At 54.9% G+C, this 68670-nt stretch overlaps 4 protein-coding genes and 1 long non-coding RNA gene across 9 annotated transcripts in view; 3 read left to right on the top strand and 2 right to left on the bottom strand.

The window, feature by feature from the left end:
• The window catches only part of WDR93 (WD repeat domain 93), a 48178-nt gene extending 39061 nt beyond the window's left edge, over window positions 1-9117 (top strand). For 3 of the 5 annotated variants that reach the window (XM_019831878.2, XM_045058794.1, XM_045058795.1), the window contains one exon: window positions 982-2011. In XM_019831878.2, coding sequence (XP_019687437.1) covers window positions 982-1831 — 850 coding nt within the window. In that variant the 3' untranslated portion in view covers window positions 1832-2011. Of the gene's footprint in view, window positions 1-981; window positions 2025-2346; window positions 2546-2719; window positions 3236-8797 lie in introns of those variants that run through there. The other 2 variants (XM_003986836.5, XM_006932258.4) reach the window with 2 other exon arrangements.
• Window positions 9118-17939: 8822 nt separating this feature from the next.
• On the bottom strand, window positions 17940-19602 carry MESP1 (mesoderm posterior bHLH transcription factor 1). Its single transcript, XM_019831877.3, has 2 exons — window positions 18583-19602; window positions 17940-18292 (listed from the first exon to the last, which is right to left on the bottom strand). The coding sequence occupies exons 1-2, from the start codon at window positions 19291-19293 to the stop codon at window positions 18218-18220; spliced, it is 786 nt and encodes a 261-aa protein (XP_019687436.1). The 5' UTR covers window positions 19294-19602; the 3' UTR covers window positions 17940-18217.
• On the top strand, window positions 18797-21224 carry LOC109500492. The gene is made up of 2 exons (XR_002158058.2): window positions 18797-18931; window positions 20295-21224. It is a non-coding gene; the product is annotated as an uncharacterized LOC109500492 (long non-coding RNA).
• A 16171-nt stretch (window positions 21225-37395) lies between these two features.
• Window positions 37396-39996, top strand: MESP2 (mesoderm posterior bHLH transcription factor 2). The gene is made up of 2 exons (XM_019833746.3): window positions 37396-38604; window positions 39422-39996. The coding sequence occupies exons 1-2, from the start codon at window positions 37753-37755 to the stop codon at window positions 39689-39691; spliced, it is 1122 nt and encodes a 373-aa protein (XP_019689305.2). The 5' UTR covers window positions 37396-37752; the 3' UTR covers window positions 39692-39996.
• A 5202-nt stretch (window positions 39997-45198) lies between these two features.
• On the bottom strand, window positions 45199-63870 carry ANPEP (alanyl aminopeptidase, membrane). The gene is given in 20 exon segments (NM_001009252.2): window positions 45199-45578; window positions 49318-49399; window positions 49860-50000; window positions 50768-50935; window positions 51053-51163; window positions 51643-51734; window positions 55965-56112; window positions 57022-57077; window positions 57194-57327; window positions 58584-58663; window positions 58932-59107; window positions 60506-60571; window positions 60713-60778; window positions 60936-61079; window positions 61191-61304; window positions 61521-61675; window positions 61767-61893; window positions 62301-62440; window positions 62556-62698; window positions 63259-63870. Coding segments are annotated over 20 exon segments (2904 nt in total). The 5' UTR covers window position 63870; the 3' UTR covers window positions 45199-45428.
• Between the last annotated feature and the right edge of the window lie 4800 nt (window positions 63871-68670).

Below are 68670 nucleotides of genomic sequence, written 5' to 3'. Positions count from 1 at the left end.
TAGATCATCTCCAATTCAGTTAAGGCTGTGTGCTTGTCCCTGGTCACACCCTTCTCTCCTCTCCAGAGGTGACCCCCTTAGCAATCGTCACCGTATATAACAAACCATTCCACAGCTTAATGGCTTCAGAAAACAAGTCGATGTGTAGCCCCTGATCTCGCAGACCAGCAATTTGGGCCAGTTCTTCCACTGGCCTTGCTCAGGCTCGGGCAGCTGGGCTGGGGGCCGGATGGTCTGGCACAGCCTCACTTGCATAGGTGGCAGTTGGGTGGCCGTTGGCCAGGACACTTGGTTCTCTTCCCTGTGGTGGCTCCTGCGGGCCGTCTCAGCCTCCATCACCCCACAGCCTAAGGGGTCCCCTCAGCAAGCGAGGGCAACCGCGACGTACACTCTCCAAGCTTCTGCTCACGTCACGGTGGACGAAGCATGTCACGTGGCCACACCCGCAGTCAGGCAGTGGAGAAACTGACTCCACCGTTTGATGGGAGTCGCTGCCAAATATCACGGCCCATTTCTTTTTCAATCGACTGTGTCATTTTCCAAAATTCATCATCCATTCCTTCGCTTTCCCGTAAGAACCGGCCACACGCATCTCCAAGTAACGCATTGTTTAACTGTGCCTATTTGGGAAATTCGTAAAGGGACTCCCATGCTGTGTATCCTCCAGCTTGTTTCTCGGGGCTGTTTATTCCGTAACTTGCTCTGCAGCCTTGTTCAGGAGAGTTGCACATGTCAGTGAATGCAGCGCCGGGTCTGTATCTTCCTGGCTCTACTGCATCCCATCGTATAATAAATATATCACAACAAGGCATTCTCCTACCAGTGGGTAACGCGACTGTTCCCCGCGTCTGCTACTATGAACCATCTCTGACATGTCTCCCGATGCTTATTTACAAGAGTGTCTCCTAGATGCGTGCCAGGAGAGGTAGCACAGCCTTAACTCCTTCCAGGACGAATGTGTATGTGTCTGGCTCCCCACAGGCCGGTAAAGTACCTGGACGAAGCCATCTGTGCAGTGGCCCCAGTCCCAGCCTTACCTGGCATGGTAGGTTCCTCACGCCCCTCACTCCTCTTCAGCAAGCGTGTTTGTTTTCCCTTCAAAGACTGTTTGTTGGAGGCCTGTCAAGTGCGAGGCACTAGACTAGCTTTGGGGCGCACAGGGACGAAAGAGCAAGCCGCCGCCCTCGCAGATCGCACGGCTCAGCTGGGAAGGCAGACGAATCACCGCGCAGCTGCCCTGGGAGACGAGAGAGGCTGTGATGCGCTGGGCCCTGGATGCCACAGAACAGAGACAGGGCTCACCACCTCAGCCTGCAGAAGTCAGTGGGGGCGGGGGGCTGCTTTCGGGAGGAAGCGACAGGACGGGGCAGAGAAGGTGAGGATGCACTCTCAGGTGTTGGAGTGTGAGGGGCGGGGAGGTGGCGTGGCAGCTGGAGGACCATTCGATCAGGCGCATCTAGCAGGTTCACCTACAGGGAGGAAGGAGCCAGGCAGGAGAGAGGCCGGTCTCCGAACCCGGGCCAGGAAGGGCCATGGGATGGAGCGGGGTCTCCGAGGATGGGGAGGAAAGCATACGTGTGCTGAGGGCGGCACTGCGTCCGGCCACGTGGAGGGCCAGCTCCTGGACAGGGATGCTGGTGAGCCAGAAGAGAAGCCGGGGCAGGAGTGGGGAGCGCCACCCAGCATCAGACACGGCACCTGGAAAAGGGCCTGTTGCTGCTGGGGACACCGGAGAAGTAAACACACACATTTCTCTGCTCCCCGAGCAAATCCGTCCTCTCTGTTGCTGGCCTGGATGTCCAGCTGCCTCTCTTATTCCAAACGGGGGTGACAGAGAAGTCCCCGTTGCCATCCCTTTGCTTCCCAGGTGCTGACCTTTTCCAGGAATGGCTCTGTGCAGCTCATGGACGTGGCCAAGCCCCAGATCATCTGTGCCTTTGCTCCACCCAGAACCTACCATCTGGCAGTGCCCTGGACGCCTATGTTTGTCGTGTCTTTGCACCGCCCGTGTTTCCTGCTCCGAGGTATGGGAGGGGGGCTCTGGGGGCTGCTATTTGCCTGACCTTCTCCCTCCCTTCCCAAAGCACGGGGTGATGCCCCCAATCTCTTCCCTGCTCTTCAACCCTGCGCCACAGGCCAAAAGGACACTGCTGCTTAGCCCCTCACGAGGCACTTAGCTAAAACACAGGATTCCAGAGAGACTCCTGCGGCCCCCCTTCAAGGGAGCCCCTCACAGCTCAGCCCCGACGGCCCAGCCTTTACCAGCAGAGAGCTGCCCCCAGCTGCCCACCCAGCCCACAGAGAAGGTCATCCCTCTACAGAACGCTGTGTTTTGTTTCATCTCAGGAGACCATCCTGACGAAATTGAATCCGACGACGCCAAGGACATCCAGAATTCCATTTTCTGTTTTAATCTCGAGGCCTACCCGCTCCTGGAAAACATCTGCAACCTTTGCACCGTTCCTCAACCGGACATGACCGATAGCACGGCCTTCGCCCAGGTGTTGCCCTTGGAGAAAAGATGCGAGAATTTCCTCCAGGAGAGGTAGAGTCCCGGGTCTGCTTCCCATCCCTGCTCCTGGGGTTGTCTCTGGGTTGAGGACTAGCGGAGTGTGTTCGATGGTCAGATCCGTCCGGCATTTCGACTGCCCCTTCCGTGGGGGACCCCGCCATATCGTAGCCCGTGAGCCACACTCCAATTTCCCGTTTGGGTTGGCAGGAAAGGGAGCCCCGGATTCAGGCTGGTAAAGAAGAAGGACTGCCTGCCAGTCGCTATTTTCTCCTCGTCAAGACTGTCTTGTCCTCCTGCTTTCTGGATTCTTCGGTTTTGCAAAACTGTATTTGGATGATCAGACACCAGTCATGGGAGACAGGGGCTTAAGTCATGGGCCAGGTTCGACCCATTTGCTATGTCTCATCGTGGCTGCTTGTGTGCTACAACAGCAGACTTGAACAGTGGTGACAGAGACCACACGACCCATAAAGCCCGCCTCATTTACTATCTGGCCCTTTATACAAACTGGTCGCCAGCCCCTGGTCCAAGCCCCCTTGGCTTTAACCGTCGTCTGGACAAATGGTTCGGCCACGCGTCTCTCCCCCTTCTGTGACCCCCACGGGTGGTGACTCTGCCTGTGGCCCTTTCTGCTGTAAAAGCATAAGGAGCTGTGCTCTGTCTGCTCTGGAGAAGCAGGTGTCTCTTCTCATCCATCCGCCACTCGTCTCGGCGGTTTGCAAATTCTTGCTGCTGATTTCTGGCATGATTGCACTTTTGGCAGGAGGAGGTTACCAGCGGAGCCCTGGATTCTCCTGGGGTTGTGGGGGGGACTTCGGTGGCCCCTTACTTCCAGGGTCTTCAGAGACTCTGTGATCTCTCCAGTCCCCACGATATCCCTTTACGACCATTTCCCCCTTTTCTATTTACTCTTGCCTCAAGAGGAAGGAAGTGGAATGGCCAGGATACTCAGGTGTGAAATCCAGTGCCACCCCTTCCTAACTGAGAGACCTCGGGTGAGTGCCTTCACCTCTGAGAGCCTCAGTTTCCTCCTTTGTTCAAAATCGGTGTGTTGAACACCTGCAGTGTGCCAGGCTGGACACTTTGATGGTGCCCAGCCCTCAGGTTTTGTGGGTATTCCAGAGATAATACACATCTAGTGCTGGGCATTGGGTGGTCGCTCAGTAAATGGTAGGTTCCAGAAGGATGCTGGGTTACTTCCAGTTCGTGCCTGGGGAAATTCTAAACACGACCGCAAGGTGGCGCCGTGAATCCCCAAGGCTGCATTTCCCTGCTGCTTGTGGTTCTCCGGTTGTGGGGGTGCCTGGGGGGCTTTCAGTATCTCCTGGAAGGAGGCAGCCCATTCATCCGGAGAGGCAGATGGTCTGTGGGTCTCGGGGGGAGGACGGTGAAGGAGGGGTCATTGGGCATTTCCCCACTCCCCTGTGGCCGGGCCTGCTCTGTAAAGATGGTCCTTTCCACCCTGCCCCCTCCAGTATGTGTTCCTGTAGGAATGGGACTCACTCTACTACTTTCCCAAAGTCTTTCCTCCCCGTCGGCAGAGCTTAGCTCTCAGGTGTCATGCCTGAGCAACCCCCCCTGGGGTGGCCCCCATAGCCAGGAGGGTGTGGAGAGGACTGCCCTCCCAGGGAAGCTTGTCAGGGAAGAGTGCTGGAGTCCTTGGGGCTGACCAGGTGGGGCAGGGGGGCTGGCAGCGGGGGTGACCAGGGGCAGGGCTTGGGGCTGACCCAAACCATGGGAGCTTGGGAACAGAAAAGCTCAGGGAAGTTGTCACTGGGTTCTGGGACCCAGCAGGAGCTAGGAAGGGTCGCAATGTATGGTTGGGGCCAGCCTAGCTTGAAGGAACTTTTACTTCGGCCTGATCACAGTGTTTGAATTATATCCCTTGGGGCAACCCATTTTCCAGATTGGGTCCCAGCAATAATTTGGGAAAAACTGTTTTAAAGAAGGCTTTTCCTGTTCTACTTGCCCTGAGGTCTCCTATCTGGGACTTTCCCAAAAAGTAGCCCTCCACCACACCCCCCACTCCTGCTCCAACATTTTATTTTGAAAATTTTCAAACATACAGCAGTTTTGAAAAAAAAAAAAAAAAGTCACCGAACATCCATATACCCACAACCTAGATTCTGCCATTAACATTTTCCTATTGTTGTTTATCCCACATATCCATACATGTCCCAAAGGTTTTAATCTCATCTTGTTTTTCCCTATTTACTCCTCGTGTCTGAAACCGTGTCCACTGGCCCTAAAACTAGGTGAAACTTCAAGGCAGTGGGTTATGTGGCAATCGATTCAGAGTTTCAGGCCTGCAATCATCTGTCCAAAATATTTTTGCAAAACCTGCCCCTGGGACTTTTATAAATAGCCAGTGTGAAAGGGAACCTGCCTTTGGGGCTTTAAAAGGAGGCCAGCTAGCCGCAAATATGCATCCCCACCCCCCACCCCAAGGCCTGGCTTCTGCTCCCGTGCAACTTGGGGCTCCAGGCACCGTTTCCACTTTCGAGTTCTGCCATCCCTGGCTAGGTCAAACTTGATCACAAGACAGAAATTTCTGGACACCAGGAAGCAGACAGAGTGCCCCTTCCTCTCTCTGTCTCTCTCTCCCTTTATTCCTTATGGAATACAAAGCCAAGCAAGATTCGGGTTCAACCACCCACATGTCTGCCAGAAGGCGGGCTTCTGGGTCCACAGGGCACCTGGCCCTCTGGGCCAGGGGCTGGGCAGGCAGGAACTGACAGCTCATGGCTATTTTAATTAGGGAACGAAGGACACTGAGCATCTTTCTGTTATATATACTGTACATTTCCCTCACTCCTTCCCTGGCCTGCCCTGGATCTGTTTCTTATGCGTGAGTTCGTTTTCTTTTAAGAGTTGTCAATGTGCTGTGAATAATTTTTCCCGGTTTGTCTTTGGAGAGGAGTATTTGGAGTTGCTCACCCAGCCAGACAGAAGTTTCAAGTGTCCAGTAGCTGGACTTTTCCGCCTTCTCCCTTAGGTTTCGCTGAGGGGCAGGTGCAAAGGGCCTCAAATTCGGGGTGCAAGCTCTACAGTATGACTAGGGCACAGACGGGGGGCTCTAGCTGTGCGACAGGGCGGTCCTCAGCGTCTCTGTGTGTAAAATGAGTGACAGCTGCATCTCCGCATAGGACGTGGCCTGGCACACGCTGGAAGTGTTAACCAGGCTAACCATCTTTACCACGAGATCATCGAGAAAGGCCTTTTCCCCGCCAGCATTATATTTTGAACGTCATCCATGTTGTCTTGAACACACGAATGATTTTATTTTCAGGCTTCCTTTTAAAACTTGCCCTAGTTCCATCTATCCAGCTGCCTCTTGGACGGTTTTTTTTTTTTTTTTTAAAGCAATCTCTATACCCAACGTGGGGCTCAAACTCACAAACCCTAGATGGAGAAGTTACAGTCTCCAGGGCACCTGGGTGGCTCAGTCGGTTGAGCATCCAACTCTTGGTTTCCGGCTCGGATCATGATCTCACAGTTCATGGGTTTGAGCCCCGTGTTGAGGTCCAACCTGACAGTGCAGGGCCTGCTTGGGATTCTCTATCCCTCTCTCTCTTGCCTCTCATTTGCTTGTGGTCTCCCTCTCTCTCTCTCTCAAAACAAATAAATAAACTTAAAAAAAGAGTCACACGTTCCACCGACTGAGCCAGCCAGGTGCCTTCCTAAAGATTTTAAGTAAGCTTACACTTAATATGGGGCTTGAACTCACAACCCTGAGAGATCAAGAGTCGCACGCTCCACCACCTGAGCCAGCTAAGCGCTCCTGGACGGTCCCTTATTGAATCCATGTTGTTTTGACCTCCTGACCCAAAAATTTCACACCCACTTATTTATCGGCAGCAGAAGTATTATTATAATTAACTTTACTGAGCACCTACTGTGTGCCAGGGCTATGCTAAGTGCTTTGCAGGCATCATCTTATTTTTTACTATTATTTCCCCACTGCACAGCGAGAAAGCTGAGGCTGATGAGGTCGTGCCACCCGCCCCGGGTCACCAACTTGTAAGCAAAGGAGCTGGGTTTGAGCACAAGCAGTGTGGGTTCAAAGCCCGAGTTTGTAACATGCACATGCTTTTCCTCCTCCCTGCCCATCGCTCTCACACGCAGGCAAAGACTTCATTGCAGCCTGGACAGCATTAGCACAAGAGTGGAAACCCCAAGTGTCACCAATAGGGGCAAAAGACTGTGGCAGATCTGGGAGTGCCTCCTGGAAGCAATTTCTGGGATACGGTTTCAGTGCAAACAGCAGGGTGCACGATAGTGCATGGTACACTTCCGTTAAAAAAAAAAAAGATTATACACATGTCTACGCTTGTATGTGTATACGCAATTTCCAAGGATTTACAAGGAGCCGTTAATTACCGTTGCTTTGGGAACAGAAAATAAGGATCTGAGGAGAGAAGGAAATTGCTTCTAATTGTATACCCACTTGTATTCTTCCTTTTTTTTTTTAAAGCAAAGTATAGAGTACTTTTTCAAGTTAAATATTTTAGGGGCGTCTGGTGGCTCAGTGAGTTGAGCGTCCAACTTCAGCTCAGGTCACAACCTCACAGCCCATGGGTTTGAGCCCCACGTTGGGCTCTGTGCTGACAGCTCGGAGCCTGGAGCCTGCTTCGCATTCTGTGTCTCCCTCTCTCTCTGCCCCTTCCCCACCTATGCTGTCTCTCTCTCTCTCTCAAAAATAAACATTAAGAAAATTTTTTTAATAAAATAAAATACAAATGTTTTCGTGCATCGAGTATCAGATACATCTCCACGTGGATGTTCCTTGGCAGGTAGAGCCTCAAAAATCCAAAGCTGCAACCATGGTCTTTCTCCCCGGAAGTAGCCCTCCTCCTGCTTGCCCTAAGCCGTTTAACATCCTCTGTGCCCTCAGACACCCAAGGCAGAAACCCAGACAGCAGGGGCACCTCTTCCCCAGAAGGAAGGCTTCCTTCCCCCCCCCCCCCCCCCCCCCCCCCCCCCCCCCGCTCACAGCGGCCATCTCTGCACAGGCAGAATGAGGGGCGAATCCTGGGCTGCCCTGCTTTTCCTGTACTGAATGTGCATTTATTTGTTACTTAAAAAAAAAAAAAATTAACATCTTGTAAAAGACCCAACTCGAGGGTCTTCTCTTCCAGGAGCTCCCCAGGCAAGGTGGATGGATCCCTCCCGCCTCCCTCCATTCGACCTCTGTGGCACTTAAAACGCCTCAAATTACAAATGTCCTTCCCCCCCTGTCACCCTGATGGAGCTGGGGTGGGGGGAAGCAGGGCTGTTTCAGCCACATGGATCTTTCCCGCACTTGCACCCTTGCCTGTCACCAGCGTAACCAAACCAGTGGGAGTTCACCCCGTGGTGAGTCACACAGACAAACTACAGCAGGTGAATTGTGGCACGAGGGAAACTTTATTCGCAGTGGATAAGGACATCACCGGGAAGAACTTTCAAAAGCCGTGACTCTCAGAGCAGGGGTGGGTGGGTTCCTGAAACTGAGGGTTAGGGAAGCCTTGTCACTGGACGCAGAGGTGGGCATGAGGTCCTGCACGCGCCCTAAGGAAACACGTCTACACATATGCTTTGTATGTCACGTAAATGAGACGAGCCCCCCACTTGGTGCAGATTTTAGTATTATGATGAAGTAAAGGTAACCGCTGGTCCCTCCCTGGGTCACTGCACGGTCCCATGTGCGCAGGCGTGAGCGGGGGGTTAAGTTCAGACTGGTCTGGTTGGCCGGGCCTCCAGAACTCGGTCTGGGCTGTCAGTCGTTATAGCCGGCGGGGCGGTTCTGGATTCCTTCTCGGGATGTTATGCCCTTCGGGCCTTTTGCCTGAGTTAAGAGAGAAGCTGGAAAGAAGAATTTAAGGAAGAATGTGGGACAAAGGTCGGTAAGCTTGAGCAGGTGGGCAGTCAAGGTCGGGTCTTGGGAGTCCAGCCAGTGACACTCGATGCTCTAGCGGGGTCTGCTCCCTGGAGGTGTGGGCATCCTGACGTGGCTCACGGTGGTCCACGCGCACAGACCGTGAGTCCCCCGTGGTACCGCGCCTTCCGTGGGGCGCCTCCTGCAGCACACAGGCCCCGTCGTCACGCAGTAAAGGTGTTTCGAGTACCGGCCGTACACTAGGTGGAGCCCCGAGGACACAGTCGTGCCGCAGACGAGCCACTCGGAGAGGCTCTTAGATTAGCACAGGGCGGTCAAGGTCTGCCCCGGGGACCTTGAAGCCGGGCGGCAGGGGGGTGACGAGGCACAAAGCGGCTTCCTCTCATCTCCACCTGTGTGGCCCACAGGTTCCAGAAGCTGGAGAAGAAGGTGCAAGAGCAGGAGCACTGGACCCGGCTTCGCAGGTACTCCCTGCTTCTCCAGAGAGAGACCTCCAGGAAGTGACTGGGCTCTCTGCAAGGTTGGCGGCAGGCAGGCTTCGCCCCAGGATGCTCCGAGGCCGAGAGATGAGGTGACAGAGGCCCCCAGGGGCCTAGACGGGCAGTCTGGGACCTCAGCAAGGGGAGAGGGATGATCTGGGGAGCCTCCAACCCTAAGCCGCTTGTCAGAGCCCTCGGGTGGGCAGATGTCACCCCAATAAACAGTGCTATTGTTTCCAGACTCCAAAGTCACTGTGGTGTGTGTCCTTTTGTTCCCACCCAGTCCAGACCCCAGCAAGGCCCAGTCCTAGGCCGTGTGAGGAACACTCACCTTCTAAGCCCAGGAGAGCCACTTTGCTCAAATGACCGAGACCCCAGGCCACCCCAGCTGCTATGTGGCCCTCCTTCTCCCCACCCACTTCCTCTCCCTCTCTGAGCTGGCTCATACACAACCTTCCTAGAATTGCTTCAGAGAGGCTGTGGAGGATCAGAGGTTGGGTGACCGCCTGAGGTCACACGGGTCTGAGAGGCGAGGTGGCAGGCAGGAACTGTGGCCTGGGACCCTGGGTGGGTGGAGTGGCTGGGGGACAGGATGGGGGCAGAGAGGTGCCTCTCTTTTCTGGAAACTGCCCTTCCCAGGAAAACCGGCTGGAGGGGTCCCCGCAGCTCAAGGCCTATGCCTGCCTCTCCGAGGACACTGTGTGGTGTCTCTGAGAACTGCAGGTGGTTGACACGTCCCAGCCTCCCCGTGGTCAACTGCACGCGGGGTTGGTGACAGGCATCTCCTTTTGTGTCCCCATCCATCTCCTCCCTTGGGACACACATGCTCCTCACTGTCCTGATCCCTCCTTCACGGCGCTGGTGCTGACCGGCAGCACGTCCCTGGATGAAGAGGTTCCCACCTGAGGCGCTCCGCCCCTCATTCTCCCGCCCATGGAAACAAAAAACAGCAGCAAAAATAACCTTTACACCAACGGGTCCTGTTCCTCTAAACAGCAGGTACTAACTCCCTTTTGAGATGAGGGAGGAAAACTCAGGATGATGGCCTTGGCCTCGCACACCCCCTAAATGTAACAGAGGACTAACACCGATGGGGCACCTGCTGTGATGTGTCTGCTTTACAAGTACACCTTGTGAGATGTACAGATGATCATTATCCCCATTGTACAGAAGGAAAATGGAGGCTCAGGTCACTGCTCGGAACAGCCCGTATCAAGTCCTAATGGGCTTTTCCAACATCAAGTGTCAGAGACCCAGCTCTCAAACGAACTTTAGGGTTGGCTCGCGTAATGTAGGACGTAATGCTTTCTGGGGAGCCGGGTCCAGGTGCTGAGTAACAACAGGAATCTCTCTCCATCTCTGTTTTGATGCCCTTTGCTTGGGTGGCAACATGACTGCCGACAGCACCCACAGTGAGTGTCCCTTTCTTTTATTTATTTTTTACTTTTTTAAAGTTTATTTTAATTTTTAAAAATGTTTTATTGTATTTATTTTTAAAATTTCCATCCAAGTTAGTTAGCATCTAGTGCAACAATAATTTCAGGAATAGATTCCTTTACCCATTTAGCCCATCCCCCCTCCCACACCCCCTCCAGTAACCCTCTGTTTGTTCTCCATATTTAAGTCTCTTATGTGTTGTCCCCCTCCCTGTTTTTATATTATTTTTGCTCCCCTTACGTTCATCTGTTCTGTGTCTTAAAGTCCTCATATGAGTGAAGTCCTATGATATTTGTCCTTCTCTAATTTCGCTTACCATGATACCCTCTAGTTCCATCCATGTAGTTGCAAATGGCAAGATTTCATTCTTTTTGATTGCTGAGTAATACTCCATTACATACATACATACATATATATATTATATGTATATAATACCAAAATCTTCTTTATCCATTCATCCATCGATGGACATTTGGGCTCTTTCCATACTTTGGCTATTGTCGATAGTGCTGCTATAAACATTGGGTACATGTGCCCCTTCAAAACAGCACACCTGTATACCTTGGATAAATGCCTAGTAGTGCAATTGCCAGGTCGTAGGGTAGTTCTATTTTTAATTTTTTGCGGAACCTCCATACTGTTTTCCAGAGTGGCTGCACCAACTTGCATTCCCACCAACAATGCAAAAGAGATCCTCTTTCTCCGCATCCTCGCCAACATCTGTTGGTGCCTGAGTTGTTCATGTTAGCCATTCTGACAGGTGTCAGGTGGTATCTCATTGTGGTTTTGATTTCTATTTCCCTGATGATGAGTGATGTTGAGCATTTTTTCATGTGTCGGTTGACCATCTGGATGTCTTCTTTGGAGAAGTGTCTATTCATGTCTTTTGCCCATTTCTTCCCTGGATTACTTGTTTTTTGGGTGTGGAGTTTGATAGGTTCTTTATACATTTTGGATACTAACCCTTTATCTGATATGTCATTTGCAAATATCTTCTCCCATTCCGTCGGTTGCCTTTTAGTTTTGCTGATTGTTTCTTTCACTGTGCAGAACTTTTTATCTTGATAAAAAGTTCCAATAGTTCATTTTTGCTTTTGTTTCCCTTGCCTCCAGATAGGTGTTGAGTAAGAAGTTGCTGCGGCTGAGGTCAAAGAGGTTTTTGCCTGCTTTCTCCTCGAGGATTTTGATGGCTTCCTGTCTTACATTGAGGTCTTTCATCTATTTTGAGTTTATTTTTGTGTCTGGTATAAGAAAGTGGTCCAGGTTCATTCTTCTGCATGTCACTGCCCAGTTTTCCCAGCACCACTTGCTGAAGAGACTGTCTTTACTCCATTGGATATTCTTTCCTGCTTTGTCAAAGATTAGTTGGCAATACGTTTGCAGGTCCATTTCTGTGTTCTCTATTCTGTTCCATTGATCTGAGTTTCTGTTTTTGTGCCGGTACCATACTGTCTTGATGATTACAGCTTTGTAATACAGTTTGAGGGGCGCCTGGGTGGCTCAGTCGGTTAAGCGTCTACTTTGGCTCAGGTCATTATCTCCCAGTTCATGAGTTCCAGCCCCACATCAGGCTCTGTGCTGACAGCTCAGAGCCTGGAGCCTGATTCAGATTCTCTCCCTCTCTCTGCCTCTACCCTGCTCACACTCTGTCAAAAATAAATAAACAATTTTAAAAAAAGTGTCATACAGCTTGAAGTCTGGGATTGTGATGCCTCCTTTTTTCGTTTTCTTTTTCCAGATTGCTTTGGCTCTTCAGGGTCTTTTCTGGTTCCACACAAATTTCAGGATTGTTCTAGCTCTGTGAAGAATGCTGGTATTATTTTGATAGGGATTGCATTGAATATGTAGATTGCTTTGGGTAGTATTGACATTTTAACAATATTTGTTCTTCCTATCCAGGAGCATGGAATATTTTTTTCCTTTGTGTGTGTGTGTGTGTGTGTGTGTGTGTGTGTGTGTGTGTTCTTCAATTGCTTTCATAAGCTTTCTATAGTTTTCAGTGTATAGATTTTTCACCTGTTTGGTTAGATTTATTCTTAGGTATTTTACAGGTGTTGGTGCAATTATAAATGGGATTGATTCCTTGATTTCTCTTTCAGTTGCTTCATTGTTGGTGTATAGGAATGCAACTGATTTCTGTGCATTGGTTTTATATCCTGCAACTTTGCTGAATTCATGGATCAGTTCTAGCAGTTTTTTGGTGGAATCTTTAGGGTTTTCCATATAGAGTATCATGTCATCTGCCAAGAGTGAAAGTTTGACTTCCTCCTGACTGATTTGGATGCCTTTTATTCCTTTGTGTTGTCTGATTGTTGAGGCTAAGACTTCCAATACTACGTAGAATAACAGTGGTGAGAGTGGACATCCCTGTGTTGTTCCTGACCTTAGGGAGAAAGCTCTCAGTTTTTCCCCATTGAGGATGATATTAGTGTTGGGTCTTTCACATATGGCTTTTATGATCTTGGGGTATGATCCTTCTCTCCCTACTTTCTTGAGGGTTTTTATCAAGAAAGGATGCTGTATTTTGTCAAATGCTTTCTCTGCATCTATTGAGAGGATCATGTGGTTCTTGTCCTTTCTTTTATTGATGTGATGAATCATGTTAATTGTTTTGCAGATATTGAACCAGCCCTGCATCCCAGGTATAAGTCCCACCTGGTCATGGTAATTTTTTTAATGTATTGTTTGATCTGGTTGGCTAATACCTTGTTGAAGATTTTTGCATCCATGTTCATCAGGGAAATTGGTCTATAGTTCTCCTTTTTCATGGGGTCTTTGTCTGGTTTTGGAATCAAGATAATGCTGATTTTATAGAAAGAGTTTGGAAGTTTTTCCTCCATTTCTATTTTTTGGAACAGCTTCAAGAGAATAGGCGTTAACTCTTTCTTAAATGCTTGGTAGAATTCCCTTGGAAAGCCATCTGGTCCTGGACTCTTGTTTTTTGGGAAATTTTTGATTACTAATTCAATTTCTTTACTGGTTATGGGTCTGTCCAAATTTTCTATCCCTGTTTCAGTTTTGGTAGTGTATATGTTTCTAGGAATTTGTCCATTTCTTCCAGATTGCCCATTTTATTGGCATACAATTGCTCACCATATTCTCTTATTATTGTTTGTATTTCTGCAGCGTTGGTTGTGATCTCTCCTCTTTCATTCTTCATTTATTTGGGTCCCTTCCTTTTTCTTTTTGATCAATCTGGCTAGGGGGTGATTTTTTGTTAATTCTTTCAAAGAACCAGCTTCTGGTTTCATTGATCTGTTCTACTGGGTTTTTTGGTTTCAATAGCATTGATTTCTGCTCTAATCTTTATTATTTACTGTCTTCTGCTGGTTTGGGATTTATTTGCTGTTCTTTTTCCAGCTCTTTAAGGTGTAAGGTTAGGCTGTATATCTGAGACCTTTCTTCCTTCTTTAGGAAGGCCTGGATTGCTATATAGTTCCCTCTTATGACTGCCTTTGCTGTGTCCCAGAGGTTTTGGGCCGTGGTGTTGTCATTCTCATTGGTTTCCATGTACTTTTTAATTTCCTCTTTAACTTCTGGATTAGCCCATTTGTTCTTTAGTAGGATGTTCTTTAGTCTCCAAGTATTTGTTATCTTTCCAAATTTTTTCTTGTGGTTGATTTCGAGTTTCACAGCATTGTGGTCTGAAAATATGCATGGTATGATCTCGATCTTTTTGTACTTGTTGAGGGCTGATTTGTGTCCCAGTATGTGATCTATTCTGGAAAACGTTCCATATGAACTAGAGAAGAATGTATATTTGCAAATGTCCCTTTCTTGATGGTTCCAGCAAAGTCCGGAGCCTGCTTCTCACTGGCCCGAATGTGGTCTCATGCCTGAACCACTCGGTGCTGACCGTGCGGGCCTGTGTCACGTGCCCATCCCTGGAGCAATGCAGAGGGGGTGCCCACTGAAGCTAAGGAGGGGAGAGCACTGTCTGAAGAAAGAAAAATGCCAGACCTCAGGGGAAGAAGGCAGGGGGGGTGCTAAGCTTGGCCAAGACCTCAGAGGTGGCCCTGTCCACTCTCCAAAGTCACGTGTTGCCAACACCAGGCCACCTCCCCATCTCCTAGTGTGTGTGGGGAGGGCAGGAAGGGGAGAGGGGAGCTGGGGCATTCGAAAGAAGCCTCACAGGCCAGGTCCAAGGGAGGGAGGAGGGGGAAGAGAGGAGGGTGGAGGGCAGAGGGCCTGGCAAGGCTCCGGGGAATGGGTGGAAGGGGCCTGAGCCGCGTTGAGCTGGGGACCCACGGCTCTAGCCCCACTCGGGGCTGGTGCGCCAGCGGTCCCCAAAGAGGAGCTTGCCCACTGGGCAAAAGGACCCCTCAGAAGCACCAAGAACCCTGGGTCTCCTCAGGGGAGGCTGGAACCAGTGTGAGTGGAAGGAGCACCCAAGGCGCAACATTTGGGAGGTAGGGCCCTTAGGGTTGTGCAAATGCAGGGATGACATGTGGGGGGTCAGGGTGGGCTCCTGGCCTCACTCTGGGGTAAGTGGGGCTTAGCGGTTAAGGCTAGCTTCCCTCCCCAGCCTGGTCTCCAGATCCAGGCCCTGGCAAAATCCTGGCGCATCCACATGCCCTTTGGACAGACCTGCTTATTTGGTACCGCGTGGCCAGAGGGACACGGGGCTGGCCCTCCTCCAGACGCACCAGCCACCCACCCAAGGCAGGGGACCCCCCCCCCCAGTCCTACGCCTAGAACCTTAGGACGGGCCCATGCAGACAACTCATGACCACCTCCCCCATCCCCGCGTGGGGGGGGGGGTTCCACACTGTGACCCCTGCAGCCTGTACTTGAATCAATGTCTTGAATACAGAGCCGTCAGCTTAGCTGCCCCGCCTTAGAACCTGGCCCAACCAGCACCTACACAGTACAGTTTCCCCAGCGGGAGCAACATGTAGGCTCAGTGGGCAGAATGTTCGCTGCCGGCAATGACACTGGTGGCCACGGTGCAGTGGGGCCTTATTTTACACCCCCAGCCTCCCCCCCCCCCCCGCCCCCCACCACACACGCTTGCCCGCCAGGACTGGTCAACTTGCCAACACCTGACTGGTCAACTGCCGCCCACCGTTGTCCCCGTCCCAACGGCCAGGTACTAGCTTTGTGAAAAATGCCCTGTTTTCTGTGCTTCAGTGTCCCGATCTGTTAAATAGGTACAAGCGCACACACCTGCCCGCCTCACCTGCGGCGACTTGAGGTTAGACGGTGAATTCAAAGCCTTTAACACAGAGCCCGGCTCGGGTAACCAACCGCTCTGCCCATCCGACCCGGCCGGCCGGGACAGCAGCTCTTCCGAAGGACGCAGCGCCGCGGGCCAGCGGCCCCGTGGGGCACCCGGTGCCCACGCCACGCTCCGGCTCCCGCCTTCCAGCAGGCACGCGCCCCCGCCGCGCCAGGCCAGGGCACCCTGGCAGGGCCCCGGGTGACGTCCCACCACCTAGCCTCCGTCCCAGAGACAGGCCGGCGTTCAGCTGTCGCCTAAACCGTGCGCCCCGGGGGAGGCACACTGCGCCGCACTCACATCCGGGTCCCCAGCCAAAGCGGCCACCCACCCTCCGCTCCGGCGCGTCGGCTAGCCTCTTCCTTCCTTAACTCTCCCACCAACTGGCCACTTGTCACAGGTGCTGAGAACCGAGCGAGCGCACGCTGTCACCTACCTGGACGGTGCTCACTGACGTAGGCCTTGGGACGCGTACGCAGGGTCTCCTCCCCGGGGCGGGCGGCGCCGGCCCAGCGAGGGGGCGCGGGCGCAGGCGCAGGAGAGGTGGGAGGAGCCCCCTTCCCATCCGCCGTCCTCCGTCTTATTAGCAGAGACGTGTTAATGAAAATTCACACCGAGGTGCTGATAAACAGTGGGCCTCGCCGGCTCCGAGAGGGAGGAGAATGCTCTCCGCAGGGGAGGGCGCTGGCCGATGAGCCCCACTTATCTGTGAAAAGACTTGCTAATAACTTTAATTCCCCATCCGAAACCGCAGGGCCTTTGCCATGCAAACAGATTTTCTAACTTGGGTAGGGCCCCTGGAAAAGACTTCTCGCTCTGCTCCAGTTAGGGTCCTGGGAGGGGAGAGCAAGATGAGGGGCGAGGTGTGGGAAAGGGGGTGATCAGCGGAGGTGTGAGGTCAGCCCCCCTGCAGGGCCTCTGCTTTTGGATCCCGCTCTGTGCGGCCAAATGCCGGCCAGGGTGCGTGCGCCTGGACGCCTGAACGTCACAGCGGTGCCCCCGGCCACGCCGAATTCCTGCCCCTCCCGGCCTGGGCCTGAGCACTGGAACTGATCTCTGAGGTGGTTTCAGAACAAACCTATCCGTACCGACGGATAAACAGATAAACCGTGGTATATCCGTGCAATGGAGTTATCACTGGGCAATAAAAAGAAATGAAATACTGATGCACCTAGGCCACACGGATAAACCCGGAAAACGTTAAATGAAAGAAGCAGGACACAAAAGGCCTCTATTGTGTGATTCCAGTTACACAAAATGTCCGGAACCGGCCAATCTATGGAGACAGAAGGTAGATGCCTGGGCTGGAGGGGGAGGGGGGGGGGAGGGCGTGGGTCATGGGGAGCACCTGCTAATGGGCACAGGGTTTCTTTCCCCTGTGATGAAAATGTTCTCGATTTAGACAGTGGTAATGGTTGCATTACTACGAATATACTAAAGTCACTGAATTATAAGGTTGAATTTCATGGTATGTAAACTATATCTCAATAAAGCTACTATAAAAAACAAATGCTAAAGCCTGTGTTTCAAAGTTGCTTGGCAGGGAGGGGAGAACTTGGTATCCATAGAGGGCTGGGGGACCCTTGGGCAGAGGCTACATCCCCTAGCCTCACCTCAACTCCCCCACAAGGCTTGACTGCTTACCAGACCCCTTGAGCCAAGCCAGGCCCTTTCTGGGTCAAGGCTTCCTTCTTCCCCATACACTGCATCCCTGATCTGAACCCAGCAATGCAGACACGAGTGTGGTTCCAGGTCAGCTATGTGGATTTGGAGGCAACCCCAAGAGCCTCTCCACTCTAGCTAGGCCTCTGGGAGGTCACAGTTAACTCGGGACTGACTCATAAAATGTTAACGTCCCTAGCCCACCTGGAAGAGAAAGCAGAGTGAAGGGAGATAAGAAAATCCCAAGGTCCAGGCCACAAAGCTCCCGTACAGGGGAATAAGGACTTGGGATGCATGGAACGAGTCTTTGGAGCTGGTGTCCTCTCAGACCCCAGAGCTGGCAAAACCTGACCAGGGAGAACTTGGGATTCTGAATTCATACCGACCCTGAGTGCTGACCCTCAGTAAAATCGTTATTTGGGTATAAATTGTGTACAGGACCTGATGATGCACAGTAAGTACTAAGAAAACATATTTTCTACACAGATACTTTGCTTTTAATGCACCTCCCACCGGGTTCAAGGAAAAGGGGGACAGGCTCCACTGCTACCACTTTCTCACATACAGCATCTTCCTGCTCCAGGCTGGCCTTCCTGGAATAGGACAGGCTAAGCCAGGGCAAAGGGGAAAGGGTCTGGGCCTTTGTGCTTTGAGGGCTGAAGACTGCCAGAAACTCTCTTAATTCTCCTAGGTTCTTCTTTGGAGAAGGGGAGGGAGCTTTGTGTCCATGCGAAGGAAGAAGAAACGGTCAACTGACACCAGCACAGTTTATTCACAAATAAATAAATACATAGTAGGCAGGCGCCCCCTGCCTGCCTCCAAGGGTCAACCTATGGGTCCCTCCATTGCCGGAGGGGCTGGGGAGAGTTGTCTTGGGTGGGGACGGGCTCTCGCTCTCAGGAATGCCCATGCCAGTATCGCAGGTGCCCTCTCCTAGGAAAGGGAGTCTGGAGAGGGACCGTTTTGAAGGTGCTGAAAGCCAAAAGGGCCTCGATGCTCACAGGGCGCCAATTGTACGTCGTCACTTCGACTCAGGCCGGCGGCCACTCCAGGGGCGAGAGGGGCATCCAGGTCTCCAGCAGGGACAGCACGTCGCCGGGAAAGAGCTGGGGGGAGAGGGTATGGAGTTACCTTCAGCGCTGGCCGCCACGCGTGGGTGTCCGCGCTCGTAGGTTCTACTCGGGCACAAGAGCCTGTCCCCTGCGTGTCCTCTCCCTCCCCTCGCCGCTTGAGCGCCCCAGGCACACTAGCTACGCTGCTCGAGACAGCAAGCAGACAAGGCCAGGCTGCCGGCGGGGATGCCGCAGGAGGCCTGTGAGCGGCGGACGCGGACGACAGGTAGCAGCACCCACGTGGGTGGGGGGAGAGAGTCCCGCGCGGGGAAGGAAGTACTAACCGGGGACGAGGGGCTCGGCTCCATTGCCTGCGATTCCGAACACGCCGCCTCGTCATAAAGCACTGGCGGGTCGCGCGGCTGCGGCGCCGCTAGTTCTCCGAGACAGGCCGGCGGGGACCCCCAGGACGCGGAGGGGCTGGCGGCTGAGCCCAGTAGCTGGGCGCGCGCCTCCACCTGCACCTGCGTCTGCGTCTGCGCGGGGCCGCCGTCGGGACAGAGCGGGCAGCCCCGAGGCACCGCCGCGTCGCTGCGCCGCCGGCGCCGGCGCTGCAGGCTCTCCTCGCTGAGGCCCAGCACCGCCGACAGGTGGCCGATGTAGCGGATGGCCAGGCGCAGCGTCTCGATCTTGGTGAGGCTCTGGCCGGCGGGCGCCACGGAAGGCGGCAGAAAGCGGCGCAGCTCGTGCAGGGCGCGGGCGAGCGTGCGCATGCGCAGCTTCTCGCGCTCGCTGGCGCTCTGCCGCTGCCCGGAGCCCAGGCGGCTGCCGCGCGCGCCTCGCCTCCCTGCGCCCCGGGCTCCGGCGGCCGCGTGGGTGCCGGGCCGTCCGGGGCTCAGCTCGGGGCTGCCGGCCGGGACGCTGCCCCAGGAGTCCGGGGACGAGGCGGGGGAGCAGCCGCAGTCCCTGTCGGAGGGCGGCAGAGGCCGAGGCGGGCCCCAACCCGGGAAGAGGGGCCAGGACTCGGAGAGCGGCGGGCACAGGGACTGGGCCATGGCGGCGGCGGCGCATCTGCGGGCCGGCGCCCGGCGCCCGCTTTATCCCGAGCCCGAGGTGTGAAGTGGCCCCTTCCAGGCCGCATCAGCACTTCAAAGCGGGCTCGGGGCCTGGAGGGGGCGGGGCCATACCCTTTGAACCAACGAGGGGGGGGGTGCTGAAGGTGCGGGCTCCTTGGCCGCCCCAGGTCGGCCCCACCTGGGCCCTCGCATGGGCACCGGAGCCAGCCACTGGGGCCTCTTGCCCGCGCTGCCTGGCGTGTTGGGACAGCCCAGCAGGTCAGAGGAAGCGCGGTCCGGGGAACTGAAAGTACAGTACCTGGGCTTGGGGCTGCCTTCACCTGTTGGGACCTTATGCAGATTCTGACGCTTTCTTGCAAATTCGTTCCCAGTTTGTATAACGCGAGCCTTGAGGCAGACTGCAGCCAGGTCTGCAGAATGAATAGGATGGGGACCCGGAGTGGGGCCCTGATCCCTGCGAGAGGTGAAAGGAGCAGTAATCCATTTCTCCTCGGAGGCAGACCGGTCCTGGACGTGGCCTTACCTGGTGGTGGTGATCGGGGGTGGGGGGACGGAGGGAGCACTATGAGGAAACTATCCCAGGCAAATCCAACAAGCTGGCCAAGTATGGCCACGTTGCTGGACCATGTGAGCTGAGGGAGGGGAAGCCTCAGGCCCTCTAGGGCACCTTCTCCCTGGCAGGATCAAGGGCTTGGCAAGCTGCCACCACTGGCCACCAGTTGGCGTCCTACCATTTGGGGGCAGGTATATCAGGTTTTGCCATCGAAATGTGAGTGGACACGACATGGAAAAATGCACATAACAAAATTCATACCCCTCCGTAATAAAACTTCTCAGCCAACTAGCAATAGTGGGGAACCGTCTCAACCTGATAAAAGGCATCCACAAAGAGCCCACAGCTAATATTATAGTAAATAGTGGAAGAGTGAATGCTTTTCCATAATGTTGAGAACCAGAAGGGGATGTCTGCTCCTCCCCAGGCAGTGCGCCGGAGGGCCTGGCTTGTGCAAAAAAAGAAAAGCATACAGATTGCAAAGGAAGAGACTGAACCGTCTCCACTTGCAACAAGACTGTCTACGTAGGAAATCTCAAGGAACCGATACTGCCTGCCTGATCGCTCAGGAGTTTGAGTTTATACACCTTGTCATGATAGCTACTTCATGCACAGATGTCTGTTGTCCACCTAGACTGTGAAGTACCTGGTGTGTAGCATGTCTTCAAGAGAAGCGGTATGTAGGGTCTCTTCCAGTGTGAGGGGTCTAACATTTTGCATCCCCAATGCCTTCTAGCCCTGTGACTGCCGGGTGAGCTGGTCTGTAGCAAAGAAGGCCAAGTGGTTTAGCAGCTTCTCCCTGGGCATCTCTGCCCCCCACCGTCCCCCGCCCTCACCTCTTTTATCTTCTCCTGCCCTCGGCTTCTTCCAGCACCTTCTACACCCCCTTCCTCTGCAATCTGTCCCAGCGGCCCCAGAATGCTTACGCCCATGGTCACATCCAGGAGAGGCAGTCCCAACCCCCCCCCCCCTGGGGAGAAGGGGAGCTGCCGTAGGACCCATTCCCAAGGAGAGTCTGGTCCAGGAGAGCCCTCCCAGCTTGAAGCTGTCAGTAGGGTCTCCTTTTGGACCCTGCTCGATGGATGCCCTCCTGGGGCTCCAGATCCAAGCTAAGAAGCTGGTATTGCAGCCCAGTGGCTGGGCTCTTTTGATCCCACCGGACCCAAGGGGACAAACAGTTGGGACTTGGTAGAGTATGTTGTGCACTCAGGCGAGGGGCGGGGGTGAGGGGGTGGCGTGCAGAATAAAGACCCGTCAAGCAGGAGGGATGGGATCTGAGAGGGCTCAGAGCCTCTGCTGCCAACCTTCTGAATGTCAAAAAAAAAAAAAAAAAAAAAAAAAAAATCCCTCCAATCCCCACAGAATTCTGATTTCCACTTTGTAGCTAATTGAGGAAACTCAGCACAACCCAAAACTCCTAGGCAATCAGCCACCCTTTTGCTTTACTCTCATCTCTGAAAATACAGTATGTGCGTGTGACCGGAAAGTCAAAAGCTCAACAGGTAATGAAGGGTGTAACAAAGTTCATTACTATCCCCGCCTCTGAGGCCTGCCATTCTGTGTCCAGAGGAAACCACCGGTGCCGGTTTGTTATTGTAAAAGCACAAAATCAACCAGACATGTTTTGGACAACAGGCCGTATGTGTGGGAGGCAGACCGTTTATCCTGAAAAAACGCAGCTCTGTCTCCTGAGGATTCTCACATCTGGGACCTGAGGTTTGACATCCCTCGGGCACCTGCCCGGGAACCACCAAGAGGTCTGGAGCAGGGGAGGACACCGTGAGCGGTGCATGGCAGGCTGAAGGAGGGCTAAAAAGGTCCCGGGGCCAGTGTGGAGTCAAAGAGCCCACAAAAAGGGCATGAGAGAGGTGGGGCAGATGGCAGGGTTCTACCCCCGACCCCAACCTTGGCGTCTTCAGCCCTAAAGGCTGCCGCCTGGGAGTCCCTCCCTCTCCTGCTGCCCTTGGGGTGTCCAGGCTCAGTTTGTACAAGGGCCATGGCCAGTGGGCCCGATGGAGCTAAGCTGGGGAAGAGGAGGGACCCCCCCCCCCAACCTGGGGCCTGGGCTCCACCACCTCCTGTCAGTCGCCTCCCTTTTTCCTCTCCCCCCATCACCTTTGATCTCCTTATCGCCAGCCTCTCCTGTGGGTTCATTTGGGAGCTGCCCCCGTTAATGAGTTCTCCGGGCTGCAGGGCCCACACGCCCTCCCGCTGGGGTGAGGACTTCACACCTCTGGGGCCTGTGTTTTGACAAGTGCCGGTGCCAGTGGCTCCCGCTCCCCTGGCCCGAGCCTGCCTTCGCCTGCCAACGTGTAAGGCTGGGAAATGAGGCCTCGGGGCAGCCCCACTGAGCAGAGGTGAGAGTTCAGTTGCGGTCCTTGGCCGGGGTGGGGGCGGGCAGAGCAGGGCGGCATCCTCCCGGGCGGGGGGCCGGGGTCTCTCAGCCTTCCCGCTAGGAACCAGCCCGCTCCTCAGGCCCAGCCTGGTCCTGGACACCGCCCCCCCCCCCCCCCCAGCCTCAATGCCCTCATTTCCCGGCCAGCCCTTCTGACACAGGAGTGCTAATCAAAGGTGCTATGTCAATAGCCCCTTGGAGCCCCTAATCCCTGGCCCGCCGGAGCCAGAGGCCCCAGGAGAAGGAAGCAGCCCCCTGTACCGCCAGCCTGCTTAGCATCAGCAGGCGCATCTCCTGGGAAGCTCCTAATTCAGGTGCCCCTGCTTGCTGAGATCTTCCCACCACACCCCAGCACCCGCCCGAGGCAGCCCCTTCATTGTTGTTTAAGGAGCTGCCACCTCCAGGCAGCCTAGAACACCCCTCTGGAGTGTGGCCAGCGTGGGTCAGAAGAGAGTCCCCGTCCTGCCATGTAGCACCTGTGTCATGTGGGTAACTCACTCTCCATCTCGGGGCCCACACAGCTTCTGCCTCTGGGCCAGGGGGTAATGTCTGCTGTGCTGACATATTGTAAGGATCGGATCAGAGTATACGGACGGGGCTTTGGGCAACACCCAGGGGCACGCTTGCTGCCGTCGCTGGGGCCTGGCGCTGTGCTGGGGCCTGGCTGGGTCACAGCTGACAACCACGTGGCGATGTGGGCGTCTCTGCCTCCCTTTGTATGTGAGGGAATGGGGCGTAGGGAGGTTGTTCTAGGTCACGTGGCTAGCAGGGGCAGAGCTGGGGCCCGTTTGCCTGTGTGTGGGGCCAAAGCCCGGGTTCTCTCCTCTCCACCACCTCTCCTGTCTCTTCTGGAAGACGTGGGGGCCCCCTACCTCCCAGAGGCAGCCCCAAGAGTGAGGGTGCTGGCGTGGGAGATTTCCCCAGAGACCTCAAGTGCCCACAACATCTTGTCACAAGTCACAGGGACCATGGGAGACGTAAGAATAAAAAGGTTTCCACACCCACCCTGGACCTGCTGCACCAGAGCTGGAGAATCTCGGTATGAAAAGTACCATGTCCGGGTGCCTGGGGGGCTCCATCGGTTAAGCGTCCGACGGGCTCAGGTCATGATCTCACAGTTCGTGAGTTCTAGCCCCGTGTCAGGCTCTGTGCTGACCGCTCAGAGCCTGGAGCCTGCTTCGGATTCTGTGTCTCCCTCTCTCTCTGGCCCTCTCCTGCTCATGCTCTATCTCCCTGTGTCAAAAATAAACATTAAAAAGGAAAGAAAGAAAAGTACCGCCTCCCCCAGAATTATGAAGCTCGGCCACTTTTGAGAAGCAGTGCCCTATAGTGGCGTGGCCACCCCCACCTCAATCCAGAGAGTGGAGAAAGCACTGGGAGTGTCCAGCCCCCCATCATGGTTCCTAAACCCCCGTGGGTCATGGGTGGATGTGGCTGCAGCCACCTGGAGCCCCAAAGCAGTCAGGGGGCTCAGCAGGAAGGCCCCCGACTTCTCTGCCACCTCCCTTCTTCCCCAGCAGCCTCCCAGCTGAGGCCCCAAGGCTCCCAGGGAGACCCTTCCAACTAAGATCACCCCCTGTCCTCACACCTTTAGCTCCCGGAGCCTCTGAGTTGGCAAGCCATATGGAATAGATTATTCCGGACCTGAGATAATCTGATTATCTTGGTCATGGATCAGCTGGATGCTCAGCCAGTGGAAGTCACAGGAGGCAGAGGGGTGATGAGGAGGGAGGGGGTGGCAAGAAAGGAGAGAGATTTGGCGGATTCCAGGAGAGACTCAAGGGGAAGTGGCAGAATCTGCAGTTCTGGGAGCGGGGCTGAGGGCGCAGGGGGAGCAGACAGTGCCTCTCTCGTAGGGGAGTCACATTTATGCTTCTTTGCTTCCTCTGGGTAAGCGGAGGAAGATGGCAGCTTTCTAGGGTAACGTGGGGAAACCAAGGCAGAAAGGGGTTAAGGAGGGGAACCGGCCCAAAGCAGAGATGCGGACATGTGGGTGTGGGGAAGCCTGTCACGTGGCACCTTGGTTTCCCCAACTATAAAATGGAGCCAGGACTCTCCACTGCCTGCCCTGGTTGGAAGGTTCCCTTCCCAGGCCAGAGAGTTGACGTCTGGGTGGACAGTTGTGGACCGGTGTCCTCAAATTCCCAGCCACCGCCAGCAGAGGGCACTGCCCAGCCGCCGGGGATTTGGGGATCTGAGCAGGGCGGACCTGCCTGTAACAAGCCTTTGTTCTAGGGCCAGGGTCAGGCACCAGGAACCAGAGATGCAGGGGCTGACTTAAGAAGTGGGTGAAGCCAGCTCAATGCCAGTGTGATGGGCTGTGGGACTCCCAGATATGCCACTTGCCCTCTCTGGAGCCCTGCCTGCTCATCTGTTCACTGGGAAAAACATACAAGTGTGCAGAGAAGCAGAGGGACAGAGCCCAGAGGAGTGAGGAGAAGGGGGACGGGCCAGGAGGGAAGAGCCCAAGCAGGGCTTGGGGGCTTGGGTCCCCCGACCTTCCCTATATGCTCCTTGGAGCAAAGGCTGAAAAAAGACCACAAGCTGCTGGAAACTCTACGCAGCGGATGCCTTGGGCTCAGTGCCCTTGCCGAGTCCCCGCTAAGGATTTGCAGGTCTAGCTCAGCTGCTGACCGAGGCCATGTCCAACACCAGCCCCTCCAGGAAGCACAAGATAGACCTCCCTCCAGTCAGGATGGACAGTTCTGGGGTTCCTTGTAACCCCACCCCTACCCTTGCTGACCACTCACAACAGTGCGGTGAGGTGTCAGGACTGCGATGAGCCCCCCACCAGGTCACCGGGCGGCTCGGGCCCTCAGCCAACTCAGCAGGAGAAGGAGGGTACCCCCCCCCCCGAGGCATCTGACATCAGGCCCAATAAAAAGCAAAGGGATGGGGGGTGCTTGGGCTGTTCAGCCAGCTAAGCCTCTGGCTCTTGATTCTGGCTCAGGTCACGATCTCATGGTTTGTGAGTTGGAGCCCCATGTCGGGCTCTGCGCGGACGTTGAGGAACCTGCTTGGGATTCTCTCTCCCGCTTTTTCTGCCCCTCCCCATTGCAGGCACGTTCCCTCTTGCTCTCAAAATAAACTTAAAAAAAAAAAAAAAAGCAGAGTGGGGGCTCCTAGGACTGAACTGAACACCTGGCCAGCACCTGGGGGAGTGAGCCGACTCCGGGCAGAGGATTCTTTGCCAGAGGCGGGGGGGACAGGGACGTCCCTGGACAGAACGGAGAACATCTAGGGGGAGGGGACAGAGCTTAAAGCGACCAGATAACTAAATCACACAGAAGGGTCTTACCTGGTCAGTACAGATGACGTGCTAAAGACTAAGGGAAAGGATGAACTCAGTCCTCTGTTCTCGAGGCTCCCTCAGCAAGAGAAATCCAAGATCAGCCCCTGGCCTGAGCCAAGGGAACCTCCTTCCCCCTTGGAGAAGGTGCCCCAGCCCGAGAATGCACTCTCAATGCCCGGCACGGCATGGCACAGGTGGCCGGGCTAGCTGGGGCCCCCAGCCGGGCTGGCTGCCCAAAACCAAGTTAGCCTCGACAGCCCACTTCCGGGGCTTCTCCGAGGCCAGCCTACAACTTCAGAACAGCCTCAGCACGCCCTCTGCCCGGCGGTTTCCCTGGCGGGAATTCATTCTGGTTAGAAAAGACTGAAAGGCGCCCATGAAGACACGCCGCTGGGTGGCAGAACCAAGTTCTAGAAAAATCCATCCAGTAGGACGCCACCACCGATCCACGCAAAAGCAAGAGAGAACACAGATCTAAAAAACAACCCCCGCACAGAAAGTCATCGAACGATACCGTGCGTGTTCGAAGGGTCTACTGTGTGCACGTGTGTACGAGCACAGACAAGTCTCACACAGTAGGAGTCTCAGCCAATCTGTGGGTGACTACGGGACTTACTCGGTGGGTGGGCGGGGACAGGTCTGGGTTCTGGGAGGTGGTCAAGGGAGGCTTTCATCTCATCTGGAATGCTTAATTTTTTCACAAGGAGTTTGCATTCGTTTATTACACGTGCAACTTATCTTTTTAAAAAAAAATTTTTAAATGTTTTTATTTTTGAGAGAGGGCCAGAGTGCAAGTAGGGGAGGGGCAGAGAGAGAGGGAGACACAGAATCCAAAGCAGGCTCCAGGCTCTGAGCCATCAGCACGGAGCCCGCCACGGGGCTCAAAGCCACGAACCGCGAGATCATGACCCGAGCCGAAGGTGGACACTTAACTGACAGAGCCGCCCAGGCGCCCCTTACACATGCAACCTAAAAATAATTTTTAAAATCTAGGTATCAGGATGTCCCTGTGTGGAAAACTGTAAGGCATCTCAGTGTGCACCAGGGAACTTCTCGGCTAACCTGCTACCGATCATCATGGGAGCACCAGGCGTGCCCTAAACATCTCATCGCAGAAATACATCTACTGACGATACGGAGAATGTGGATACGTTAGTGAGAAGAGTCGGTCACAAAACCACAGGCTCTCTTCACACCCAAAGAACTTGGAAGCAGGCACTAGAACAGGGATTTGGACACCAACTTTTGTAGGAGCATTAAGGCACAGGAGCCAAAAGGGGGAAACGACCCAAATGTCCAGCAATGGATGAATGGAGAAACAGAATGTGGTCTGTATGTGCAATGGAGGATTTTTCAACCACGAACAGGAATGAAGTTCAGGCACACGCTAACCTATGGACAGACCCTGAAGGCATGAAAGGAAGCCATGTGCGGGGCACCTGGGTGGCTCAGTAGGCTAAGTGTCCAATTCTTGGTTTCGGCTTAGGTCATGATCTCGCGGTTCGTGAGTTCGAGCCCCGTGTCGGGCTCCTCGCTGACAGTGTGGAACCTGCTTGGGATTCTCTCTCTCTCTCAAAATAAATTAACTTTTAGAAAGTAAAGTAAGTCAGACACAAAGAAAAAGTACTGTATGATTCCACTTCTGCGAGGCACCTAGAACAGACAGATTCATAGGGACAGGAAGTGGTTGAGAGGTTACCAGGGACTGGGGGTAAAGAGAGTTCTTCCTTGATGGGTCCAGAGCTTCTACGTGAGGTGATGGAAACTTGTGGAAAGTGACGGCTGCCTGACACTATGTCTATAATGAATGGCACTGAATTGCACACTTAAAAATGATTAAGATGGCAAATTTTACGGTAAATATATTTTACCCCAATTAAAACCATTTTAAGTACTGTACACACAGAACTGTTGAATTATACACTTTACACAGGTCAACGTATGATGTGGGAATCAAATCCCAGTAAAGCTGGTATGAAAAATAAAACATATACCAGAAGCTTCAGAACATGGAAAAACGAAAACAGAAAAGCCCGGCACGCTTTCTCTTGATGCGTCTAGCTCTATGTTCACGTACTTGCAGGGGAGCCTGGAAAAGGACAGGATGCAGGGGCAGCGTCCGTGCTAACCCGGGGCCAACCTAGTGTTGACCTGGTTCTCTCTGGCAGGATGCAGCCAGGGGCCTTTTGAAATTCCCTTCTTTTTGGGGTGCCTCGGTGGCTCAGCCGGTGAGGCGACCCGTGAGGCTTGATTTCAGCTCAGGCCACGACCTCACAGTCCACGAGTTCAAGCCCCAAGTCGGGCTCTGCACTGACAGCACGGAGCCTGCCTGGGATTCTCTCTCGCCTTCTCTCTTTGCCCTCTCCTGGTCTCTCTTTGTCTCTCAAAATAAATAAATAAACCTGAAAATAGAATAAAATTCCCTTCTTTTTGATTGTCTGCATTTTCTCACTTTCCTGAAATGAGAATGCATTGCTTTGATAATTAAATGAAAGAAAAGGAAGGAAGGAAGGAAGGAAGGAAGGAAAGAAGGAAGGAAGGAAGGAAGGAAGGAAGGAAGGAAGGAAGGAAGGAAGGAAAGAAGGAATGGAGGAAGGAAGGAAGGAAGGAAGGAGGGAGGGAGGGAGGGAGGGAGGGAGGGAAGGAAGGAAGGAAGGAAGGAGGGAGGGAGGGAGGGAGGGAGGGAGGGAAGGAAGGAAGGAAGGAAAGAAGGAATGGAGGAAGGAAGGAAGGAAGGAGGGAGGGAGGGAGGGAGGGAGGGAAGGAAGGAAGGAAGGAAGGAAGGAAGGAAGGAAGGAAGGAAGGAGGGAGGGAGGGAGGGAGGGAGGGAGGGAAGGAAGGAAGGAAGGAAGGAAGGAAGGAAGGAAGGAAAGAAGGAATGGAGGAAGGAAGGAAGGAAGGAAGGAGGGAGGGAGGGAGGGAGGGAGGGAGGGAAGGAAGGAAGGAAGGAAGGAAGGAAGGAAGGAAGGAAGGAAGGAGGGAGGGAGGGAGGGAGGGAGGGAAGGAAGGAAGGAAGGAAGGAAGGAAAGAAGGAATGGAGGAAGGAAGGAAGGAAGGAAGGAGGGAGGGAGGGAGGGAGGGAGGGAGGGAAGGAAGGAAGGAAGGAAGGAAGGAAGGAAGGAAGGAAAGAAGGAATGGAGGAAGGAAGGAAAGAAGGAGAGAGGGAAGGAAGGAGGGAAGGAAGGAAGGAAAGAAGGAAGGAAGGAAGGAAGGAAGGAAGGAAGGAAGCAAGCAGAGGGAGGAAGGAAGGAAGGGAGAGAGGAAGGGAGGGAAGGAGGGAGGGATGGAGGGATGGAGGCAGGGAGGAAGGCAAGGAGGGAGGGAGTAGAGGGAGGGAGGAAAAGACTTTGCAGAACCACCCAAACCTGTTTGCATTCCAGCAGGTGGGTCTGAGCCCCCTTATGGCTTTGGGGCCAGGAGGCTGGGTCTTCCCTTCCAGGGCCCGGGCGGCAGGAGTGTGCACCACTCACTCTCCCACACTGTCCTTCCCCAGAGCTGCGGGACCCCAGGTGACCGCTTCCCCCCAGCAGGGCAGGCAGGCGAGACTTCTCCAGTCCCACATGCTGAGTGCATGTCCCAGCAAGGACACCCATTTCACAGATGAGGAGACTGAGGCTCAGGTGGGGACTGGAGCCCAGGCACGGCGGGAACCTAGGCCTGAGCCGCCTCCGGGACCGAACCAGGCAGTTCTGGGGCTGCCGCAGGCCCTTCCACACCAGCCTCCATGGCCTGGCCTTCTTGTTGGAGGAAGAGTGGCAGGCCCACCCCTGTGCCCCTGGCCCGCTGGGCAGCCCTCCAGCCCTCCCGTGCTTCCCCTAGCCAACGGGGCCGCGTCCTCCCCGCCAACCTCCACATTCTCTGCCCCTGGCTCCTGGGCCCAAAGGCCGCGGCTCCAGTCAGCCCTCACCCCGCCTGACTGCTGTCGCCCGACTGGCTTCCCGCCTCCGCCTCTTCACCCTCCCCCTCCTCAGGACTTCTGTCCAAACTCCCCGCTCGGGAGGCCTTTCCAACCCCGGCCAGCTCCTCCCACCGCTCCCCTCGGGGCTCCAGCCCACTTTCACGGTCCACACCAGTGCTGCCTTTCCCCTCCCAGGCCTGGGCTCACACCTGGTCCCTCGGTTAGGAACCCGGCACCTCCACCTGGAGAAAACCCACGACTTCAGGTCCCTCCCTTCCTCCTGGGACCTGCCCTGATCACCTGGCCACATAGTGCCTCTCTGTGGCCCTGGGGTACCCGCACCCAGGCCACCACAGACTCGGAATTTGCCTTTCGCCTCCTCCAACCTCTGAATCCCGGAGGGCACGTCCCTCCCTGGAGCCTCGCTGATGGCACGGTGTGTGCCCTCTGCTGGTCCAAATCCTGACTCTGGGGACTGAGGCAAAGGAACTGATCTCTCTGGCCTGGCCCATCTAAGCAAGGGGAGAACAGCAGGCCGACAAAATTATGGGGTTTAAGCCCTGAATGGGTCCCCCGCTGCGGGCACAGTGTTGGGCACTGGACAGTGTGGTGCTCAGAAGACCAGGCGGTTCTAAGGTCCAGTCAGGGTGCCCTTGCCCTGGTGGCTTCAGTCTTGGGCCTCCTGGTGACACCGATGGCACTCTGCCTGGCAGGCCGTGTCAGGCACCAGCCCCTGGAGCCAGGGGAGAGGACTATCTGGGCAGGTGGACTCAGGGCTCATGTCCTCCCCCCTCCCTCTCTCCCCCTCTCAGGGACCTAGGCCCCGCCTTTCCCTGGGCCTCCCAGGGTGGGGACCTGCAGCCCCCGCCCCCAGCCCACAAGGGGTTTCAGGGTTGCTGAGAGGACCGCTGCCGGGCTGTTTTGGAGGCCCCTGAACACCCTCGTTCCCAAGTCGACACCTTCTGCCCTGGGGGAGGCGGCCTTGTGTCAACAGGCAGAGAGGAGGTGTGAAGGCAGCCACAGTGGCCGAGGGAGAGGCCGGGCTGGTAATGAGAATACCACACTGTGGCTACAGGCCCCACGAGCCCTGCCTGCATCCTTCCCTCCCACGTTCCCACAGCCTGGACACCCCCAGGGCCCAGAAAGGACTCAAGGGGGAGGAAGGGAAAGGAGACCCATAGAGGCCAGGCCTTCCCCGGGCTCCACTCTGGGTCCCTGGGTCTGCTCCTGGGGGCCCTGCACTGCCTGTCCGGGGAGAAAGAGCAGGTGCAGAGCTTCCAGGAGCAGGGCCGGGGTGAACAAACGGTGAGGCCCGTGCGAGGCCACCAAGAGCAGGCTGGACCACAGTCACTGCCCCCGCCTCAAGGCCGTGAGCAGGGCCAGAGCTGAGTGAGCACGTTTGGTCGGTCCTGGGCCTCGGCCCTCCTCATCTGACTGGTGGCCTGGGGCAAAGCCCCGGGAAGTCCACGGGGGAGGATGGGACGGAGGCCTCAGTTTCCTCACCTGCGTAATAAGATCATTGACACGGACACCGCCTGCCTCAGAGCGTCAACCTGGCTGGGGCCATGCTGGCCTTGTGGTGCCAGCCGAAGACGGGGCCCGGCTGAGCCAAGGCTTCAGGCACAGAGAACAGGGGTGAGAGCATCTGGACTACCGAGGCACCTGGGAGGCCTCGTTCCGTGCCTGAAGGGGCCCCAGGCTGCCCTCACACAGCCCAGAGTCCTGAGGCAGCGGCCCCGTCTCCTCCCTGATTCCTGGCCCCAGCTCCTAAAGTACCTCAGGGATTATCCCATCGAACCCCGTTTAGTGGGGCTTGTCAGTGTCGGCAGAGGCAAGAACAGCCATCCACTCCAGCTCCTGCTTGAGCCCAGCACGTACTTGGCTGGCTTCTCCTTGATCACCTCCACCAACCGGCCGCTCACTCCCTCATAAGACAGCAGCTCTGATCTTAGAAAGTTCTTCAGTCTCCCTGGAGTATTCCCCCTGCAGGCACCTGGGGACAAGCATCACATCCCTGAGTGGTTTTTTTTTTTCTTTTTGGACAAAACATCGCTGAGTCCTTCAACCCCCCCCCCCCCCCCCCCCCCCGCCCGCCTTTAATCCCCTCACGAATCTTGGCCCAATTACTCTGGCTAGGGCCCATCCTGCACAGAAAATAGGAGGCCGTCACCTCCTTGGCTGAAGACCTCTGTTTCTTGCAAATGCAAATGGGATCACATTTGCTTCTGGTGCCCTTGATGCCTGGAAGGCACTGACTACGATGCCCTTTCCACGTGTGCCGCTGGTTACACGATGCCGCCTGGCCCTGAACGGGGACGGAGGACACGTGGAGCCCTGTGGAGCCCTCCTTATTAGACCCAGCCTGTCAGCGTCTCTTCATTACCCAGTTCACTTGCCGCACTTGCCCCAAATGAGATCAGTTCATATCTTCATTCAAGATCATAGCGCTGCCCTTGACGAGGCTGGGAACAGAGTCGGTGGCACGTCGCTGGAGACCTTCCTCCAGGTGGTCACCCATCCTTCATCGGTGGGAACACTGAATCTGTTGTGAATTCGCTTCACTCTCATCCAGCTCACAAGGCCCCATTTGTTGTTGACGAGGATATCCTAGGCACTTCTCTCATGTGCACAGGAATTATGTGTGGCTGTTCTTACACAGCCAAATGTGAACAGCTCAAGACAGGCTGGTGATGTGTTTTCTCTCACCGTAAAGAAAGTTAGGGATAGACAGTTCCGGGCCAGTACAGTGTTTCTGTGTTATCATCAATGCCTCAGGCTTCTTTCTGCCCCATCATCCTTACTGTATGACTTCTGTCCCTGGGATTGCTTCAGTGTCACGAAATGGTTGCTGAACCTCCAGTCATCACATTTTCCAGGAAGAAAACATAAGCGGGTAGAAATGTAGGAGTGTACCTCTCTACTTTAAAGAGCTTTCCTAGAAGCCCCATTTAATATTTCTACTAACATCTCATTGGCCGTTCCATGAATACGGGCATATTGCCACCCCCAACAATACACAGTCCTCTTATTAAAAATATATATAAGGATGCACCTGGGGGGCTCAGTTGGCTAAGCATCCGACTCTTGCTTTCAGCTCAGGTCGTGATCTTACGGTTCATGAGATCAAGCCCCACATTGGGTTCTGTGCTGACAGCGCGGAGCCTACTTCAGATTCTCTCTCTCCCTCTCTCTCTGCCCCTCCCCCACTCTCTCTTCTAAGTAAATAAACATTTTTATCTTTTTTTTAAATTAAAAAAAATTTTTTTTTAATGTTTATTTATTTTTGAGACAGAGCATGAATGGGGGAGGGTCAGAGAGAGGGAGACACAGAATCTGAAACAGGCTCCAGGCTCTGAGCCATCAGCCCAGAGCCTGACGCGGGGCTCGAACTCAACAACCGCGAGATCGTGACCTGAGCCGAAGTCGGCCGCTTAACCGACTGCGCCACCCAGGCGCGCCAAACATTTTTAAAAAGATATAAGAATAGAGGCTGTAACAAACATTGTGTGTACAACTAGAAGTGTCTGCAATACTAGGGAACACTACTGACCATGTTTCCCTGATCTAGCCGCCACCTCCTCCTATCAGGAGGGGCTGAACCCGGGGCCAGTAGCCCACTGAGGCCCAGAAGGTAATCGCCTTATCTAAGAGCGTACAGCTTTAGACGTCCCTCCTTTTAACATGAGAGTCAGATGAGGAAGACAGAAACAGAGCTGGCTCAATTGGAGGACGCCCTGGGGCACGGCCCGGACCCAGCTTGTTCGCCAAGCACCTGGGGCAGGTTCCTGCACAGAGCGGGGATGCTCCAGGGTCCCAGAGGCAAGCTGGACAGGCACCTGGGCCAGGACCCAGCCACCAAGAGGAACAGGTTCAGATGCTCCGTTCCTAGCTTTAGCGGGGCTGGTTGGCTCCAGCTCCAGGCATCTGAGCTCTCCCGTTCCCTCTGTACTGCAGCTGTGGTGACCCCTGCCACAGGCCAGGAGCTGGAGTGCCCTGCTGAGGAGGACCCCCACACTAGGTCCACGGAGAAGGGCTGGAGGGGGAGGAGGGGGACGGGGTGGGGTGCACTGGGCCTGGTGCAGGAGAGAGTCTCAGGAATGGAAGGAATCACCTTCTTCTAGGGCTAAGACTAAAAGATATCCTTACCCACACCCCGACCTAGTCCTTTGCCTACTTCCTTCTGTTGCCCCTGAACTTGTTATAAGCAAGATTTATAAACGTAGGCTCTGTGATAAGCTCTATGACACGCATTATGTTTATTTATCTCGACAATCGCTCTGGAGATCAGAATCCCCACTTCACAGATGAGAAAACTGAGGCTGAGTAAATCACCCAAGTTCTCCCGGCTTATAAGGGGTGAAGCTGGGACTCTAAGCCAGGTCAGTCTGATTCCACAGCCTGGCATCCTAACTATTAGGCTACATTGCCTCCCTGTGCTTAGGTGGAGAACCAGTGCAGGGGGTGGTGGGGATCCACTTTGGCTTCCCCCCCTGGGAGTGGGGCTGGCACACAGTGTGTCCCTGTGCTTCCAGAGCCTGGCTGAAGGGCCTGGTGAAGAGCCAGGGCCCCGTCTTCTAGAACTTACGCTCTGACATCCCAGTCAGTCTGAAGCCTGGGCTCTGGGGCTAGCTCAAACCAAGACAGGAGGCCAGGCTATCCTACAAAGGAAAGGATAGTAAGCAGGGCTCTGCGCTGGTAGTGGAATCTCATTATTCACCAAATCCTTTCATAGGAAATGCCTCCGGGCTGGCTCTAAGGGGGTGGGGGGAGGAGGACTCTGGATATCCAGAACCTTCCAGGAGCTCACAAGGCTAATCCACCTCTCCACATCTACCTGCCTGAGCAAAAGGGCAGTGGTGTTTGGCAAAAACTAAAAACACTTAACTAAAGGGGCACCTGGGTGGCTCAGTCGGTTAAGCATCAGACTCTTGATTTCAGCTCAGGTTATGATTTTCAGTTTGTGAGTTTAAGCCCGCACAGGCCTCTACGCTGATGGTGTGGAGCCTGCTAGGGATTCTCTCTCTCTCTCTCTCTCTCTCTCTCTCTCTCTCTCTGCCTGGTCTCTCAAAGTAAATAAATAAATAAATATAAAAATAAAAATAAATAAAAACACACTAAAGATGCATCAATAAGGGTCTGGCTGGTGCACACATGCCATGGAATATTATAGAAATGTTAAAAGGAGTGAGTCAGAAAGCTCAGTATCAACAGCACATTAACCTGAAAAACTTCAGAGTCTGGATCAAGAAACATACATGAAACCATATGAATTTTGTTTACAACCGTCAACCACATGCATATCAATTCCTTGACAGTACACTATGACAAGCCTTTTTTAGTACCGTGCAGGCTTGGATGAACAACGACTTATTCTAAATGATTTGCCATTATTTCGACCTAGAAAGTGTAGAACTGGCTGCTTTCTAAGTCCCCGCTGCCCTTAGGAAAAAGTATTATCATTTTTTTTTTTACTTGGTTTAAATCCTCTTGAGTCATGAAATATTGCATAACTGCCTGCTTCTTTCCAAAGAGAGCCCGTGTGGATTCAAAGCCACTGTTTAGTGATTCAGCTTCTTCCTGTGCTATGGATGAATCACAGCAGCTAGAATAAACAAGAGTTGCCTTGACCAACGTTATTCAATGTCAATTACTATTTCATCATCATGTTGCACAGAGTGGTAATTTCGGCCTATTTTCCCTAATATTTAATGTTTATTTTTGAGAGAGAGAGAGAACGTGAGAACTATGAAGGGCAGGGGCAGAGAGACAGGGAGACACAGAATCCAAAGCAGGCTCCAAGCTCTGAGCTGTCAGCACAGAGCCCGAGGTAGGGCTCGAACCCATGAACCATGAGATCATGACCTGAGCCAAAGCTGGATGCTTAACTGACTGAGCCTCCCAGGCGCCCCAGTTTTCTCTCATATTAAAAAAACAGTAAGTTCTGAGCAGAAAGTAATGAAATGTCATCATTGAAGGTTTGTCTGCACCTCCTGCCATTTTACATTTTTCCCCAGTTAAAATTATCCACTCTAATGTTCATATGACATTTAAAAAATTTTTTTAACATTTATTCATTTTTGAGAGACAGAGAGAGACAGAGCACGAGCGGGGGAGGAGCAGAGAGAGAGGGAGACACAGAATCCGAACCAGGCTCCAGGCTCTGAGCTGTCAAAACAGAGCCTGACGTGGGGCTCGAACTCACCGACCAGACCGCGAGATCACGACCTGAGCCAAAGTGGGACATCCAGGCACCCCTGTAGGATGTTTAAATATTCACCCATTTAAATCAAGCTATGACAGTCTATGCATCAGCTACAATATCCTGACAGGCATTGCTCTAAGACACGCTGTTGAATGATAGAAAGCAAGTTACAGAAAACCTGCTCCAACGATACCTTGTTTATATATGTCAGTGTGAATGCCTGGGCCGGGACTGGAAAGGCACCAGACGACTTAACAGCCGCTGCCTCTAGTGAGGGGTAATAGGGACTCCAGCTTTATCTGCAAAGTCCCGTTGCTCACAAAGAGAATGTATTAGTTATATAATTTGTGTAACTAAATATTTACTTTTAGGAACAGCCACAAATAGTACAAGGCCGTTTACCACTTCCAGCTGGTCCAGGCCAATCTATTCCAGAAACTTCATCATGCTGACCTTTAGTTATCGATTACCGAATTTTTTTTCATGTCATACTTCTGCTACGAAGTCCATTTGGCTCCCCAATTTCTTAGCCCAGCCCCAGCCACGGTGTGCTCGAGCTCTCCACACCAGCCTGCCTGCACACTGCTCCAGAATTTTCCAGAAGCACCTTGGCAAGTCCCACTGCCAGGTTTTGCTTATGCAGTTCCCACGGCCAGAATGCCCCCTACCTGCCTCTCTCCTTACCCAAGTCCTACTCATGGTTCAGGGCCCAGCTGTGACCTCTCCAGCTCTGTGGCCAGAGCCCTACCGTCCCTGCCCCTCATGTGGCCCTTAGCCTCTGAGTTCAGCCCTTTCTCCGCAGATCACAAAGGACACTGATGCCTCCTTTAAACTGTAATCACTGCTGAGGAGTGAGAGCTTTACTCTTGGAGTGTCGGCGTTTATCCTCAGAGACTACAACAGTCCTCTGAGTAGATACTCTAACGACATTATCCCTGTTTAATGGAGCAGACGCTGAAGCTCAAGTTAAGAGCCCTGCCCAAGGGCACACAGCTAGTTAATGGTGGACCTACTCAATGTATAATGGCCTGTTCACCTGTCTCTCCCACAAGGCTGAAATGTCACGAGAGCAGAGACTCAACTAGCCTGTTCACCCTGGGGTGCCTGACATTTACCAGTGGCTAACAAAAATATGAATTAAATGAGCAACGCCTCCAGCATCTTGAAATGGAAGTACCTTGCCTATAAAATGACAGCAGCAAACATTCAGCCCACTTTCCAGGCCTATACTAAGTGGTTCCACAGACGGTTCCACTAAGTACCAGCAGCCATCCTAGGCGGTGGGTATATGGGATTATTACTGCTAGGAGACTGAGGAAGCTTGAGCCTCCCAGGAGTTCAGGGACTTGGCCCAGGTCACACAGCAAATAGCCTCAGGCCTGCCTGGGGGCCCACCTCCCTCCATGTTCCTCACCCACTGCACCCGATTCCTCGTCTCATCTCAGGCTGCTCTGTTTGATTTTTCAGGGACAGAAACTACCTGTGGATAGTGAGATGACTTTCTTCATATCATTCGGCAAACCGGCAAGTGCAGGTTCCGGGGGTGGGGGTGGGGCAACCCAGGAAGGATCCACCTGTATGACCCCCTATTTGCACCCCACCCCACATACCATGGGCAAATCCCTCTGGGCTAGTGGGGAGTTACTGGGCTAAGGCCCCCCGCCCTGCCACGGGGCTGGTGATGAGACAGGCGCCCGGGTCCGCTCTTCTTCACACGAGGGGCAGGCAGCCCGGCCGCCCCCAGACGATGGCACTGCCCACCACTGTCGGGCCCCTGGGCACTCACCGCGCCACGAGCCCGGGTGGGTGGGAACTCCGTAAGAAGCTTAGCAGCTCCATCCAGATGCGAATTGTCCCTCCCACACTTCCCGGGCTGCAGGGGCCTCCATTAGAGCCCCCGAGGAGTCAGAATCCACACCTCCGCAAATGGGCCCGCTTTCCCAAGGCCCCCCCCGCCCAGGCCTTCCCTGGGCTCTGTGGGTTTTGACACCTCTCTGCAACCTGGCAGGGGGGCACCTCTCACCTTTGGTCCGGATAAAAGCTCAGGCCTGGAGGTGGCCGGCCCAGCCTCCCAGAGCCCGCAGCAGCAGCCGCGGCCATGGCCCAGTCCCCTCCTCTGCACAGCCTCCTGGGCCAAGACCACTGGATCTTCCCCCAGGGTTGGGGCTGGGCCGGCCACCCGGACTCCACGTCCCCTGCCTCCTCCTCGGACTCGTCGGGCTCCTGCCCCTGCGACGGCTCCCGCGGCCCCTCGCAGCCCGCGCCCCAGGCCCGCAGCGCCCGCGCCGCAGAGGCCGCCCCGACGGCGCCCGGACGAGCCCGCAGCGGAGCCGCCGCCGGGCAGCGGCAGAGCGCCAGCGAGCGCGAGAAGCTGCGCATGCGCACGCTCGCCCGCGCCCTGCACGAGCTGCGCCGCTTTCTGCCGCCTTCCGTGGCGCCCGCCGGCCAGAGCCTCACCAAGATCGAGACGCTGCGCCTGGCCATCCGCTACATCGGCCACCTGTCGGCGGTGCTGGGCCTCAGCGAGGAGAGCCTGCAGCGCCGGCGCCGGCGGCGCAGCGACGCGGCGGTGCCTCGGGGCTGCCCGCTCTGCCCCGACGGCGGCCCCGCGCAGACGCAGACGCAGACGCAGGTGCAGGCGCGCGCCCCGGCGCTGGGCTCAGCCGCCAGCCCCTCCGCGTCCTGGGGGTCCCCGCCGGCGTGTCCCGAAGCACTAGCGGCCCCCGAGCGCCTGGGGAGCAGGATACCTGACATGGGTCCCTGGGTTACACCCCCTTACCACCCTGGGATGCAGTCGCCCCCGCAAGTGTCCCGAGGGAGAGGCCCCGACGCGGCCCTTTGGACACCGCCCCAGGGCTGTTCAGGAACGCAGACGTCCCCAGAGTCCAGGAATCAGGCTACACCCTGGACGCCTTCCCCCGCGGCCCCTGAGCTGGCTGTAATATACCAGGTACGCACCCAGGCCCCGCTGCTTCCCCTGGGGATGGTCCCCAGGTTCGTTTGGGGGTGGAGACGGTGAGTTGGCTCTCATCTGCAGAGAATTTCATACTTTTCAGATCCCCGTTTATCTAATCCAACCCAGGCGGGGGTAGAGAGAAGCCGAAGGGAGTATGGAGAGGACCCTAACCTCCTTGGGGAAAGAGGTAGGGCCCCGGGTCATTAAGGCCACCACCACCACAGCCACGTGGAAGAGGGGGAATCTTCGGACTTGCAGAGATGGAAGGTAGCAAGGGCCGCTGGCAAGAAAGTCGCTCCAGGTGCTCCAGTGGTTGGCCCCGGGGGTAGGGACTTCCGGAGTCGAGGGGCTTGGAGCTGGTGACCTTCCCGTTTTCTTCAAGCTTCATTTGTTCTTGAGGCCCACAAATGAATGAATCATGGTCCACGAAAGAGCATGTTAATAAGCGAAAATGATTGCTTGCTCACTGCCCGACACCATTCTTGGCACTGTACGTGCACATGTACCTACTCAGTCAGCCCTCCAGCAGCTCCATGGAGTAAGTAACTGTTACCATCATCCCCATTTCACAGATGAGAAAACAGAATGAAAGAGGTCGAGTTCTTATAGCTAGTTAGTAGCAGAGGTGGGATTCGAACCCCGGGCAGTGTATCTCCAGAGCCAGTGCTGTTCACCACTTGGCTTCACTGCATCCGTGGCACCAGGGCTGTCCAGAAGCTGCCGGCCACACTCCAGGGAGCATCCAGGTTCAAGGTCTCAAGCTATCTCAGCGCAGTGGCCCACTAACCAGCTGCTTTTGTCTCTCTTGCAGGGTATCTCTGTGTCTCCAGAGTCCTGTCTGTTGCCAGAAACGCCACCCCTCCTGTCCCGCCCAGCATGCCAGAGACTCCAGCCTCAGACCGAGTGGGGTTGCTGGAGCCACAGCGCAGAGATGCTCCCCGGTTCAGAAGACCAGGGACCAGGCCCTGCCTTCCAACTCGGTGATGAGAGCCCTTCCCAGAGCTCGGGCGTGCAGCTCAGTGGCTGCCCTGAACTTTGGCAAGAAGATTTAGAGGGGGCCCACCTGGGCATCTTCTACTAAAGGCCTTGCGCTGTCCCCTTGTCGGCCAGGAGTCAGGCCTCCAGGGTGGGCTGCCTTCCATCTGCTGCCTCTGAGGTCTTCAAGGTTTTTTTGTTTTTGCTTTTTTTAAAACCAAGCACCTCTTTTCCAAGGGATGTCTTTTATGGAAGCAGTGTTTGAAACAGGTCGTGGGTGGCTTCCCTGGCTGGAGTCAGGGCTGGAGCAGGGCCCTCCATTCCTAGAACCCACCCCCCCCCGCCCCAGAATGCCCAGTGCTCTACAGAGCACCGCCTGACCTACAGGAAGGCGGTGGCTGCTTGAGCACCGACTCGGCCGGCTGGGACTGGTGGGGGAGTGGGTTGTGGCTGGGGGTGGGGTGGGGGTGGGTGGGAGAAGCCTGTATGCTTAGATTTTGTGCTTCTTAAAAAAACAACACAAATTTTGGTGTGGTCTCTTTTTCTTCTGTCAACCTGGGTTCTTATTGCCTTATTGGGAAAAGGAAGAATGTTCCATCCTGCGGGGAGCAGTCATTCTGTTCCTCCCCTCCCCGGGTCTAGGCCTCCTGAGGTTGGTGTGTGCCCTCACTTGCCACTTGGACAGTCTTTACTGTGCAAGGGCTCCACCCGGCCTGCTGTGCAAGGTGCCACGGGCCGGGTTAACGCTTGGGCCCGTTCACCTGCCTCAGCCCCGCCGCTGTCACCTTTGCCATTCTCCTGGGTGCCCTCCTGCTGACCCAGAGGGCTCCTTCACAGTTATATGAAAGTGTTTGTAAAGGATGCACGGTGGGGCGCCTGGGTGGCTCAGTTGGTTAAGTGTCCAACCTCGGCTCAGGTCATGAGCTCACGGCTCGTGAGTTCCAGCCCCGCGTCGGGCTCTGCTGACAGCTCGGAGCCCGGAGCCTGCTTCCGATTCTGTGTCTCCCTCTCTCTCTGTCTCTCCCCTGCTCGCGCTCTCTCTCTCTGTCAAAAATAAATAAACATTAAAAAAAAAATTAAAGGCTGCGTGATGGCTAGCTCCCACCAGCGAGGCCCAGTGTATCTGGGGCTGTCATAAGAAAAGATCACCAATCAGGTGGCTTAAACAACAGTATCTTTTCTCACAGTTCGGGAGGCTAGAAGTCCAAGGTCAGTGTCAGCAGGTTTGGTTTCCTCTGCGGCCCCTCTCCTTGGCTTGCAGATGGCCACCTTCTCACTGTGTCCTCACATAATTACCCTGCGGCCTATGTGTCTGTCGGTCTCTTCCTGTAAGGACACCAGTCATACAGGGTTAGGGCCCACCTATATGACCTTATTTTATCTTAATTACCTCTTTATAGGCGCTCTCTCTGAATGCATTCCTGTTCTGAGGTCCTGGGGGTTAGAACTCAGTTCAGCCCATAATAGCCAATGTTAGATGCCGGGGAGAAAACATTCCTCAACTAACAAGGCGAATTACAGGCAAGTAAGCGGTCAAAGGCCAGGTCAAGGATGGGAGTTGATATAATGAGGAGCTTAGGGACCAGAGGGGATGTGACAGCCTGGTGGGAGATGGGGCTGACGACAGTTTCTTTCTTGAGTTACCCGATTGGTTAATGCCGCTGCGTTGATTTATGCTGCCCGGAGTAAAGAATCTCGAGGAAAGAATGCCACCTGTGATCCATTAGCCAAAGCCGCCATGGGCTGGGGAGCCAGCAGCTGTGGTGACGTCATTCTGTATCTGCTGACCCGGGTGGAGGAGAATTGCAGGATGTTGGGGAGGGGGGGTGGGTTTTGAAGGATGTGCAGGAGTTCGCCAAGAGGAGTGCGTGGAGAGCGACCTAGGCGGAAGAAACTGAGTCCAGAGCTGACAGAGAAAGGTGAAGATGAGAGTCGGAAAAGGGGCTCAGAGACCAGGTTGTGGGGACCCCTCCCCCATATGGCCTCTTTCCTGGCTAATGGGGAGGCATTGAAGGTAGGGAAAGGGAGATGAGTCTGTCACAGGCACATCTGGTCCCTTTGGGTGCTCGGCAGAAATGGAGCCGGGCAGGGAGGCCGCTGTTAACAGTGCAGGACAAGAGCAGGGGAGGGTGGAAGACCAGAGCACAAACTGCTCAAGCTCCCAGCCACACGCAGGGCCACCCATCTCACCCTGCACGGTGACCCATGACCTGCCCATGTGCCTGATGACGTCAGACAAGTCACTCCCTCTCTGTGCCTCAGTTTCCCCATCTCCTAAAAGGGGAATGGGTTTAGGCGACCACTGAGGTGGCTCCTTCCCCTAACCTTCTAGGGTTCTGGTTCTTACCCTGGGGTCTTGTGTCCTTAGGGGGCTGCCAGCCACACCCGGAAGGATGAGAAAACCTCTCACGAGGTCATGAACAGCTAGGAGACGGATACAGGGTGCTGCTGACCCGGGTGCACATTCCTTTCAGCTCTTACCCACTGTATGGCTGTGGGCAAACTAAGAAACCTCCCTGAGCCTCAATTTTCTCAGCTGTGAAAAGGAGACCATGATAGACCCTATCTATTCCTTAGGGTCCTTAGGCTTGGCACGTAGTAATTGCTGAATGGCCTGAGAGACGACGCAGTCCAGCGGTTCCCTAACCTGACTGCGTGTTGAGGCATCTGGTCCTAGGGTCCCACCCTGAGGGCATGATCCAGTGCCTTGAGCTGGGGCTTAGGAACCCAGGGCTTTAAGAATGTCCTTCCCAGGGATTCTGGGGGCTCAACCAGGTTTGGGTTCGATGGTTATTCTTCACCCTTTCGTTTTATAGCTGGGGAAACCAGCCCGGGTAGAGGAGCAACTTTCCCTAGCACCCCAGCTAGGTAGGGATGTCAGGCCCCTGACTCCCTGTTCGGTGCTCTCTCCTTCCCTACAAGGCCCGAGGTCTTGGTTCCACAGTCTCGCAGCAACTTCACCCAAAGCAGAGCTAAAGAGCTGCCCTCTTTCCTTTGGCTCCCGCAGATCTGGGGTTAGTCCTTATAGGGACAGAGAGAGAGAGATGCCCCAGTCCGGTCACTGATGGCCATGCTCCTCCAGCTCCAAAGCCCGAGCTCGAGAGAGTACTGGCTTTCTCCAGCAGCAGCCAGAGCTGGGCATCTTCTGGAATTTGGTAGCCTGTTCCCAGCTCACTGCAAGAGGTACCTCTTCCAGGAGATGCAAAGGCAGAGGCGAGAGGCCAGCAGCTAGAGTTGCTGAGATGCGGCTGGACCCAGGGGCAGGGCCCAGGGGGCTTCAGCGACCTTCCCACCCCTGTCCTCAGCCTCTGCGAGGGAAGGCTCAGGCCTGCCTCTCAGGAGCAGTAGCCCCTGGCTCCACCCTGGGCTTGCTGCTCCTGACTGCGGCTGGAGTCAAGAGACTGGACATTCTTCCAATGCCTGTAGGGGACATGCCTCCTGAAGAGCTTCCTGGGTGGGGGGAGGTGGGAGACATACCCCCCCACCCCGCTGCTTCTTGCCCCTCCCCAGGGGCCGCCTGCCCTGCTGGCCCCACCGCAGGGTGCCCCGCAGGCGAGGACAGCCTGAGTTCTAGTCGGCCCCTGCTCTGTGTGCGACCTTGTGCAGGGTTCTGCAGGCAGGTGTCCGGCTGTGTGAGCCCTGACAGCGTTCCCGAGGAACTGATTTCCTGCAGCCACTGAGGGCGTTCTGAATGCCAGCCTCGTACGCCGTGAGGTGGTGGGAGCACGTAACGTGGGGATGCCACGGACCCTGCCACAGATGGCTTCCCTTCTGCACAGGCTTTACAGCCCGCATCTCCTTCTAGCTCTACTGACTTAACCTCCCTGAGCCTCAGTTTCCTTATCTGCAAAACTGAGACAAAAACAATCCTTATCTCCTGGGACTGTTGAGGCCCAAATGAGATAATGCGCATAAACACTTTGCCCAGTGCCAGGCGCAGAGGCTAGGATCCCTGCTGACTCTTCTCCCAGGAGGCCAGTTCTCTCCCAGGGACCCTGTGAGGCTGGGCCCTCCCCCAGCGGGACCTCCTGAGGGGGCCTGCCCTCTGATCCCCAGAAGGTTAAGTGCCAGCCAGGGCTGCTGGGCACTGGCGACAGGAAGGACTGGCCCACAGGGGCTGGGCTGAGGGAAGCCTCCCGATTGGTGGAGAGACCCCACCCCATAACCTGGGCGGGCCTCACCCCTCCAGCCGCCCCACCTTTGATGTAGGGACTGCAGGGGCCGGCTGGGGAGCCTTCGGTCCCAGACCCCACCCCCACTGCTCCCAAGGGGGAATAGAGGCTGTGAGGGAAGAGGGCAGGCGAGGAGATAGGGCTAAGGATAATTACCCAAATCTCCTCCTGTGTCAGGCAGTGCCCCACATACGTGAATCTCCTTAGATGCACACCCCAACCCTGGGATCTGCTGCCTTTAGGTGTAGGTACGAAAACTGGAGCCCGAGCTGTGATCTGAAACCAGGCCCCCCTGGTCTCCCAGACTCCAGCCCCAGTGGCTCACTTGGAAGACACCCCCAAAGAGCGCTGTGGTCTATTACCTTCCTCTTTCTTTCCACCAGACTGTGATGCTCCGCTGGGTCCTGTGGGGCTGGGGCTGAGGCTGAGATGAGTTTCCCAAAACCTGGCTCCATTTGCTAAGAAACTTCCACCAAGGCCATTGTGAGCCGTGGAGCCGCGTGGGTCCCAGACCTCCTCTGGGATAGGCTCTGACCTCGGGCTGCCCCAGGTGATCTGGAGGGGCGCCTGTCTTTTTCCGCACACTGCTTTTGAAAACAACCACCTTACAAATTGAGATCACCTTCCACCATGAATCCTGGGGAGGGGGCGGGACATGCCCTTGGCCAGTGGGTGGTCAGACCAGGCCTGGGTCCCAGGGCTTGCCGTCCTCACCGCAAGCCCCCTTCACTGTCCCAGGTGTCCCCGGGATGCTGGCTGCATGCAAGGAGAGAAGCCCAGTCAGCATCCTGCTCCCTTAACCTCGCGGTAGGGCAGGTGCAGATCATAGTGTCTGGAACGACGGAAACTTCTGCTTTCTGAAAAAGACTCCCTCCACTGTCAGGACCTGCTCTGCGCCGGGCACCAAGCCCCAGCTCCCTGCACTCCATCACAAGAACCGCCGGGTCTGCTATAGCATCCACCTCCTCATGGTTTCCGGCACCCGGCATCTCCTGCCTGCCGCGGGAATTCGGATGAAATGAACACCACGGGCCGACCCCACGGCACACCCAGGTGTTCCGTAGGAAGGGCCAGCAGGCTGGGCACTTCTCCCCTCCCGTGCTCCGTGGGGGTCCCCTACACCCCAGGGTCCCTCCGTCCCTCCCAGGCTTCCTGGCTCTTGTGCAAACCTCCTCACTCCCACTCTAGTGTAGTAACGAGTCTAGGCATTGATCTAGAAATCCTTTATTTACATTTTCTCTTAGAAAAAAAAAATATATAGATCTGGTGCCCTGTTGATTCCTCAGGTTCAGGAAATTTATGGGAAGGTGAGAGAGGGCACAGGGCCGCCCCCTAAGGCCATCCATCGTCCATCAAGGGCTTCTGCTCATCTGACCCCAGCGCTGGGCTTCCCTGAGATCAGCCCCAGGGCCCTGGGTGACAGACACCATGCCAGGCCTGGGGTGGAGTTGGCAGGAGGGGCAGGGACTGAGAAGTGTTGGGGCAGTCTGGCCATCAGGAACTGGATTGGCCCCATGGGCAGAGTGGAGAAAACATGGGCCAGAGACTTTGTCCTAGGGTGAGGACACCATTGCCTCAGGCTCCAGGAAGGGGTCCTGCCGTGGGCCGCTGGGACAGACACAGAATAGGCATCTCACATGGGGGCCAGGTGACTGCAAGGACCGAGGACCATTAGCTGTTTTCTGTGAACCACCTGAGCACCACATCCTTGTTTTCCTTCACCCACTTGATGTTGGCTTTGGTCTTCTCCAGGGCTTGCTCCAGAGCTCGGGTGGCTGAGCCGAAGCCTGTGTCCATGTTGTTCTTTTTGAACTGCTCCAGCTGCCAGGGAAATGAAGATTCTCAGCCTCAGGCTGGGTCTCTAACACAGCCGCGAGGGGAGGGCGGCCTAGTCCTCTGTCCTCCCTGTCCACATTAGGGCCCTTGCAAATGGAGAAGCCACAGCCTGTTCTCCAGGAGAGAAAGGGCTGGCCCTTCTCTGTCCCTGGGATAAAGTCCTTATCTAGGGCAGAGGTGAAAATAAGCACAGCCTCGGGGCTCCTGGGTGGCTCAGTCAGTTAAGCCCCCGACTTTGGCTCAGGTCATGATTTCCTGGTCCGTGAGTTCGAGCCCCACAGCGGACTCTGTGCTGACAGCTCAGAGCTTGGAGCCTCCTTCAGATTCGGGGTCTCCCTTTCTCTCTGCCCCTCTCCCACTCATGCTCTGTCTCTCTCTGTCTCTTAAAAAGTGAATAAACATTAAAAAAATTAAATAATAATAAAATAAATAATAAAATAATAAATAAATAAATAAATAAATAAGTCACAGATGAAAAGATATATTAGTACAGGAGGTTGTAGCCGGGGCAATTAGGCAAGAAAATGAAATAAAAGGCACCCAGAAAGGAAGAGTTAAAACTATCTCTATAAGCAGATGACATGATTTTTGTATTCAGAAAAATCCTAGGAATCTACCAAAAACAAAAAAAACCCCAAAAAACTATTAAAACTAACAAATCCTGCAAGGTTTCAGATGAATAACAAACAAGATCATACTACATTTCTACACACTAGCAATGAGACATACGAAAATGAAATTAAAACAGTTCCATTTACAATAGCATTAAGAAGAATAAAAGACTGAGGAACAAATTTGACAAAAGACACACAAGACTGGTAATGCTGAAAACTACAAAACACTGTTGGAAGAAATTAAGAAGAACTGAATAAAAGGAAACAATACCCAAATCGACCCAAATCTGTGTTAATGGAGTGGAAGATTTAATATTATTAACAGGGCAACGGTTCCTAAATTGATCTACAGATTCAGCGCAATCCACATCAAAATTCCAACTGCCTTTTTTTGCAGAAATGGACAAGCTGATCCTAAAATTCATAAGGAAATGCAAGGGACTCAGAATAGCCAAACAATCTTGAACAAAGCTGGAGGGCTGACATTCCTAAACTCACTACAAAGCTACAGTAATCAAGACAGTGTGGTATTGGCTGAAGGACAGACAGATAGATCAATGAAATACAATTAAGAGTCCAGAAATAAGCCCTCGCATTTACAGTCAATTGATTTTCAACAAGAGTGCCAAGACCATTCAGTGGGGGAAAGAATAGTCTGCTCAACAAATAGTAGGGAGACAATCGGACAGCCACATGCAAAGGAATGAAGTTGGACCCCCACCTCACACCATATACAAAAATTCAGCCAAAATTGATCAAAGTCCTAAATGTAAGAGCTCAAATAGTAAGACTTTTAGTAAAAAGCAGGTATAAATCTTCATGACCTTGGATTAAGTGATCGTTTCTTAGATATGCCTAAACACAAGCCATAAAAGAAAAATTAGAAAGCTGGACTTCATCAAAATAAAAAAAAAAAAGTTAATGTATGGAAAGACACTATTGAGAAAGTAAAAAGGCAATCCACAGAATGGAAGAAAACATTTGCAGATCAGGTATCTAATAAGGGTCTAGTATCCAGAATATATAAAGAACTCTTACAACTCAGAAATGAAGAGACAAATATCCCAATTAAAAAATGGGCAAAGGATTTGAACAGACATTTCTCCAAAGAAGACACATGAATGGCCAATAAGCACATGAAAAGATGTGCAACATCATTAGTCATTGGAGAAATGCAATTCATACTATCTCACATCCACAGAATGGCTATAATTTAAAAGGAAGGAAGGAAGGAAGGAAGGAAGGAAGGAAGGAAGGAAGGAAGGAAGGAGGGAGGGAAGGAGGGAAGGAAGGAAGCAGAGGGAGGGAGGGAGGGAGGGAGGAATGAAGGAACAAAGGAACGAAGGAAGAAAAGAAACATAAGTGTCCAAAGACATAGAGCTGTGGAAAGTACATTGGTGCAATTACTTTGGAAAACATTTTGGCAATTTCTCAAAGAGTTAAACATAAAGTTACCAAATGATCCATCAATTTCCCTCCCAGGTGTATACCCAAAAGAACCAAACACATATGTTCACTCAAAACTTTGTACATGAACATTCATAACAGCGTTATTCATAACAGTCAAAAAGTGGAAACAATCCAATGTCGATCGACTGATCAATGGATAAACAGATGTGTTATATCCATACAATGGAATATTATTCAGCCATAAAAAGGAGTGGTACGCTACCACATGGATGAAACTTCCACAAAAGGCCTCATATTATATGATTCCATTTCATGAAATATCCAGAATATGCACATCCATAGAGACGGAAAGTAGATTAGTGGTTGCCAGGGGCTGACAACAGAGGACTGGGGAGCGACTGCCACAGTTTCTTTTGGGGGGTAATGAGAATGTTCTGGAAGTAGATGGTGGTTATGGTTCTACAAGCTTGTAAATACCCTGAAAGCCACTTAACGTGGCGAGTTTTATAGTACATTAATTATATCTCAATTAAAAAAATAGACAATATCAACCTAATACAATGAGTTAACTTTAGCTTCTGATTCAAACATGCATATCACTGCAAAATGAGTTTTAAAAGAAACAACCTAGAAGGTTTAAAATGGGCCAGATAGAGGGACACATGGGTGGCTCAGTCGGCTGAACATCCAACTTCAGCCTCACGGTTCGTGAGTTCAAGCCCCACCTCGGGCTCTCTGCTGTCAGCACAGGGCCCTCTGCAGATCCTCTGTCTCCCCCTCTCTCTGCCCCTCCCCTGCTCTCTCTCTCCCTCAAAAATAAAAGCAAAACAAACAAACAACAATGGGCCAGGCAGAATATGATACGTAAAGAATTGTTCCTTTTCTTGGCTTTGCTAATAGCATTGAGATTATCTTTTAAAAATTCCTTTAAATAGGACTAAATCATAGACAGGTGAACTGTATGATATTAGTGATCCCTGCTTGAAAATTCTCCACCCCCAAAACAGAACCGGCAAAACACTGATAACTGTTCAATCTGGGTAATGGGTAGGTACGTGGAGGTTCATTTACATTATTGTCTTTACTTTTTGCCTATATGAAAGTTCCAAGATGAAGTTTTCTTTCTTTCTTTTTTTTTAAAAAAAATTTTTTTTTCAACGTTTATTTATTTTTGGGACAGAGAGAGATAGAGCATGAATGGGGGAGGGGCAGAGAGAGAGGGAGACACAGAATCGGAAACAGGCTCCAGGCTCTGAGCCATCAGCCCAGAGCCCGACGCGGGGCTCGAACTCACAGACCGCGAGATCGTGACCTGGCTGAAGTCGGATGCTTAACCGACTGCGCCACCCAGGCGCCCCCAAGATGAAGTTTTCTGATTGACTCGTCACCATTTAAAAAGCCTGGATCCTGGGCTCTACTCCTGAAACCAATACTACACTGTGTGTTAGCTAACTACATATTTATTTAATAGTTAAATAAATAATAAATATTGATTTAATATAGAGAGAAATTAATTAAAAAAAAAACAAAATAAATAAATAAAAAGCCTGAATACCCAGCTTCCCCTGCAGGTGAGGAAGGCCTGGCGACGTGGAGCCCGGGCTCTCCTTGACCACACCCAGGGGGCGCCGGCTGAATGGTGGTCCTTTTAGACTCGCGATGGACCTCTGGATGCCGCCCCAGGGTCCCGGGCTTCTTACCTGCTGCAGCTCGAACTCAGTGGAGAATCGTCGGGTCACCGCCTGGATGAGGTTGGAGAAGGAGAAGGAACCAGTGCCATAGCTGTGGGGACAGGAGAGAGAAGACACCGTGAGGGGCGGAAGAAGCAATGCTCCGTGACTGGCAGGTGCCATTATACCCTCACGTCTGCTCTGCGACTGTCCCCATCTTGGAGGTGAGATGAAATGACACACCCAAGGTGATACCCCGAGGGACACGACCGCAGGTTTGATCTCAGTATCCTTGCTCCCCTGTCTCCAGAGAAACAGACTTTCTTTGCCCCAAGTGGGAGAAAGGACAGCCCATACCCTGCCTTGTCTTTCCATGTTGGCCCTCCCCGCCCTCCCCCGCGCCTGACCGCAAGCTGGGTTAATTTTTCAGCACTCCTAGGCGGTGTCCACAGCCCCCCACCACGCTCCAGCCCTGCGGTGTCCCATGCACACAGACACACGGACCCTTCCCTCCGCCCCCGGACACCCCAGCCTTGGCGGGCACTTCTCCCAGCAGGCTCCCCCAGACTCACTCCTGGAAGAGTTTCTTCCAGTTGCTCTGGACAAAGTCCCAGACCAGGGTTTGCCCGACGACGTTGCTGGAGATGCTGCTGAGAGTGCTGGTGACATCTTGTTTCCGGATGAGGTTAGGGTCCAGGGTATAACTCAGGAACCTGTGAGGGAAGGATGCTGGGTTAGTGACCACTTCCAAGGGCTGTAGTCAGATGATACGAGACAGAGAACCCAGGAAGGCAAAGGATCCCCTCCCCTGCCCCCGACACCTCTCCGGCATCCTCCTAATGTCCCTTCAGTCTACTGAGTGAGGGTTGAAGACCTCTTCGTCCTACCTCCCTCTCACAGGTGGGACACTGAGTCTCCCAGGCAGGGTCACTGGCCCTGCCCGACACGGACCTGGTGCCCAATGGATATGTGATGACTGATGATGAATGAATGAAGACAGGAAGGAGTACCAGAGCCGGGAGCCCTGTCCCAGGCACGGCAGCCACCTTTGTCTTTGACACTGAGGGAGGCTCTTCTTTACTGGGGTCCGGGAGATGACATACAGGTGCCCGGTGGGAGCCAGGAGCGTGGGGCGTGCCCCGCTAGACGTCCAAAAGGACAGAGCCCTCGGCAGAGAGGAAAACTGAGCTTCTGTCAACTACCGGCCAAGAAGCCAAAGCGGTTAAAAGTGTGGGACGGAGACCCAGACGTGGGTTCAGATCTTGGCTCCACCACTTACTAAAGCTTCTGGACTTCGGGCAAGTCGTTTTCGCTTCTCTGAGCCCCAGTGTCCTCCTCTGCGACACGGGGGCCCCACCGCCCCACCGCACAGGTTTGTGAGGATGCCGTGAATGAGAGGCCCGGCTGGTTCTTGCTCTCCCACGTGGGGTCCCCCGTGGGGAGGGGAACTCACGCGGCCCCGTCGGGCCCCGGTCCTCACCTGTTCAGGATCCAGACCTGGTTGCTGCAGGCCAGGGCTCCGCGGAGTTTGTCAGCCTCGTTCACCAGTTCAGCCTTTAGGAACTGCTCCCACACGAAGTTCCACTCCTCCTCGCCGCCCTGGGCGATGGCATTGCAGTACACGGTGGACCGCAGGTTGGGGTGGATCCTGGCGAGGGGTGAGAGGGTCAGGGCAGGGAGGCGGGGGGACGAGGGTCTGACGAGGACACGGCTGTGGGCTCTAGGGACGGACGAAGGTCAGGGGAGGAGCGGGGGATACACTCACGGGTTGTTTTGGGGGTTCTTCTTCCACTGGGCGAAAAGAGTCGCGGCCAGCTTCTCACACTCGGGAACCCCGTAGGAGCAGGCGGTGCTGACGGCGTTAATCTCGCTGTACCTGCCCCACGGGTGACACTCCGTCAGCATGCCCATGGGCCGCCCGGCCCAGACTTGGGCAGAGACACCCCCCTGCCGACACACAGCTCCGGGAAGGATGGCAGGGCCCGGGCTCTGTCTGAGGCTGCTCACTGGATCCCCCTAAGTGGCTTTGTGCCTTGGGCAGCCCAGGGACTTTGAGGAGTCAGCACAGGCTGCAGCCCCTGTCTGAACACCGAGAATCTGAATGGTCAAGACCCTGAGGGGACCTCAGAGTTTCAGTTGGGTCCCTTGTACAAAGAGGTCAGATGGGCTCCCAGGCCGCACAGAACCTCAGGGCAGGCCTCCTCCTCCCGCCTGGTGGCCCCGGCCAAGAGATGGCCTCCAGAGGACACTGCGGGGCCCTGCCCTGGACTCCCCGGGTCAGGGTAGCTGGGCCGCCCATGGCCTCCAGAAATAAGGAAAGGAGAGAGGCTCTTGGCTTCTCAACGGTCCACTCACTGGTCCATGAGGGCTTGCGGGTGATCAGTCCAGTTTTTGGTGACTCTTTCGAAATGATTGAAGAGGGGCGTGACCTGCTTCTTCAGGTACCTCTGGGCAAAAGAAAACACGGAGAGCTTTGAAGGCAAGACTCCTGCCAGGTCTTTCTGGAGTCCCTGCAGCCTCTGACGTGGGTGTAGGTGCAGCAAGGGCTGCTGGCTACGGAGGCAGAGAGGCCGGAGGCTCAGGGCCCCGAGGGAGCCAGCAGGGCCCAAAGGGGCCCGCACGGGCCAGGTTTCAGATCACTGGCCCGAGGCTCTCCTGCCTGAAAGCCTCAGTCAGCTCCAACACTCCTTGTCTGTGTCACCAGTTTTTAATAGTGTTGGGTTCCCCGCCCCCCCGCTCTACCACCAACCCCGGTGGTGAGTATTCCGTGTCTACTGTGAAGAGTGTGGAAAATACAGAGCAGCATGTGCAGAAAATGAAAACTGCCCAGGAGCTTCCCGAAACTGATTTTCAAATTGGTGAGTTTACCCCTTCTTTCCCCCCCCCCCGTCTACCCAGCAGATCCGTCATGCTGTCTGCTGCCCTTTGCCCCCGACACTGGAATGTAAGTTCTGCCTCCTGTTACTAACACCCTTCGCAGACTCGGGTTCAACACGGTCGATCGTCACGGGCCCCAACCGGAATCCACGTCCAAACGTAAAAGGAATAAACCTCCAAGAGCCAAGAGAACGGAAAGGGAAAAAGAGTGGATGAGATGCCCATGCAGTCAGGAAGCTGCAAGGTGGGGAGAGGAAGGGAGGGACGGGACAGAGTCACAGTGCGGGCCCCGGGGGCAGGGGTAGGGGGGGTTGGAACCGGAAGCAAGGCTTGCCCAGACAAGGCTCAGACTCAGAGGGACGGGTCTGCAGGAGACAGGGGTGAGGCGGGGGCTGAACACAGGGGGAATGAGTCCAAGTCTGCAGCGGGAGTAGTTGAATCCCCAAGCTCCCACTTCCCTCCTTACAGCAGGCAACAGCCCCCCCCCCCCACAGAGGTGAGGCTGAATCAGTGGGGCTCAGAATCGGGGGCCCCCAGACATAGCAGAAGGGTTGGCCGACTGCAGAGGTGAAAGTTTATATCCTAACTGGAGGTAACTCTAGTCAGCTTCTTTTTCCCCCGTGTCCGCCAGTCATAGAAAGTGGGCATCACCAGCCTCATTATACAGGATAAAGGGTGATTCCCTGGTCTCAGGGAAACACACTCATGGATACTATGTGTGTGTGTGTGTGTGTGTGTGTGTGTGTGTGTGTGTACATTTTTAGTAAATTCTATATTCAACGTGGTTCTTGAAATCACAACCCTGAGATCAAGAGTCACATGCTCAGAGGCGCCTGGGTGGCTCAGTCGGTTAAGCATCTGACTCCTGACATTGGTTCGGGTCACGATCTCATGATTTGTGAGATCAAGCCCCACGTTGGGCTCCAAGCTCAGCATGGACTGGGATTCCGTCTTTCTCTCTCTCTCTGCCCTTCTTCCACTCACATGTGCATGTGTTCTCTCTCTCAAAATAAAACACTGGGGCGCCTGGGGGGCTCAGTCAGTTAAGCATCTGACTTCGGCTCAGGTCATGATCTTATGGTTTGTGGGTTCGAGTCCTGCATCGGGCTCTGTGCTGACAGCTCGGAGCCTGGAGCCTGCTTCCGATTCTGTGTCTCCCTCTCTCTCTCTCTCTCTCTCTCTGCCTCTTACCACCCCCCCCCCCAATAAACAAACATTAAAAAAAGATGTTTTAAAAATAAACATATGATAGAAGAAACGCCCACAATCTGTAGCCGAGGGGGCTACAGGAGGAGGAGGAGAAAGACACATCGGGACTGAGAAAAGGGCCCACAAGCTTCCAGAAGGGAAAAAACAGCCACGTTCAAAGAACCAGAGATGAGCAAGCCTCTGAGCTTCTCAACAGCAGCACGAGAGGCTTGGCATCAGTGGAGCAAGGCCTGAAATTGTCTGAGGAATAGTAGCTTCCAACCTAGAAACTTCTAATCCCAGGTAAATTCTGGGTCCAGCGTGGTGATGGAATAAACACATTGTGCATGATCTACCTCCACTCTTAGGGACACTTTCTCAAAAACTCCTGGAAGAGGGGCTCCACTATGGGAGAGAAAACTCAAGGAAGAACCCATTGGTTCGGGAAACATGAGATGCCACACCGGGCGAGAGCCTCCCATTCGGGGGAGGGGTGGGGCTGAGCCGCAGTTCCAGAAGGGAGCGCATGGACTGTGGGCTCCGGCAGGGAGGGATGCCTCCAGGAAAATGCAGCAAATCTAGCATATGCCCTGATGACGTTTGTCCAAGATGTATAAAAAAAAGGGGGGGGGGACATAAACATAGTAGTCCATGTGGCTCAGCAGAGAATGATATTTAAATAACCACAATACTGGGGCGCCTGGGTGGCTCAGTCAGTTGGGCGTCTGACTCAGGTCATGATCAGGTCATGATCTTGTGGTTCGTGAGTTCGAGCCCCGCCCCGGGCTCTGTGCTCACAGCTCAGAGCCTGGAGCCCGCTTTGGATTCTGTGCCTCCCTCTCTCTCTGCCCCACTCCCGCTCATGGTCTGTCTGTCTCTCTCTCTCTCAAAAATAAACATTAAAAAAAAATTTCAAGGGGCGCCTGGGTGGCGCAGTCGGTTAAGCGTCCGACTTCAGCCAGGTCACGATCTCGCGGTCCGTGAGTTCGAGCCCCGCGTCGGGCTCTGGGCTGATGGCTCGGAGCCTGGAGCCTGTTTCCGATTGTGTGTCTCCCTCTCTCTCTGCCCCTCCCCTGTTCACGCTCTGTCTCTCTCTGTCCCAAAAATAAATAAATGTTGAAAAAAAAATTAAAAAAAAAATTTCAATAGCCACAATACAGTAAATGCTGAATACTGAGTTGATCAAATATTGTGACTTAACTACATCGGGAGGATGGAGTAAATCCAACGTAGGCAGGTTAAAGAGTTAAAATCTCACTTGCCATCACACCTCTTTCAACATCACAGGAAGTGCACGACAAAAAAAATTTTTAATTAAAAAATGACCTCTGGGAAGGCCAGCTGGTGCAGCCACTCTGGAAAACAGTATGGAGGTTCCTCCAAAAACTACAAATGGAACGACCCTACGGCCCAGCAATGGCACTACTAGGAGTTTATCCATGGGATACGGGTGTGCTGTTTCGAAGGGACACACACATCCCCATGTTTTTAGCAGCACTATCGACAATAGCCAAAGTATGGAAAGAGCCCAAATGTCCATCGATGGACGAATGGCTCAAGAAGATGTGGTATATATATACGATGGAGTATTACTCGGAATCAAAAAGAATGAAATCTTGCCATTTGCAACCACGTGGGTGGAACTGGAGGGTATTATGCTAAGTGAGATTAGTCAGAGAAAAACAAATATCATATGACTTCACTCATATGAGGACTTTAAGAGACAAAACAGATGAACCTAAGGGAAAGGAAACAAAAATTATATAAAAACAGGGAGGGGGACAAAAGAGAAGAGACTCATAAATATGGAGAACAAACAGAGGGTTACTGGAGGGGTGGCGGGAGGGGGGAGGGGCTAAAGGGGGAAGGGGCACTAAGGAATCTACTCCTGAAATCATTGTTGCACTAGATGCTAATTTGGAAGTAACTTTTAAAAAATAAAAAATAAAACAAGCTAATAAAAAAAATGATCTCTTCAAGTTTCATCTAATGGCTGCATAATATTCCATCAATGGATATTGTACTTTACCTAACCAATCTCCAGCTGTTGGACATTTGTTTTGGGTTCTTTTTTTTCTTTTTTCTTTTGTAAATCACCCTGCTGAGTTTCTCTCTTATCACCCTCATGGGAGCCTCAACAAATAAATTTATTTATTTACTTATTTTGAGAGAAAGGGGGAAGAGAGAGAGCAGGGGAGGGGCAGAGAGAGAGGGAGGGGGAGAGAGAGAGAGAGAGAGAGAGAGAGAGAGAGAGAGAATCCCTAGCAACCTCTGCACTGTAAGTGCAGAGCCCAATGCAAGGCTTGAACCCAACAAACCCTGAGACGGTGACCTAAGTCGAAACCATGTTGGACGCCTAACCGCCTGAGCTGTCCAGGCGCCCCCGCCTGTGCCCTTTCTCGGCCCTGCCCAACCTGCTCGCCTTTCCAGTACCTGTTCCCTTCACCCTACATCCCTCTTGCCACTCCGCCCACCTGCTCTCAGAAAAGGACCCGGTGTCCTGTCGGCCCGAAGGGTGCCACCGCTCCAGACAAAATTTCTAGTAACTCCCTAATGGTGCATTTCTGGCACCGGGGAAATTGGGCCCCGAACCCTGCCCTGCCCCCCTGTACCTTCATGGGGCCGTAGACCTCAGAGCGGTCGAACATGAGCTTAAAGTAGCTCAGGCTGCTCAGGGCGGCCTGCCAGGGCATGTACTCGGTCTCTTGGATCAGGAAGAGGGTGTTGTTCAGCGCCAGAGTGACGGGGACCTTTTGGGCACTGGGGAGAGACACAAGGGCTCAGGTAAGCATCCCCGACTCCACACCCCACTGTGTGGGGGCCCCAACCCCTTCCTGAAACCTGAGAGCCCCAAATGAGCCAGCTCCAACGTTCACTGTAGATGGGCCTGGGGGTAGGTAGGGGTGGGGCCGGGGAGGGGGGAGGGATGGGGGACAAGGTCAGCTCAGGCCCTGTCCTCACCCACTGCCAATCACATTCCCCTGCGTATTATCCCCATTTGACAAATGGGAAGCTGAGGCTCAGAGAGGCAAAGTGACTTGCCTAAGGCCACACAGCCCATAAGAGACAGAGCTGAGATGCATAAGGACAAAAAACCTCTGCTCTTTATTCTGCCCACCTCTTCTCTGATTTGCTCGGCCCCCTGTGCCTTCCTCCCTCCTCCTCCTCAGACCATCTGTGCACCTGTGGTTCATAAATGTCCGTGTCTATGGGTGACATCACCTAAGTCAAAGAGCTTAGCACCTGCTGGGAACACAGTAGGTGCTGAATAAATATTTGTTTATCCATGCTGCCTCTCTCCTGCTCTGTCCTTCCCAGACTTTTTGTAGCATCTGCCATGGCAGGCTGGCACACAGTTAATCCTCAGGAAGAGCCTGGTGCTATAAAGGACGCTGTGGTTTTGGAGTTGGCCAGACCTGTGTCTGGCTGTCACGGGCTACAGAGTGACCCCAGGTAAAGCACTCAGTCAAACTCTGAGTCTCGGATTCCTTATGTGGGAAAAGTGGGTTGTAACACTAGCAATCTGCAGGGGTGTGGGGGCCCAGGGAGGGGCGCAGAGAAGCACAGGGAGCCCATAGCAGTGTGCCTGGGTCTGTCGCTGTAGAACAGCACTTGCCCAAGTCACCAGGCCAGGGACAGGCTGGGCCCCAGGAGGAAGGGGGCACTCACCTCGCCAGGTTGAAGGCATCGTGGATGACTTGAGCCCGATTGATGACAGGAATGACCTAGAAAGGGCGACAGAGCGCGTGACCTCAGGCTGCTGCTGGGGGCGGGGCGGGGGGGTGGGGTGGGCAGGGCCGGGGCCTGGGGCAGGGGATGGGGGCTGGCGGCCGACACTCACCGACAGGTCTGTCTGCAGCTGAGTTTGGATCTTCTTCCAGTTTTCATTGTCATAGTTCACCAGGTAGTAGCCCGTCACGTTGAGGTTCAGCAGAACCCAGTCATTAGCTGTGGTCTTGAACAGGTCATTCTGGGCTGCGGGGAGAGATCAGAGCTAGGTGGGGCTGCTCAGAAGGCCACAGGCTGACCCTTGGCCTGTCTTTCTCCAGGCCTCCCATGCAGCCTGGCACCGGCTGGCCCTCAAGCCTCAGGCGACGCCAAGGGAAGGGGGAGGAGAAGGGGCGTAGGTAGGACTGGGCTGCCAGGCCAAACTCTGCCCTCAGAGGGACCGAGTGCCATCTCTGCCCCTCGGTGCCCTTCCTGTCTCCCACAGGCTCCACGTGGCTGGGCCAGTGACAGCAGCCCAGACTTCTCCATCGGCACAGCCTCAGGACACCCAGACCGACTCCACAGGCTGCCGCTCCTCCTCCCTCCCTCCTCCTCCCCTCTTACCCCCCCCCCATCACCTAGTGGGAAGCCCAGGCAATGCCCGCCCCCCGCCAGTCAGCACCCCCAGTGCTGCCCCTCTCTGCCCTCCCTTCCGGCCTTGCTCCCGGCAGCCAGAGGGGGCCGTCCGCTTGCCACTTCCCACCTGCCCCAGCTCCTCCTGGCCGGAGGACACGGCCATTGTGTCCTGCCGTCCCCAGGGACCTTGGGAAGCAGCCTTACCTTCAGGGCACACCTCTGCCCTAGCCACAGTCCTTAGTTCTCTCCTGCCTTTCTCTCTGCCTTTCTCCTGCACTTGCTCTTTCTTCTGCCCCCACGAGCCTGCCTAAGTCCTTTTCTTCCTCTAAGACTCAGCTCACCTCCTCCAGGAAGCCTTCCCTCACCTCTCCGTGAAGTTGAAACTTCCTTATTCCTGGCTCCCTGCCCCATGCCCCAGCAGCCTGTACGTGCCTCTGTTAAGGCATCCAACACAGCTCTAGAAAGTTTTAGCTGCTCATCTTCCTCCTTTCCAGCTGCGGTTTTGGCCTCGGCAGGGGACGAATTGCCTCGACCGGATTCCCCAGTACCTGGTGGAGTAGGGCTGTTTATACTTTGCGCCAGGCACTGTCTTAAACATCTCACGTGGGTTCTCTTCTTCAGTCCCCACACAACTCAACCGGGCCGCTATTGTTCTTAGTCCCCAATATTTAAATGACGAAATGGGAGACCAGAGAGGAATGGCAAACTGCCCGGGGCCACACAGCTGGGCGGCCGCAGAGCAGAGCTCAGAACCAGAGAAGTGGGCTCCATTTGTTGAATGAGACCACGAAGGAGGTCACTGAGGCCTGCCGGAACCCCCAGGACGTGGGCCAGGAGCTGGGGGTGTGGGGGAGGGGACTGCTGCCCACAAGGGCGGGCTGGATTACCTTTTTCGACGCCCGGCAGCCAGTAGTGAGCCTGCGGGCTGCCGTTTCTGACAGAAGAGATGGGAACGATCCACAGGTAGCTGCAACAAGAGACCCAGATGCCAGGTGATGACAGCCGGCCGCTCTCGGTCACTGCCAGCAAAGAACAGCCCCGCCCAGCCTCCCAGTCTCTGCCCGGCTCCGTCTGGGCACTGAGCACGCCCCTTCCCCACCCCACCCCCCCATCCCGGGCCAGGTGCTGAGGCTGGGACCACGGCAGGTCAGGACCCACCACGGTCAAGGGACACCACAGCACCTGTCCTTCAGAGCCCTCACGGGACGCCCGCCTCAGTGCCCCCTGCTGCTCACTTGAACTGTGAGGGGCGGGTGACCACGGACTGGGGGTCAAGGAGGAAGTGCTGCTGGGAGATGGTGCCTGTCTGGGTGTCCACGGTGATGACGGGGAAGCCCATCTGCAGGATCCAGCGGTCCATGATGGCACTCACGGTGTCGGGCAGCTTGATGGTCGGCTGTTTGTCTACAACCTGGAGCACAGCGAGACGGTGCCCGGCCGTCAGTGGCCCGCCCAGGGCAGCCTCGGAAGACCCACCTTGCAGGGAGGCAGGGCCAGCGGAGGAGCCCGGGGTGGGGGTGGGGGTGGGGGTGGGCAGGAGCCTGGGTCCCAGCTCAGCTCGAACCTCAGAGGATGGGAGGGGAGGGGAGAAGGAGAGGAGGGAAAGCATAGTCCGAGGCACGAGCGGGTGCAGAGACAGGGAGCAGGAGTGGGTGGTCTGGGGACGGGCTTAGGGCGGTCGCTACTGTCTTCTTGGGTCTTTTTTCATCTTTTTCCATGCACGTGCACTGCTTTAGTAATAACGGCAAAAAGCCAACAACATCTGTTAATGACTGAGAAAATTAAGACGGGAAAGAGGATAAAGAACACCAGAAGGGCACAGGCTGAACAGGGAGGGGAGCTGGGGGCTGCTGCAGAGAGAGGGGAGGCTCAGCACAGAGGGAGTACCCTGGAGGCAGGGGTAGAGCAGGCGTGGAGGAGGGCTCAGCTTTGGAGGAGAGGAAGGAGCGGAAACTGAGGCAGGCGAGGAAGACGGTGGATGTGGAGGGGAGGGACCGAGGCAGTGAGGAGCCCCCTGTCGGCAGGTTGTGGGAGGTCAGGGCAGGGAAGGGGTGCGGGGGAGGCGGGCAGACCAGAAGAAAGAATTTGGGCCGGAGACCAGCATGGAGGGCCCTGGAGCCCGGCTGTGACTCTGAGACGAGGCCCTGGGTCTCCCCTCCCTGGTGGATCCGGGCTCGGGATTCTGGAGGGGTCAGTGGGGCTGAGGAGGGGCCGAGAAGGAGCCCTAAGGGAAGGGAAGCTCTGGGGGAAGATGGGGAGTGTGCGGACTCCAGCCGTACTAGAAGCAGGGGGGCCGGGGGAGGGGGCGGGGAGAGGGGCAGTCCGAGGGTCTGCACTGCAGACAAGGGCTGCTTGGGGTCTGAGTGCACAGGAACGCAAGGCAGGGCTGGGTGGGAGGGTCAAAGTTCGTGCGGGGGGTGCTGGTGTGTGCAAATTCATGCCTGGGAGGGGCCGGTCGGGGCACAGGGCAGCCAGGAGTGCTGAGTAGATAGAAAGACTCGCTCCAAAGTTCCAGGCAGAGGAGGGCTGGTTTCCTCACCTCTAAGACCTGGGGGGCTCCCAGGCTCCCATCACGGAGCTCACTACGGGCTGAGGCAAGCTGCCCATGGTCTTGACCCATGGTCTCACGCCTCCTGCAAGGAGCCATCATGGCCCCCACTTTACAGATGAGCAAAGAGGCTTCAAATGACCCCCTGGGCTGGTGAGCAGTGGAGCTGGACACATTCTAGTACACGTGTGCCACCCCTAGGGACTTAGGGCACCGCAGGACCCCGACACGATGGCTGCAAGGGGCTTGGTTGTCACTGACCTGCTGCAGGTGCTCCCACAGGTTCAGGTAGATGGTGTTCCCGTATTTATACGTATGGAGGTAGGACTGTGGAAACACAGGTCGCAGTGAGGGCAAAGCAGGTGCTCCCCAGCCTCCACCAATGAATGTCTGTGGCGACGCACCTCGGGGGCTGGAGGAAACCGCCCCCCCCGCCCCCCGCCTCCATGGCTGGCCAAGGGGACTCACCGCTATGCCCATCTTGAACAGGTCCTCAGTCAGGAAGTTGGAGAGCATCCTGAGGACAGAGGCTCCCTGGGGGAGGGGAGGGGGTTCAGAAGGCTGTGCGGAGCCAGCTGGACCCTGGGCCCCCACCGGACAAGGGCAGATGCTCCCAGTGCCCTAGCTGTGTCCCCGCCCCTTCCACACGCCCCCCCCCCCCCCCCCTGCCACACACACACTGTCTCAGTACCTTGCTGTAGGAGATGGAGTCAAACACCTCGCTGATCTGGGCCGGCGTGTTGATCTCCGAGGCGGGAGTTGACAGCGGGTGGGAGGAGGCCAGGGCGTCCACAGCCATCACACGGTACACGTCGTTCAGCACCATGAGGTCTTTCTGCAAAGCCCCGCTGGGCGTCAGGAGACCGGCCCGACACGGGATGACCCGGGTCTTCCCCTCTCCCAGCCCCTCGTCCCCAGACCTCGGGGCCCAGGGCGGCCGGCTCACCAAATTCCACGTGGGCTCTGCAAAGTCAGCACCTAGGTACTCCACATAGGAGGCGAAGCCCTCGTTCAGCCATAGGTCATTCCACCACTCCAAGGTCACCAGGTTCCCAAACCACTGTCGGGGGGGGGAAGGTCAGCCCGGCTGGCCTCGTGCTCACGGTCACCGGGTGTCCCCCACGCGCCAGGCACCGGTTCGGGACTCCACCAACCTCGCCGTGACTCCCCTCTGCCACTCTGTCGGGTGGGACCCTCCTCCCTTCGCAGGTGCCCAGGGCAGAGCGGGGACTTGGGCCATGTCCTTTCCCTACCCTCCCTGGGAAGCAGGGGCTACCTGGTGGGCCAGCTCATGAGCAATCACGGTGACCACGCGCTCCTGGTTGCCGCTGGAGGAGGACTGCCTGTCATACAGCAGCGCACTCTCCCGGTAGGTCACCAGCCCCCAGTTCTCCATGGCGCCAGCGTTGAAGTCAGGCAAGGCAATCTGGTCTGGGGGCGGCGTGGGCCAAAGCCATTGTCAGGACGGCCTCTGGGTGGGGAACCCTACCCGCCGCCCCCACCGCAACGCCCCCTCACTCACCCGATTTGTTGAGCGGGTAGGGCGTGTCGTAATGTTGGGAAAAGAAGTCCAGGATGGGGCCTGTCACTTTCAGGGCATAATCGCCATGGCCCTGGTTGATGGCACTGGGCCGGGCCCAGATCCGGATCTGCAAAGAGGGTGGGGGTAGGTCAGAGGCCCCCCTCGGCTCCTGGTGCAGATGGGCCAAGCCGTGGGGATCCCAGGCTAGTAAGGGGGATGACTAGGTTAAAATGAGGGGCTGGGGGGCCTTTGGGGGGCTTTGAGTCTTAGGGAGGAGCTCTGGGAATAATAATAGCCACGGCCATCATCCGTTTGGCATCCGTGCGTTGGGAACTCCCTTCGTGAGGATAGACCCATTTTTCAGATGCAGAGACCGAGGGTCAGAGAACTTAAGACACTTGCCCAAGATCACTCAGAGCTGGGGTTTAAACACCGGCCTAACAACTCAGGGGCTGAGATGGGAATTAATAAAAGAGGAATATCCGTCAGGCCAGAGCCAATCCCGGGGAAGGGCCGGCAGGCCCAGTTTCTTACCAGGACGCCACTGGGAGCTCTTGTCTCCACATATGAGAACTCACTAACGATGTAGGCCAGCAGGTAAGTAGACATTATGGGTGTGGTTTCAAACTCGGTGACTTTCCAGGTGGGATCTTCACCAAACGGGACGCTGGGGCCTGGGCATGGACCGTTCAGGCATGTGGAGACGCCTCCTCTCCCCCGCCCTGCATCCCAACCCTGGGCTGCCTTCTTCCCAAGGCTGTGTGTGGCCCCTGGGACAGACCCGCTCACCTCTGGGCAGCATGTTGGACAGGGCCACCAAGTTGTTGGGGTGGATGATGGTGATGTTAAACGTGGCCTTCATGGCGGGCTCGTCAAAGCACGGGAAGGATTTCCGGGCCTCTGTAGCCTGCATATGTGTCGTGGCCAGCACCCTGCCCAGACCGGGGTATTAGAGGGTGTGCTGGCAGAATGCCTGCACCCCGTGAGGGTGGGCAGGGCGCGGCCTTCAGGGCGCCGCTGGTTATGCGGGAGAAGGGCATGTCGCTGGGCATGAAAGCCTGGTCCGGCTCATCCCTGCCCTCCCCACCTCCCCCAAACAGCCTCTGGGCCCCGACAGGCCAGCTCCTATGGGAGAGCAGAACTCCTTCAGGAGTCGGGGTCAAAGTCCCGGCAGGATCCGTGCCCGAGTTAACTAGGAGGCATTGGGCAAGTTTCTCTCTTCTGAGCCCGTTCTCCTATCTGTCCGAGGGGTTCTTTCGCCACTTGCCCCTGACTCCCTCGTGGGGGGGATGGAAGCTCCCCAGGAAGGAGTCCCAGGAAGTCCCCAGGAAGGCTCCCCAGGGGCCCCCGGCCCCCGAGGATGGAGTCATGGCCAGCCGAACGCTCCAGGCGGTTCCGAGGCCCGCAACCCAAAACCTTCCTCGGCCCCAGGACCCGGCTCTGCCTCAGCCTCTAGGACCTGCCCCACTGAGCAGACGCAGACGCAACTTACTTTTTGACGCCGTTCTCCATGTACTCGCTGCGGTAGAAGCCCGCCAGGTCGTCGGCCAGCTCCCCCTGGAACTCACTCTTCATCTCGTACTGTCTGCCGGCCACCAGCGGCTCCTGGAGGTGCACGACCAGGTACTCGGTGAGCTCCACCAGCTCCGTCCTGACGATGACGGGTTGCGGCTGGAAGCCCCCCACGCCCGACAAGGCCACCATGTGCCCCTGGTGGCTGGTGTAGTTGAGCCTCTTGCTGTGGATGATGACGATGTTGGTGGACTCCTTGCACGTGAAGCGAACGATGCTTGTGCCCGTGAAGACGTACAGGCCCTTATTGTTGGGGGTGAGGTAGGGCCTCAGCGTCACGTTGTAGGAGTCGGGAATCAGCGTCTTGGGTAGACGGTAGACGTTCCATGGCTTGCTTTGGTCCAAGGTAGTAGCCACGGTGGTGGTAGGGCCCGTGGGGGCCGCCGTGGAGGCCGCCGTGGAGCTCTCGGTGCTCCTGTTCTTCTCCTGGGAGTACACCACGGACAGAGCGATGATGGTGCACACGGCCGCCACGCCCAGGAGGATGGCCAGGATGCCCACAGGCTTGGAAATGTAGAAGCCCTTGGCCATGGTGAGGGCAGGGGGGGAGCTGGGGGAGGTTCAGGACGGCGAGGAGCAAGCGCAGCGTCTGGCCAGACTTATATCCCTGAGGGGCAGGGGGAGGAGCCCCACAGCCCACAGATTGGGCAAAAATTAACCAGGGCTCAGGCAGGCAAAGGTCAGTGGGCTGGCCAGGGGCGCCCTGTGCTCGGGCCCTGGAGAGGCTGAGATCCAGGAACAGTGTGCTGGGGGTGCCTGGTGGGGAGCAAACAGCGTCCGGTTACAGGCTGCAGGAAGGAAGGCTGACGGGCAGGCAGCGGGTAGAGGGAGTGGCAGGGCCGGGTGGCATCGATCGGCCTGTGCCCCGGGACAGCGGGGACAGAGGAGGAGGACCGAGGTTAGAGTCTGCGAAGGACTTCCCAGGAGCAAGAAGGAGGAGATACAAGGGAGGAGAGGATGGGTTTCTGGCTTGGGACAAGAGTGCCTTGGGTCACCCCTGTGGCTGGATCCTGGCAGGGTGCCTGGGGCTCGTCGGCGACAGGGGCCCAGCCCTCCCTCGATTCTTCCAGAGCAGAGAGTCCTTCCAGGTTCCCCCTCTCACCCCTTCCTGCCCAAAACTTCTATCTCAGCCATCGGCATACTGAGGGGAAAGAAAGATGTTTTGCCATGTTTTTTTTTTGTTTTGTTGGTTTTAAAATGTATATTTATTTTTGAGAGAGAGGGAGAGAGAGAGTGTGTGAACAGGGGAGGAGCAGAGAGGAGGGGAGACAGAGAATCCAAAGCAGGCTCCATGCTGTCTGCACAGACGAACCGTGAGATCATGACCTGAGCCCAAGTCGACACTTAACTGACTGAACCACCCAGGCGCCCCTGTTTTGTTTTGTTTTGTTTTGTTTTGTTTTGTTTTTAAAGAAAGGAGGCTGGGGGTGCCTGGGTGGCTCAGTCAATTAAGCGTCTGACTCCTGATTTTGGCTCAGGCCATGATCTCGCGGTTCGTGAGTTCAAGCCCCGAAGCAGGCTCTGTGCTGACAGTTCGGAGCCTGTTTGGGATGCTCTCTCTCTCCCTCTTTCTCTGCCCCACCCCCACCCTTGTCAAAATAAATAAATAAACTTTTTAAAAAAGAGAGAGAGAGAGGGGCGCCTGGGTGGCGCAGTCAGTTGAGCGTCCGACTTCAGCCAGGTCACGATCTCGCGGTCCGGGAGTTCGAGCCCCGCGTCGGGCTCTGGGCTGATGGCTCAGAGCCTGGAGCCTGCTTCCGATTCTGTGTCCCTCTCTCTCTGCCCTTCCCCCGTTCATGCTCTGTCTCTCTCTGTCCCAAAAATAAATAAAAAACGTTGAAAAAAAATTAAAAAAAAGAGAGAGAGAGAGAGAGAGAGAGAGAAGAGGCTGGTGGAGCCTTAACCTCTTCCCCGCTGTGACCTTGGGCAGGTAACTTTCCCTTTCTGAGATCTCTCTCTTCATAAGCAGATAATAGCATTCACCTCTTGGGTTTGTTGCACAGATTTACTGAGAAAACACGTTCGACTCCACGTAATAGACCTGAAACATCGTGCCCTTCTTCCCCACTCAGAGCTCGGCCGGGCCTCTGTTCCCATCCTCAGTGGTAACGAAGAGCTCACTCCTCATACTTAATAAAATAATGTTCGTGATCACTCTTGTCATCCAGCAGCCCAGTGACTCAGACCTTGACCCCTCCTGACCCTCACCTCCACATCCATTTCTATCCTCATCCTCTGATCTGATCCTGTCCCCGGTCAAAGTCACTCTCCCTGTTTAAGTAGACACCACTATGCTCTCATGGACTCACCACTTCCGCTCGGGCCCCCTCCTCCCACCTGTTTGGCCCAAGAATCGGGTCATTTTTCCCCACGGCTTACAACCTTCCTGGGTCTCCTGGCTGGCTCCGTCAGTGGAATGTGCGACTCGAGCCTGGGGCTGGGAGTTCAAGCCCCATGTTGGGCGTAGAGGTTACTGACACATAAAATCTTTTTTTAAAAATTTAGTCAGCTTTCATTCCTTCTTTCTTGTTTTTTTTTTTAATTTTATCTTTTATTTTTTAAAATTTACATCCAAATTAGTGAGCCTGTAGTGCAACAATGATTCCAGGAGTAGATTCCTTAGTGCCCCTTAACCATTTAGCCCATCCCCCCTCCCACACCCCCTCCAGTAACCCTCTGTTCTCCATATTTAAGAGTCTCTTCTGTTTTGTAGCCCCCCTGTTTTTATATGATTTTTGTTTCCCTTCCCTTATGTTCATCTGTTTTGTCTCTTAAAGTCCTCATATGAGTGAAGCCGTATGATTTTTGTCTTTGACTAATTTCACTTAGCATAACACCCTCTAGTTCCATCCACGTAGTTGCAAATAGCAAGATTTCCTTCTTTTTGATTGCCGAGTAATACTCCATTGTATATATATGCCACATCTTCTTGAGCCATTCATCCCTCGATGGACATTTGGGCTCTTTCCATACTTGGGCTATTGTCGATAGTGCTGCTAAAAACATGGGGATGCATGTGTCCCTTCAAAACAGCACACCTGTATCCCGTGGATAAATGCCTAGTAGTGCAATTGCTGGGTCGTAGGGTAGTTCTATTTTTAGTTTTTGGAGGAACCTCCATGCTGTTTTCCAGAGTGGCTGCACCAGCTTGCATTCCCATCATTCTTTCTTTCTTAATGTTTGTTTATTAATTTGAGAGAGAGAAAGAGAGAGGTGCGGAGGGAGGGGCAGAGGGAGAGGAAGAGAGAGAGAATCCCAAGCAGGCTCTGCACTCAGCACAGATAGGAGGCTCGATCCCACCACTGTGAGATCATGACCTGAGCCGAAATCAAGAGTGGATGCTTAACCGACTGAACCAGCCAGGTGCCCCCAAAATAAAATCCTAAAAACAAAACCCAAAAAAACCCTTCCTTCTGTTCATAAAATCCAGACTAAATTTTCTGAAAGGGACCCACAAGTTCAGCTGCCCATTTCCCAGACTCTTCTGTCTCTGTCTCTGACTCTTCCCTTCTGTCACGGTGGTCCAGCCACTCTGGGCTTCATCCAGCCTCTCCACCACAGGCCCTTTGCACATGCTGTTCCTGCTGCCTGAATCACCTTTTCCTCCCTCTTTCCCCACCTATGTCCTAGTCATCCTTCAAGTCTTCCTCAGAGAAGCCACCTCAACCTCCCTGACCAGGTCAAGTCCCCCTAGTTCCATGAGTTCCATTCGTTCCCATTAGTCCCCGTTAGTCCCACGAACCTCTTCTTCAAAGCTCTATAACTCAGTGCAGTTTTTTCCATTTGATCGTATGGTGAAGACCCGAGTCCTGCCTGTCTCTCCCGGCAGCTGCGGTCCCCATCAGCCCTGCCACAGTGCCTGGCTCACACTAGGTGCTGCACACACGTCTGCTGAGTGACTGCACACACGCACGAACGCGTGAACGCGTGAGTCGTTTCAGGAGTCCCTCCTTACTGAAGGCTTTCTAGCCCATTTCCAGCCCTGTCCCTGCCCCCCACCCTCGCCCGGGGAGCACTGCCTGCCCCCTTCTCTGCACCTTCCTCCAACCGTGGCAGACAAGCAGTATTCTTGCTAGGGCCAAATGCATCCCAGGGCTCACATACGCCTCCTCCATCAGCTTGTAAATTCCCGAGGAACCTCATGTGGCTGGCACTCCCCGCCCTGGCTCGGGTCTGCCAGCCCCTGAGCCTGGGCGAGGGCCTCGCAAGTGAGGGGACGCGGAGATCAGTTCACTCACGTGTAAGTGCCAGAAGGAATGACTGCCACCGTCATCTGGCCAGGGGACGCGAGGTCTGAGTGCAGGCTCTGCGGGGGAACCCTGGGTGCCCACCTCTCAGACTGAGGGTGTTCTGAGCCCTTGGCATTTCCCTCCTCCCACGGAGACCCGCCGGCAGGGCTCTGGCCTGGGCGGTGTGGACCTCCCACCGCCACGGCCGGGAGCCACCCCCCCCCCCCCCCCTCAGGCCTAGGCTGCGCTAATGGGAAGCCAAGAGCCCAAGAGAAAGCTCCAGCTGGGGCATGGTGACAGGGAACTGCGGCTCCCAAGGGTGACGTGTCACGTGCTCCCGATCTCCTACCATCAGGACTAGAATTTGCCTAGGGAGGCCATCTTTATCGTAACCCCGGAGGCTGGCATCCAGGGCCACGTGTCCCCCTGAACTAAGTTTCACTCTGTCTCCGACTGGGCCTGCGGCCCCCTCCCACCTTTGTAGCAGAAAGTCCCGACAGCCCACTTGGCCGAGTCCCTCCGCCAAACAAAATCCCTCCTCCTCCCGCCCGGCCCAGTGTGGTCTCTTCCTGTTTGCTTTGGACACGGACCGCAGGCCCAGCTGGCTAGAATCTTTACCCTTTTGGAAAGAGCCTCCAGTTTTCAAAGCTGGTGCGGCAGGCAGCCTCCTGCCCTGTGATAAGGGGTCTCTGCTCCGGGGGCTCAGAGAGGGCATGATCCGTGGCTCCCACCTGCCATTCCACTGAGAAGCCCCCCCCCGCCGTGGCCCAAGCCCGGCCGTCTTCACACCCCACTGGGTCGTGGTGGCGAGTACCCAACCTCACCCAGCCTCGCCACACGCCTCAGCAGAAGGATCTTCCTTTCCCGCTCGAACCGGGTCTCCGGCTCCTTCTTGTCTGCGGAATGAAACCTCAGACCTTCTGTGAACTGCACCCTCTGGCCTCTCCTCCTTCCAATGCCTAGTGTGGCTCCAGCCGCAGGCATTTCCCACACCTTTCCATACCTCGGCGGCTTTACTCATCCCGCTTCTGCTCCTAGGAGTGCCTTTCCCCTCCCTCCCGTCCAACTCCTACTCATCCTTCAAAGCCCAGCTCACATGTCAC

This window comes from Felis catus, chromosome B3, assembly GCF_018350175.1.
Source record: "Felis catus isolate Fca126 chromosome B3, F.catus_Fca126_mat1.0, whole genome shotgun sequence".
Lineage (NCBI taxonomy): Eukaryota > Metazoa > Chordata > Mammalia > Carnivora > Felidae > Felis > Felis catus.
The sequence above is the reverse complement of the archived record's forward strand: the minus strand, read 5'-3'. Positions and strand labels throughout refer to the sequence as shown.

Coding starts and splice junctions, on each gene's coding strand:
- MESP1 (XM_019831877.3), bottom strand. CDS start 19,293: ATGGCCCAGTCCCTGTGCCCGCCGCTCTCCGAGTCCTGGCCCCTCTTC. Junction 18,293..18,582: donor AGCCGAGCCCCTCGTCCCCG/GTTAGTACTTCC, acceptor CTCTCCCCCCAG/CTCTTTCCCGGCGACGTGCT.
- MESP2 (XM_019833746.3), top strand. CDS start 37,753: ATGGCCCAGTCCCCTCCTCTGCACAGCCTCCTGGGCCAAGACCACTGG. Junction 38,605..39,421: donor AGCTGGCTGTAATATACCAG/GTACGCACCCAG, acceptor TCTCTCTTGCAG/GGTATCTCTGTGTCTCCAGA.